Here is a 72,089-nt window from a genome sequence, read left to right as displayed (position 1 = left end):
ATAGTTGATGCACTCATGATTGGTCGAACATTCGCTCTCATGCTGATTGTCATGGCATAATAGACATGCTGAGTTGGTTGCCTTCACTTCTTTCACCTCACTTGATCGTTGCAAATTCCTCAACACATTAGTGATGGTAGAAAGTTGGGCGGACACAAGATTCGTAGTATCCCACTCGAATGTCCTAGGCATTTTTCACCCGACTTTAAACCATGAAGATGAAAACTGATAATTATTGTTGGCAATCCTATCCAGGATGTCAAATGCCTCTTCATGTGATTTATCGAGGAATTTCCCATTTTCTGAGGCATCTAGCATCATCCTCGTGGGTGCATTGACTCCATTGTAGAACATTACAAGTTGAGTCCAGTTGTGTAATCCATGATTGGTGCACTTGCGAAGTAAACTTTTGTATCAGTCCCAACACTCATACATAGACTCTTCATCGCCTTGGCGAAAAGATGTTATGACATTCCTAATATGATTGTTCATATTCGGTGGATTATTCCATAGCAAAAAAAAATCACAAGTCTACTCAGGACCTTATCGAACCAGAAGGTACTCCATTAAACAATGCCCTGGCATGATCTTTCAAAGAATATGGAAATAACTTCAATTTGAACACATTTTCATGCACACCTTGTTGTCAAAAGGAGTCACATACCTCCAAAAATACTCGAAAATGTTATCTTGCATCCTCATGAGGAGCACCACCAAACTATCCAGTAATGTCCAATATGTTGAACATAACCGGTTTGAGCTCAAAGTGGGCTGCCTAAATCTTGGGTGCTATAATTCTAGGATTTAGGTTTTCTAAGATAGGGTTTAAGTAATCTAAAATAGTAAGAGTCCAAGTTGCATTCCCAGCATTTGGAATTGTCTTGGCATTCTGATCTACCTCTTGACCAATTCCTTGATTTCCAATTTGATACATATTTGCTTGAGCATGTTGAGTACATAAAATAAAACCTGAAAAGGACAAGGAAAATAACAAGTAAAACTATATAAAAATGAACAAGTAAAATAAAAATGTTATGATAAAACTAATTAACTTCCAGTTGTCAATCCCCGACAACGGCGCCAAAAACTTGTCAGCATTTTTTGAGTACTAAATATGGATGCGAAGTATGTTCAAGTATACATAATCGAAAAAGTAATACAGTAGTGAGTGAGTGAGTATCAATAAAGATTTGAGAAAATTTATAAGTTAAATCACAACAAAGAGCTACTTTATCTAAGTATAATTAGTGTGATGGTATGTACCAATGAGAATATTGAGGCAAAAGGAAATGTACGTTGGTGGGAATATGATGATAATGTAATGTGGAGATGTCATGGAAAAATAGACTGTGTTTATTGCAATCAAATAAAAATGTAAAGGAAAAACAAAATGTAAACACTGGACTTGAATAAAATGACTTGACAATCCTCACACAACAAGTTACTATAGGAATGAATTATAGGAGTTACTTAGGAAACTTAAGCCTATTTTCTCAGGATGGTCTTACTTCTATATCTTACTTGCCCGACATAGTTTATAAAATGTGCCCTATATTATCTCTAGTCAAGGGACTCGACAGGTTGAGGATGTAATGGTAATATATCTCGGTGTTAGTAGGTGCAGGGATCCTATTGGTTCAGCTCAACAGAATATGTCACGGCAATACCACTCAGTGTCAGCACTAGCATCTAACCTCTCAAACGAGCACTACTCCTTTTATCCTATTGAAATCATAACCTTATGTTTAAGGTTAAATTAGGTCTAGTTACTATCTAGAACCCCTTATTTATGTGGATCATCCCTAGTTTCTCTCAAACACTAAAGATATGTTACTTAGTCACTCTCTCGAACACTAAGCATTCTCCTAAGGAATGACTACTCTCATAGCTCTTACAATTTTAAGTTATTAAACATCATAAGAAAAACAAATAACATCATAAGAAAAACAAATAACATCATACAAAAATAATCATCCATTAAAATAAAACTTAAGTATCCATAATGAACTCCCACCAAATAAAACTAGTATATGGTGGGGTTCGAATATTCCATGAAATAAAACATGAAAGTTATTCGTTCCATTCAACCCAACTAAGATAAATGAAAGAAAACAGCAAAGTGATGGAGGAAAAGCTTTAGACGCGCGTTGTCGGAGCTCCTATAATATCTTGAAATCAGGGTTAGTGATAAAAGTGAGAATTTTTAAAATTTAGGGATCAATTTAGGAAAAATTGAAAGCTCAAGAATTTTAATATGAATATTTCATTATTGGATGAAGGTAAATATGAAAGGATTATAAGGGCATTATGATAATGTTAGCTTAAAAGATATTTTCTCCCTTTTATAAGAATGAAACACGTGGGTTTGGAGAGTTATCTGGAACTCTTCTTTTTCTTCTTTCTTCTTCCTGTGTGTTCATGCTTAAGCCTCAAAGGCGAGTTTTAATTTTGATGGTTAATTCTTGAATATTTGAGTTGTGTTTTATTCTTTGAGTATTATATAAGCTTAAAGAAAGCTTATATAAGCTTAAAGAAAGCTTATATAAGCTTAAAACACCAAAAGGAGAGAATTAGAAAGGATATTTGATTAAGGGTTGAGAAATAAACTTTTGTTATGGAAAGGTTTTTGAAGTTCTAAAGATGGATTTGACTTGTCAAAGGGTTAATTAAGAAGTTAGAGGGGATAGAATTGAATTAAGAACGCATGTAAAAATTAGATGAAATTCTTTGATTCAAGAACTATAGTGAATTATGTGAGATGATGAAGTGTTATAGTGTTATAAGAAGGTTTATAAATGTATAGATAAGTTTTAAGGCATAAGGAGGGGTTAATAAGTAGAATTTGAGGTCAAAGTAAGAATTTTTGGGCTCAAAATGTAATTTATGGGTTGTGTGCATCGATGCATCTTCAATGTTCATCGATGCACTCTTAAATAAATAAACATCGAGTACATTTGGTGCATCGATGCATGAGGAGTGCATCGATGCATCCCCTTACAATGGAAAGATCGAATGTAAATTGTGTATCGATGCATGGTAGTGCATCGATACACCTGTTAAAGAATGCATCGATGCACTGAAGAATGCACCGATGCACTTCAATGGGAAATGAAATAAATCGTTATTCAGTCTATGAAATGATAGATTAAAGTATATTAATTGGATACTGATAGCATATATATATATATATGATTGTGTAGACATCGATCAAAAGCAAAGTTCAGATAGGTCGATAGATTAAGATATGCAACGGAAACAATAGTTTAAGAGCGTTCATTGAGACTAGGTGAGTACATGATAGTAAGTGTACGTTATGTTAAGGAATTAAGACTTACGACGAATCCAATTCCGATATTATATGATATAAGTACTAAAGCATAAACATTTAGTGATATGGTGTTAAATATATGGTATATGAGTAAATGCACATGTTTAATTGTTGAATGCATTTTTATGTGTGAACTATGTAAATGCCTGTATTATGATAATAGGTCATGTGATCATGAGATATATGATAAAATATATATGAAAATTAATATGACTCATATGTGCTTCTATTAAAATTCTATATGATATGTTATATATATATGAAATGAATGACATGAATACATGTTAGTATAATAAGATAGATTAGATGTTATAATTGAATGAAGGGATTGTATGAGAACATGTATATGCGAACATGTGTTGTATAATAGTGATCTATGAGATATTGATAATAAGATATAAGATTACATGCATATGTAATATAAATTAAAAGATAAGAAATAATATGTTATATGCATATGAGAAAAAGGTGTATGTGATGTGACCATGTGTGAAACGGATGAATAATGTGAATTTCATGGAAAATGCTACGTGAAAGTAAACTACGTGACTATGTGATCATATGAAATGTGATAAAGAACTATGTGATATGAATATGTGAATGTGTAATGAGGTAAAAGATAATGCCCATGTCATGTGTTATGAGAGCTATAGGTATAGTTGGCATGCCAAGAGTCGAGGGTCTACGCAGTCCTTCGGGACATAGTGGTCTTTCTGGACATATGTGTTATATGTGGTCCTTCGGGACTCAGTGGTCCTTCGGGACAAATTCTACGCGCCCCTAGTGGGATTTATACTAGTTGTGGTGACAGCATAGTGCACAACCTCTATGTACTCACATACCTTAAGTTCTCAATAGTGTGCATGGGCTTTGAAAAGAAATATAATTTGATATAATGATATGTGGGTTTCTTGTGAAAAGGTATACGTGATATGTATAAGTAATAAGCTAAGATCATATGATAGTAATGGTAACAAGTGCATATGTGTAATGGTGATATGAGATGTTATATGGTTATGCATGGTATGAGCATAGTACTTACTCATGTATTGTTGTGTGTTGAAATTATATTATATGTTTATGTTCAATATATGCTAATATAATGGAATGGAATTAAGGACAAGGAAATAAGTAAGGATAAACATGTTAGTGATGAGTTCAATAGGTGTATAAGTATAATATGTATTACACAAGATGTTCATGTAATTGTTAATTTACCTTATATATTTACATGTCTCACTAAGTCTATGACTTAGCGTGTAAGTGTCTTACACGTAGGTGTGGATCAATCAGAATATCAAGCTTGAGATCCGTAAAGCAGGATATCTCCGTGAAAAGTTCAGATCAGAAATATTTTTGTAAAGTACGTCTTGTCATATAATTTAGTATATTGGCATGTAACTAAGTCACTAAATATGTACGCTCTGATGGAGTCTGTTAAGGTTTTTGACACGTTTATGTAAAAGAATTTCTGATAGAATAGAAGTTTTAAATTTTCTAAGATTTCTTTTATAAAGTATATGCTTTGATTGGTCAATGTGACACCTCGGACTCGTATCCAGGTTGAGTACGGGTTGGGGGTGTTACAGCTCGTCTCGGCCACCACGAACTGCCTTAGCTTGCTAGCTTCTCTCGGATGTTTTGCTCGCCACTCCCTCTAGCTTGCTAATGGAGGAATACAACGACAAAAGAGAATGACGAAAAAATGAGGAACATTTTTCTTCTAGTCGCCTCTTCACTTTTTTCTCCAAAATCAAATCTCTTTAATCTGGTGGGTTTATCTCCTATTTATAGTGGGGAATAAACCTAGGGATTTGTGTTAAAATTCCTAGGATACCCCGAGATGGTTTCCTTCACATGAGGGGTACTGTAGAGGTGGCAAAATCCCCTCTTGGTAGGGGTGGGAATAAGCCAGGCCAGGCCAGGCTTTAAAAGGCCTGAGCCTAGCTTTCGATGAATTTTTTAGGCCTGAGCCTGGCCTATAGCCTATCAAAGGCTTTTATTTTGGCTGGGCCTAACCTTTTTAAAAGACTAACCTGACCTGATAGCCTTTTTAAAAGCCTTCTTCACATTAAACCTTTAATATTCCTTTTATAGTTGTTTTTACCCAAAAAAAATAACACATCTTCTATAATAAGCTAAACAAGGCCTTAATATATAATTTGGCTTAATTTTTAATCTAACGTTAATTTAGTTGGTAGTCCTACAAATATATTAATAATATAAACTGAAATCACCAGATGATATAAAATAATCCAAAATAAAAAAGAACCTCACACTTGAGGTAGCATCATCCAAGTCTATCAAACCAACATATTAACTATTACAAACAAAAAATAAAGCCTACATCTCTATTCCATTTGAACAGAACTGGTACATAAAATATCTACCAATAAAATTAATAGTAACGCCATTTCATCATTAGCTCTTCCAGATCATACACAATCACCATAAGAATTTCAATGCAGCATGTAAGCTTTCTAACCAGATAAGACAATCAAAACTTCAATGTGATTTGTATCTCTTCTTTTTCAGCCTTCAAAATAAGAAGAAAAATACATATATGTTAGTTACTGGGCTGAAAAACACTACATAAATAAATGAACAAGTTGCTAAAAATGATTAAATATAACTTATAAAATTTATAATAAGTAATATTAACCTTTTATTTTTTTCTTCACATTATATTTCTGACGAAACTAATATCCACCACAAATTATAGCTTCAACAGATTCTTCGTTTAATTTAGAGCGAAATTCATCAATTACTCTACCTCCAGCACTAAATGTGGACTCCATGCCACAGTTGAAATTGGAATAGCTAGTGTATCAGCAGCCATATTAGACAATATCTTATATTTCATGTTATTGTTCCTCCACCAGTCCAAAGCACTAAAGGAATTAGTGTTAGGAACATAAATATCTTCATCAAGATAATCTTGCAATTCTGATTTTATAGGAGAAACAACTTTCTTTTCATGTAGCATGTTCATAATTTCGTCAAAACCAGTGACAACTGAAGTATTCAATTGAGAGGATGATGAAATATTATCATCCAAATTAACAACACTAGACGTAGACTCTTGTAAACATAGACCTACATACTCATCATACAATTCTTCAAATGAACTTTTCACCTTCTTTATATTCTCATCAGCAACTTCTTTAGAATATATCAAGGGAAAACATATACTCACCATATGAAATTTGCACCTAGGATCCAAAACACTTGCGATAGCCATCAACATATTACATTCCCCCCAATATTTGTCAAACTTTTTCTTCATTGGACCTACCATTTCCCTCATGAATAGATCTTCATCTTCAATCTCCTTATCAAATATTTGTTTAACCTTCCAAACTTCTGCCAAATACAAATTTGCAGTCGTATACTCACTACATGCGTTTAAATAATAGTTATATTAAAGACTTTTAGGGATAACAAAGTGATCTAATAAAATACAAAAAAAATATTTGTTATTGTACCTGAGATGACATGAGTAGAAGGATTAAAAATTTCCAGCATCTTATAAACTTTCTCAACTTGATTTCACTCCTCAAGTGAAAGTGCATAATTATAGTGAGGCTCTCTTTCTTCATAAAAAGCAAATGCAGTATTAAATTTCAAAGCAGTTGACAACATATTAAAGGTTGAATTCCATCTTGTTGGACAATTAATAACAAGTTTCGTTTCTTTTAAGTATTTTTGCTCAACGACATCACAAAATGCCTTTAGTCTTGCATCGTAATGGTTAATATATTTGACATTTTCACAAATATTGAAAATGATATCCTTAATTGTACTAAGGCCATCTTTCAATAACAAATTCAATATGTGAGCACAACATCTAACATGAAACAAAGAGCCACCAAGGAATAACTTACTACTTAGAGATATATTCTCTTTGAGACATTTTATACATGAGTCATTATAAGAAGCATTATCCACATATATTGAAAAAACTTTATTTTCAATCCCTCAAGTTTTCAAACACTTAAAAATAGCATCAACAACATCAATACCACACCTTGGAGCAGGCACTTTCACAAAACTTAAAACTCTTTTTTGATGATTCAATGAAATGTCCAGTAATAACCATATATTCAACTACTTGATGGCTAGATTTCCACATATCTGTAGTAAAACTGGTCTTGCTCACACTTTCTAACATTTTCTTCAATGTTTTCTTCTCCATCTCAAACAGTGCCAAACAATCATTTCGTGCAGTTTAAGAGTAACCTTATGAAAATCAGGGTTTATATATTAAAAGGCCCATATCCAAATAGAATCCTCAACAACACTAAAAGGATATTCATGAACCATAATAGTAGTTGCAATTATTTCCCTTATCTTTTCGTTAGAGTATCTAACATCGGGAATCGTAAAAGGGTTATTTGAATTTGAAGGCTGGAATAGAATGGTGGGTTGTCTACTTTCAGCAGTTGTTTTAACCTTCTTTTGAATGGAACTTTTGGAATGTCTTTTCAAACGGGTAGTACTTGACCCAGTTCCACTAGTAGGAAATTTACTTTTGCAGTATCTGCGAACAACTTTCTTCACCCCGGGGGAGATTTCCATTTCATCAAAATTATTCCAAACAACTGAAGTTTTTTTCCTCTTTCTCCCGACAACTGGTTCTTCATGTTCATTTTCTTGATTGTTAGCTTCTACTTGAGTTGAATCTATATGAACTTGTACATTCACTTTATTATCATTTGTATGATTGGTTCACTAATTTCCAAGGGAGAAGACATCTGCTACACATAGAAAAATATGAATTAAAACATGACACAACATAGGAAAACAACAAGAGGAACCATTAAAATTGATGTCCCAAAACTACATTGCCTCTGTAATGAAAAAGCTATCTAAATATAATAGTTATAATGACATGCAAAAAAGTATTGATAGAAATCATATATCACCAAGTAACAAAAAACCAACGTGAACATGCCTAAATCAAGATTCATAATGAAACTTGTTAAAGGAATAAGAAGATGAAAGAAAAAATGGCAAGATTTTAAAGTTTTACCTCTATCAAAGCTTGAAGTGAAAAGGATATGATTTTTGTTTGCTCTACAATTTTTGTTAGTTGTGTACTCTATTTTACTTTAACAAAGAGAAATGTAATAGGAAAAGGAAACGTTAAAGAAATAGGAAAATAAACCAAAAATAATAATTAGGAATATAAAGGGAATGAATTGAATCTCTTAAAACTAGTAAAAAGAATGAAACGGCAGTCAGCACATGACTCACACCACTTAAATTGTAATTAAAGTCTTACTTGATTATAGGAATGGAAGTTATGGAGCAGTAGTGTGTAATCAAAGTATGCCAGTTTCAAAAAAATATTAATTAAATCGTGTGTTTTGTTCAATGCAATGACACATATATATTAGTACCCAAAAAAAGAATATAAGTGTATATACATATATATAAGTCGGCCTATCAGGCTTATAAGGCTTTTTAATAAGCCTAAGCCTGGTTTATTTAATTTAATAGGCTTTTAAAAAAGCCCGATCCTAACCTTTTTATTAAATAGGCCAGGCTTTATGTAGGTCAGGTCGTAGGCCCCTGTAGGTCGGCCTGGCCTATTCCCACCCCTACCTCTTGGGTAGCTAGCAGTGGTCTATCCTGAGAGACTTGCAGCTGGGCGTACATGCCAACAGGATCAACCGACCCAGATGGTAGATGTTCCCTTCTAGGTGCCTAGCAGCTGAAGGCACGTGAAGACAGGGACAGCTGACTCTTGAAAATATCTTATTTTTTCTTTTTCATTTCTGAAAAGCATATGCATTCTGCTCAGCATTCCCAGTATGTCACGGCAATTCTCATCGCTTATCCTTGCTCCCAAATCCTACACATCATCAGACAAAACATCTTCCGCATAATGCAACACATATTACAATTAAAATGCCACAACAAAATATATTTCCATCGTATGCAACTATATGCTCCTATATGAGCTCTTAGACAGTCAATAACTTAAGTGAAAAATGCCCTAAATATGATCTTTTTACGGAGTTATCAGTAACAAAATTGGATCCTCGTTAGGTTCCAGATATGAGGCTTTAAAGGTGGTTGACGATCATGATGATGAGCAGCAAGAAAATAATCATACTGGTCAAGTTCAGGCGGAGCTGCTTGCCCGTGTTACTGAGGGGGTCCGTGACAACGGCAAAGGTAAAGAAAATGATAATGTTGTGCATCGAAATGAGGCTTATATGTCTTCTAATCCTTTGAATAAATATAAGACAACTACTAAGACATGGCAAAATGCTAAGGTAGTCGGCATGATGGAGGGGGAAAATCCAGGTTAAAACTCACAACCCGAGCGTGAGTGTTGGTAATCACAATGCAGTCATGATTGTTGAAAATAAAGAGTAAACGGATGGGGACTCGAGTTTTAAGGATATTCGTGACCGTAGATAGGTGACTAGAAAAGCCATGGAGCCTATCATGAAAAGAGTGAAATTTGGTATATAAAAAAAAGCATGAGTCTCGTATTACTTCTAAAATGACGCCTATGAAGCTTGTCATTATATATCGCAACAGTTTGAGGAACCTGGGCTTTTGAATTCTCAACAGCGATAATCGGTTGATGTATTTTGTTGGATCAATCCTCGGTTGAGGTGGTAATCTCGTCAACTAAGACTCACTCGATTAATATGGCCATAAGCTGTGAACTTAGTGGAGGTGGTGGCATGGCCATCCATTAAGGCTCATTTCCCTTTTCCAATTATTTTTCTATCGATAGTATTATGTTTTGGAATTGTCAATGCGTAGCTTGCAATAATTTTTGGCGTCATTTTATGTTCTTTATTAGTGAGTTCCTGTAACATCCCAAACTGCGAGTTAGTGACTAAATTGTAAAAATTTAGAATTTGTTGATTAAAGTGGAAAAAGTTGAAAAGTTCAATGATTTATTTGAAAGTATTTCCTGAAGGGTTGTTTGTAATTATTGATAGAATCAAAGGGCAAATATATGTCATTGGACAAGAAAAGTAATTAAATAAAATTTAGTGGGAATTATAACACCCATGTGATACATGTGCGAAGAGATAGGTCTCCAAACTTATCTTCTTCGTCTTCTTCTTTTCTCCAACGTGCCAAGCTAGAGCAAAGGTGAGTTTTATATTTTGTTGATTATTTGTTAATTTTAAGAGTGGGTTTTGATCATTAGATGATAACTAAGCTTAAGGAAAGCTTAAGTTATCTTAAAATCAAAAGATAAATGAGTTAGGAAAGATTAAAGATTTGGAGTTCTTGAGTGAAATCTTGAAATAGAGCTTATAATAAGAATCGAAAGTTGGATTTAACTTGTCATCTATGAGAATAAGAAGTTATAAGTGTTAGAATTAAGTTTGGATAACATGGAAAATTTGGTATGATTCTTAGCTTTAAGAATTTGGATGAGATATGGGAGATAATAAGGTATTGAAATGATAAAAGTTAGTTAAAATGGTTGTAGTTGAGTTTAGGGGTATAAAAGAATTTTTATATGAGGAAATTTAATGCAAAGTTGTGAATTTTCTGATGAAATAATCTATTCTGGGCTGGTGCATCGATGCATTATGAGTGTGTACCGATGCACAAAGATAAATTTTGAAGGTGCATCGATGCATTAAGGGTGCATCGATGCATGGGAATTTTGAACCTAATTTGTGTACCGATGCATCCATAGTGCATCGGTACACCCCTAAAGGAAAGCTGATTTTTGGGTTCATTAAATTAGCTCAAGTTATTAGTATCGAATTATAAGGTTTAGGCTTCTTATAATCATCTTGAAAATTATATTTATGTAGATATTGAGTCTAAACAAGTTTCGGAACAAGTGACAAGTAAGATCGATCGAGGAAAAGGCAAAGAGATATAGGTGAGTGCATACTATAAGTATGGTACAATGGAATAAGACTTATGATAAGTCTAATTCCTATGTTGATTTTCATAGTACAATAGTTATGAACATGCATACATGATAATTATTATGATACATGCATAAAGTAGTATATACGTTCATATGATTTGATAAATGATATTTGTGGAAAGATCCAAATGCACATGTGATATGATAAGTGACATGAGCTATGTGATCATAAGAGAAATGACATGAATACATGAACATATGAAATATAAGAATAATGCCTATGGTATACGATATGAGAGCTATAGGTATAGTTGGCATGCCAAGAGTCGAGGGTTCTACATGGTCCTTCGGGACGTATATGTATCCTTTGGAACATTTACAAGGTCTTTTGAGACATATTTGATCTATTGGAATATGTATATGGTTCTTAAGAAGTGTTCCTTCGGGATAAATACAATACATAGGTCCTTCGGGATGAAATTTCATAACCCCTAGTGGGACCCTATACGAGCTGTGGTGACAGCAATAATGCACAACCTCAATGTACTCGAATACCTTGAGTTCTCAAAAAATGTATATGGGCCTATAAAAGGTTATCAAAGGTAAATGCATTATTATAGTTATACGTTACCATATTATTATTATTTATATTGAATTACATATGACATGATTGTATGTTTCATATTCATATGAAATGTATTATTATTATTATATTTATATGTCTCAGTAAGTCTATGACTTAGCGTGTAAGCGATTTACACGTAGGTACTGAGAAGCAAGAAGATCGAAGCTAAGCTTAGCAGAACAACATTACTCTACTTGAAGGTCAGATCAGAAGTAGATTAAATAGTATGTCTTATTATGTGAAAATAGGTTGGCATGTAAACAAAGTTGGTAAATTAAGTATTTATGCTCTGATCAAGTTTTGTAAGGTTTTAAATGTATTTATGTAAATGTAAATGTATAGTAATGAACGGTTAAATTTTTACGAGTTTTGTGAACGTTTTACGAAAGTTACTGTAGCAGTACATCGATGCACTGTAGCAATGCATCGATGCACAATTCTGCTTAGGAATTTTGGTGCATCGATGTACTGTAGCACTATTTATTACTGTTCACGGTACTGTTCATACCGTATTTCAATGTTCATAAGTACGTTTTTATCTCAAAATTTTATACCAAACACAATTGAATATTATATGATTTTATTTTCTTAATATAAGTTCAAATGTTTTCGTTATTTCACAAGAATAAAGGTTTTAAAATGTCAATGTGACATCTTGGACTCGTATCCGAGTCAGGTACGGATTGGGTGTTACATTTAATGGTATCAGAGCTACGATTTAGCCGATTATAGGCTAAAAATGAAGTATAGAGTATCTTTATAGGTGTACATGCCAACAAAATAATAAAAAACTTCTGATCTGGTATGGTAATGAGTATGTTGTTTTGCTAATAGAATGGTATGTTTACTCTTATTAGATGTCCGGACATGATAGTTCTCGAAGTCAAGCGGGAGATGATCGGCCCACTGAAAGTAGTAATTCACCTTCCCTGGCCAGGCAAGGTAAAGAACATGTACCTTCTGGAGTGCCTGTAGCTTATCAAGATGTGTTATTTAGAACGTTAGATGCAGTATTGATGCGTTTCCAACCTCTTGCAACTTTAACTCCAAGAATGAATGTTGCAAAAGAGTTGAAGGGTTTAGGAACTCTAGAATTTAAAGGTGAAGCCGAAGAAGGTCCTGTTGTTGCGGACCTTTGGCTTAATAATGTAAAAATCATGTTAGATGGTCTCCACTATTCTAATGTAGAGAAGTTAGATGGAGTGGTCTCCTTGTTTCGTGGGCAAGAAAGAATCTGGTGGACAAACGTCTCTCTGAGAATGACAAGTGACCTGGTCTTTGTTTTTAAAAGAGTTCAAACACAAGTATATAAGAGACCAGTTTACCAGGAAAATGAAGCAAGAATTCTTGAACCTGAAGTAATTAGAACGTATTGTATATGAATATGAATGTGAATTCAACAAGTTAAGTCATTTTGCGATCGAGTTAATTCCGATAGAAAATGATTCATGTGAGTGCTTTGTTGAGGGTTTACACCCAAGGTTAAAGGAGATGCAAATAGTGTTAAACTTGTCCTCGTTTCAAGAGGTAGTAAATCATGATAAAGCTCTAGAGAGAGCTCAAAATGAAAGGTTTGGGAATCAAAGAACCCAACCATCTAAAAGAACTGGGGCTTCATTAAGTTTTGCATCATCTAAGAGAAGTAGAGATGTTGGATTCGACCTCAAGCACAATCAGAGTCGATGGCATCTGTTGCAAGAGATTCAAATCATGATGAGAGCTAGACAGACTCAATCTCTAGGGTCTGGTGATGGACGAGCACAGCAGAGTCAAATTAAGCAATGTGAAATTTGTGGAAGAAGTCATAGCGGAACGTGTAGGGTAGTTACTGGAGCTTGTTTCCAATGTGGTGAAGTGGGACATTTCATGAGAGCTTGTCCATTAGGAACAGGAGAAACAGTACAGTCGGAGCGATCTGCTTCGATGTCTCAAAGAGGAAGACGTAGAAGAAGAGGTAGAAGTCAACCTGAATCCTCTACTCAACAAGAAATACGCTCCACTGCTCGAGTGTATAATATTAATACTAATGAAGATTTTGATGATCCAGAGATAATAGCAGGTACTTTCTTTTATTATGTAATAGATACGTTATGATATTGATTGACCTGGACTTGCATATTCATATATTAGTAGTAAATTGATGTGAGAATTGAGAATTCAATTAAAAGTTATTATAGTGATGTGGAAGTGACAAATTTATTAGGGTACAGTGTTTGGATAAATAAGATATGTTGATAATGTTCTATTAGAATTCAGAGAATTGAATTCTCTGTTAATTTGATGGAATTACCATTTAAATGATTTGAAGTAAGATTGAAAACTATAAAGTTAAAGGATCTTTATCGTTCTGAAATAAAGTAGTTTCTTTACTTCAATGACAAGATAAAGTAAAAAGAATGGATGTTATTAGGGGAATATTAAAAGAATAAGTTATGGATACAATTATTTTAGAGGAATTGGAAAATATGTACATCATTAATCAGTTTATAAGACAAAGGTAAATGGAATGTTTGAATGCGAACCAAGGAAATTGTATTATGGATAAGTGAGAATAAAGGTTTGATAAGTTAAGGAAATGGAGGACGAGCTATTTTGATTGGGAAGAATGTATATGAATGCTTTGATGGGGGTATGTTTTATTGAAGAAATGAGTTGAATAATAAAGTATATGAATATGAGTGTAATAAAGTTACAAGGATCTTTTGAATTGTGGAGGAGTAAAAGGATAAAGAAATTAAAGAGTTAAGTATGATAAAGGGTATAAGGAAGTGTAGATGATAAGTTTGATATAGAAATACGAAAATTGTACAAGGTGATGTGAAAAGATTGTTTGATTCCATAAAGTAATATGAGAACATTAGAAGATATGTTCTTATTAAGAGGTGCAGTGAAAATTCTAGGACGAATTTTCTTAAAAGGATGGGAGATTTGTAACATCCCAAACTGCGGGTTAGTGACTAAATTCTAAAAATTTAGAATTTGTTGATTAAAGTGGAAAAGTTGAAAAGATCAATGATTTATTTGAAAGTATTTCCTGAAAGGTTGTTAGTAATTATTGAAAGAATCAAAGGGCAAATAGGTTATTGGACAACAAAAATAATTAAATAAAATTTAGTGGGTATTATAATACTCATGTGATGCATGTGTGAAGAGATAAGTCTCCAAACTTATCTTCTTCATCTTCTTCTTTTCTCCAACGTGCCAAGCTATAGCAAAGGTGAGTTTTATATGTTGTTGATTATTTGTTAATTTTAAGAGTGGGTTTTGATCATTAGATGATAACTAAGCTTAAGGAAAGCTTAAGTTATCTTAAAATCAAAAGATAAATGAGTTAGGAAAGATTAAAGATTTGGAGTTCTTGAGTGAAATCTTGAAATAGAGCTTATAATAAGAATCGAAAGTTGGATTTAACTTGTCATCTATGAGAATAAGAAGTTATAAGTGTTAGACTTAAGTTTGGATAACATGGAAAATTTGGTATGATTCTTAGCTTTAAGAATTTGGATGAGATATGAGAGATAATAAGGTATTGAAATGATAAAAGTTAGTTAAAATGGTTGTAGTTGAGTTTAGGGGTATAAAAGAATTTTTATATGAGGAAATTTAATGAAAAGTTGTGGAATTTTTCGGATGAAATAATCTATTCTGGGCTGGTGCATCGATGCACTATATGTGTGTATCGATGCACCAAGATAAATTTTGAAGGTGCATTGATGCATTAAGGGGTGCATCGATGCATGGGAATTTCGAACCTAATTTGTGTACCGATGCATCCATAGTGCATCGGTACACCCCTAAAGGAAAACTGATTTTTAGGTTCATTAAATTAGCTCAAGTTATTAGTATCGAATTATAAGGTTTAGGCTTCTTATAATCATCTTGAAAATTATATTTATGTAGATATTGAGCCTAAACAAGTTCCGAAACAAGTGACAAGTAAGATTGATCGAGGAAAAGACAAAGAGATATAGGTGAGTGCATACTATAAGTATGGTACAATGGAATAAGACTTGTGATAAGTCTAATTCCTATGTTGATTTTCATAGTACAATAGTTATGAACATGCATACATGATAATTATTATGATACATGCATAAAGTATATACGTTCATATGATTTGATAAATGATATTTGTGAAAAGATCCAAATGCACATGTGATATGATAAGTGACATGAGCTATGTGATCATAAGAGAAATGACATGAATACATGAACATATGAAATATAAGAATAATGCCCATGGTATACGATATGAGAGCTATAGGTATAGTTGGCATGTCAAGAGTCGAGGGTTCTACGTGGTCCTTCGGGACGTATATGTATCATTTGGAACATTTACAGGGTCTTTTGAGACATATTTGATCCATTGGAATATGTATATGGTTCTTAAGGAGTGGTCCTTCGGGACAAATACAATACATAGGTCCTTCGGGACAAAATTTCATAGCCCCTAGTGGGACCCCATACGAGGTGTAGTGACAGCAATAGTGCACAACCTCAATGTACTCGAATACCTTGAGTTCTCAAAAAATGTACATGGGCCTATAAAAGGTTATCAAAGGTAAATGCATTATTATTGTTATATGTTACCATATTATTATTGTTTATATTGAAATGCATATGACATGATTGCATGTTTATATTCATATGAAATGTATTATTATTATATTTATATGTCTCACTAAGTTTATGACTTAGCGTGTAAGCGATTTACACGTAGGTATTGAGAAGCAGGAAGATCGAAGCTAAGCTTAACAGAACAACATTACTCTACTTGAAGGTCAGATCAGAAGTAGATTAAATAGTATGTCTTATTATGTGAAAATAGGTTGGCATGTAAACAAAGTTGGTAAAATAAGTATTTATGCTCTGATCAAGTTTTGTAAGGTTTTAAATGTATTTATGTAAATGTAAATGTATAGTAATGAACGGTTAAATTTTTACGAGTTTTATGAACGTTTTACGAAAGTTACTGTACCAGTGCATCGATGCACTGTAGCAATGCATCGATGCACAATTCTGCTTCGAAATTTTGGTGCATCGATACGCTGTAGCAATGCATCGATGCACTGTAGCACTATTCATTACTGTTCACGGTGCTGTTCATACTGTATTTCACTGTTCATAAGTACGTTTTTATCTCAAAATTTTATACCAAACACAATTGAATATTATATGATTTTATTTTCTTAATATAAGTTCAAATGTTTTCGTTATTTCACAATAATAAAGGTTTTGAAATGACAATGTGACATCTCGGACTCGTATCCGGGTCGGGTACGGGTTTGGTCTTACAGTTCCATCTGTGCATGGTAGCCTTATTTAAACCCATGGTCAGTGGTGGGAATGTTGATAGAGTGGTTTCAAGATTGGGTTTCCCTAATTCATTTTGGGTGGAGTATCAAGGTTTTGGTGGTGATATGTGGCTTCTTTGGAAAGATAATGTTATTGTTGACATTTTACATATAGTTTATTAATGGCAGAATCCGGCGTGTGAATGGAAGAGACAAGATTCAATTCATTGTTGGTGCTTCTTCCTAAAGTTTCTAGTCCGAAATCGATTAGTCAATTTCGGCCTATAAGCCTCTGTACGATAAATTATAAAATTATTGCGAAGCTCCTTGTTAATTGGTTGAAGTCTTTTCTCCCGGATGGGGTTTTTGATACTCAAACTAGCTTTGTACCATGTCATTCAATCACTGAAAATATCATAATTACTCATGAGGTTATACATTCGATGAGGAAGAAATCTGGAAAAAGAGGGTGGATCGCTTTGAAGATCGATATGGAGAAAGCCTACAATAGATTCGAGATGACTTTTATAGATAACACTATCACCGACATTGGAATTCCTGATTCAATGTGTATTATCCTGATTCATACGGCATTCTATAAGTAATGGTTTCGGGTTCACTGAAGTGGATGACTTGGGTAAATATCTCGGAGTGCCCCTTCTACATAGGAGGGTGACAAGTTTCGTAATTGTCAAATCATTTTTTCTAGGATAATTATGATAAGAAAGTAATATAGAGAATAAGGGTGTCGGTTCACAGGGATTCAGAAATTTCTAATTCTAATTCGGTTTGATTTTGAACTAAGAAATTTGTAAAACAAATAAATTAAAAAAATGGGAATTTTAAAGTAAACAAGTAAAATAAAATTAAAGTAAAACTAAGATGCAAACAATAAGGAAATTTGATAAAAGTAAATTGTAAAGGAATAATAAAAATGAGAAATAGCCTCCAACTTTGCTTCGCCTCATTCCGTCTCGATCACTAAAATAGATTTTACTTCAGATACTTATCGGTTACACTCTACAAGGCCTAACCCTTGTAACTTGCTCTTCGCTTGAAAATTAGCCCTTGTTTGGATTAATATCGACTATTAATATTAATGTATGTACTGGTTTTGAACTAGAAAAGCTCGTGCTCGGATTATAGTGTCTCGATGAGAATCAAACCCAATCTTGATTTCCCTTAGTGAACCGCTGCTAAGATTGTTCTTAGGAAATTGAATTTGCTATAAGTCGATTGTCCTCTTCAACTGTAGATCACAACGTCAAACAAACCAATGTGCTCTATACACTCCTTGGATTGAAGATGTTGAGATGTTGAAGAAATGTCGATTGCCTCTCCTTGTTTACAGAAAAATCAAGAAATTAATTAGAAAATGTTACGTACCTTTTTCATTCTCACGAGACTGGATTGAGTTGTCTCTCAGCTATCGGCTAACGAAAATTTTAGCCAAACATGGTAGAAATCATGCTTGGCATGTAGAAAGAGAGTAGATGGAGAAGAAAAATAATTTTATTGAAATAAATTGTAACAAAGAAAAAGTCGGAACCAACTCTTTACTAAATTCTAAACTTGTACCTCCCTGAAGCTTCACCCGTAGTGGTATTTATAGTCCTGAGTTAACCTAATAAAAATAAAATAATAACTCTTAAAATATTCAAACTCTTAATTCTAACAAACTAAAAATCATAATTAATAATATTAAAAATCCTATGCAAATTAAATTCCTAATAAAATAATAAAATCTCAAATGTTCGAATTCAATTACAACTTGTGCTTTGATCTTGCTACTTGGAATATTTAATTAGAATTTGTGCTTTGATGGACCTTTGACACTTCAAAACCGTCAATGATGCTTTTCTAATGAAAATTGCTTTTAATTTGCTTGTTTGTAGGGAACAACTTTGGGTGCGCTTAATCCTAGTGAAATATAAATGTGAGGATGGTGTTCCATTAACTCTCAAAAATACGAATTGCTCCCGCCTTTGGAATGGTCTTAGTATTATTTGGAATGATGTTCGAGATAACATTGTGTGGTCCATTGGTTCAGGTAATGAAATTGATTTTTGGCGTGATAATTGGATTCTAGAAATAGGTCTTCATATTAATTATGTGAATCCTGCTCTTGTTAATTCGTAGGGTAATACTACTGTTGCGGAAATGAGTACTCCATAGGGTGATTGGCGTTGGCCAATTTTGCCCGTTTATTGCCACGAGATATACTGTTTGTGCATTGCAGCGTTGAAAGGACCGTATCATAGCGTGGAACATGACATTGTGGGGTGGGTCGCAACAATGATCGCTCTTTTTTCTGTTAACTCGGCATATATTGTTCGAAGTGGGGAAGCGAATGAAACTCCGAATAAAATTTGGAATATCATCTATAAATTCCAAGGCCTACCCCGGATTTAATTGTTTATGTGGCTTGTTTGTAAACGTAAGATTATGACGAATGATGAGCGTGTTCGTCACCATTTTACGGATGATCCGAGCTGCTCAATATGCGGTGCTTCTTGTGAAGATATTGACCATGTTTTAAGGTGGTGTCCAACAGCTTTTCAAATATGGAGCGAGTTGGTTGTTCCTAGCAAAATACATGAATTTTTGTCCATGGATACTGTGTCGTGGATAGTCATGAGAATCCAAATAATTGGTCGTTGCTCTTCTCGGTAGTTATTTGGAATATATGGCAAGCTCGAAATGCAAAAGTTTTTGAAACTCCTTTGGATGGGGAGGGAACGATAATTGAACGGAGTAGTAGGCTTATTCAATTCACTCTTCAAGCTCAAATTGGGGTGTCTCCTTCTACAAAAAATTATGTTGGTATATGTCGTGGTCCGGATAGTTGGACGGTTCCTTCGGCTCCATGGATCAAAATCAACACAGATGCTGCTTGTAGGGGGATGGATAATTATGCTCGGTGTGGGGGAATTGCTCGAGACAGTTTAGGAAATTGGATTTTGGGTTCTCAAAATTTATTGGTGTCTTCTCGGTGTTAGATGCGGAGCTTTGGGGTGCCTATGTCGATCTGAATCTCGCTTGGGATGCAGGTTTTAAGCAAGTTATTCTTGAACTTGATAGAATGGAATTCTTAAATATTCTTCGATCGGATTATAAAGGTATCAGCTCACTTAGATAGCATCTTAATTAATTAAGAAGGCGAAATTGGAGTGTTCGTATTAACCATGTTCTTTGCAATGGCAATAAAGTTGTGAATGCCTTGGCCAAGGGCGTTTCTTTTGACAACCTAGATCACATTGTTTTTGTTTCTCCCCCGATGTCGATCATGAATTTGTTACAGGAATACCTTATGGTCTCTAGCTAAGTTGTTAGCTTGTTTTTCATCCTTGTTTTCCATGTTTGTTCGACGTATTGGATTAAAATATGTACTTTTTTCCTTCATTTAGGTTAGGAAAGCTTTTAACGAGGCATATATTAATTTTTCTCTTGTATGGTTTCCTCGTTAATGAAATCATACCTTAACCCCAAAATAAAGTATTTATAGAGTTTGATTATTTTGCTGTCTTGTTTCTGGTCTTAGATTTCTGCGTGCGAACCAAAATTGCATGCAATGACCTTCGCAATTCAACTCCGCCTATTAAGAAAGAAAATAAAATAAAAGACAAAGTTAATAAAGTTTTGCATGTTGATTAACGTAAATCTACATGGAAGTGCTTAAAAATATTATTTTATATATTAGTGGGAAAATAATATTTGGAAACTCTATAATCTTGATATTTTGTTGTTGTTGTTGGTTTCTGCAAAGGCCAACAGATGTTAGGTAGCACATGGTTTTCAAAATTAATTTTGGAGTTATTTGATCATTAATACAGGTTTAAGAGGACTGACTTTTCTTCTGAGGGATCCAATAAAATACAAAATTATTTAGGTTTCAATCTTTTCTTTCAAAGGCATCAATTTGCACACACAAGTGGCTCACCGCAATGAATGCAACCCCTACACCACTCCACACTTTTTCTTTTCTTATTACTTTTCATAATATATTAGGTCAAATTTTATGAATAGAATTATACTACTAAATAATAATTTAATCAATGTTGTTGTTATTATAATATTTTCAAGGGTAAACTACACCGATGGTCATTAACGTTTGAATAAGTTTTCGTTTTTCTCGTTAGAATTTCAAAAGTAATAAATCGATCATTAATGGTATCGATTTGTAACAAAATGGTCACTGACGTTATCGATTTGTGTCAAAATGGTCACTCTACTATCATCCCCGTTAAATTGATGATGTGGCAACGTTAACAAAAGATTAATGTTTCATTTTACGCCCTAAACTGCTGGTAAAACATCAAATAGGTCTTTGAACAATGAATTTATACCTAATTTACCCCCAAAAGTTTTCTAAGTTTTAATTTTTTTTCCAAACACCCCATCACCCCCTCCTTATTTTCAAATTGTATTCCTTATAAAACAAAAATCACACTTAAACATTTAAGAACACTTTCCTGGTATTTTTGTCAGCCACACTTAAACAAAACATCTATATTTAGATATTAAGTTGCCTTCTCTTTTGTTGCAAAAAAAAAACGAAAAGTGAACCATTATGTTATTTTTTATGTTTTATTATATATTTTATACAACTAGTAACCCACGAACCAAAAATCAATTGCTAAAGAGAGAATAGAGAACACTAGTTAGTACTTTACTCCAAACAACGATGCAATATAAGAACAAAAATGCTGAGTCTCGAAGATTGGTATTGCAGCTGAAGATAGTTTTAGACTTTTAGGTTTATTTAATTGTGGTTGAAACAAATACTAAAAAAAGTTCTCCTAATTGTTTAAGTGTGATTTTCGTTTTGTAAGGAACATGATTTCAATATAGTGAAATGAAATATTTAATATTTTAACAAAAATTTAGGGTAAAATGAAATATTGACCTTTTTTAACATTGTTACGTCATTAATTTAACGGAGATGATGGTGGAGTGATCATTTTGTTACAAATCAATATCGTTAGTGACTGAATTGTTACTTTTGAAATGTTGGTGGAGAAAACGAAAATTTAGTCAAACAATAGTGACCATTTGTATAGTTTACCCTATTTTAAATTTGAATAAATTTAAACATATAATATTCTATCCAATAGGGGAGGGGGAAGATGACGATTGAGTCCTTATCTGCAACAGAGATTAGTACACAAATGAGAGAGGAAGAGAAACAACAAAAAAAGATTATTTTCGAAATTGGCATCCAGCCAACCATGTAGGCCCCACCCGAATTTGAGTTTATGCAACGCCATGTCGGCAAATGATTTCATTTCACCCCTTCAGTCTTAAAAAAAACCCGACCCGAACCGAATCCGAAATTTTTTAAAAAAAAATTCGACCCGATCGGATCGGGTCGGAACTCGTCGGATTCGGGTTGAGTTGCCATCCCTACTTATATTAGGCATAATATGCCCAATATAATCAATAAAATATTCTAAAAAAACATAATAATCTTATTTAACGGCAGTATTATTTTGATAAAATAAAATATTATTTTTCTTATAGATTTTATGTTTAAAGTGTTATATTTATAGAATATTTATATGTTATTAAGATGATTAATAAATACTCTGAACATGAATTACTAGGGGAGTTTATCGAGCGAGTTGGGTAGTACTTAACTCGTGCTCGTTAAAAAATTTTGTTGCTCAACTCGACTCGTTGCTCGTTAAAATTTTGCTCAACTCGTGCTCGTTAGGAAAATTTGTTGCTCGACTCGTTACTCGTTAAGCTCGTTGCTCATTAGACTTGTTATTCGTTAAGTTCGATGCTCATTGTTCACCTGGTTATTCGTCAAGCTCACTGAAACTTTTACATTATTTTCTTAACTATAGGTAAAATCTACTAATACTACAGAGAACTTAATATAAACATATATTAATAAATTTAACCAAAAAATTTATCAAAATAGTTTATAAAGTAATTTTAGTCTAAACTCTAAAGTAACAATCCACAAATACATTAAAATAATAAATAATTTTTTATTTTTGAGTTTATGAAATATATTTTTAAGATAACTACTAAAAATTATTAAAACAAATAATGAGTTGTTCACAAACTTATCAAGTCGAATTAGACTTTATTCGACTCAACTCGTTAAAGTCTCAAGTCAAACCAACCCAAGTTAATTTTTTATCGATCTTTAACTGATTAGTTCGAATTACTCAATTCATTAAAGATCCTGAGAATTACTTTATAATCTCTCAAACATATTTTAAAACACATAATGATCTTAATGTAAAATTAAATGGACCCACGTATGAAGAGTTTTTTTTTTTAAAAAGTCATATGCAGAATAAAATAAATGAGAGTAGGTATTTTGTTGTTCCTTGACCCATAATTTGTTTTATTTATTAATGTCAATGTGAAGGAGACTCCATTGTCACGAGAAGGCAACCACAAAGTCGTTCAAGTCGGGAAGACCGTTAGTTCATTTCTAGTGAGTGTAAATTCTAGAACCGACGCAGTAGTTTCTAAAAGTAATATTATATTAAAAAAATCATTAATTATTTGTTTAACAATAACATTCTGAGCAGATTTTTTAGAAAAATATTCCTAAAATGTACATGTAGTATTACCTCGCGTCTTATCTATCACGAGAACATATCTCACATTTTATAGATGCGAGGAATTGTGTATTTTTCAGTTTATCCAATTTAATATGATTATTGAGTGCCTCTCGTTTCCCATAATGCGAGGTCTCTGAAATATTGAACCGTACCAAAAAATTATTAAGAGAAATATTCAATATACCTCGTATTTTTCAAAAAGCGAAATATTTATTATTTTTTTCTAGCAAACCACATATGCTTATAGGCATGTTTGGGGGGTATGTTCAGGTATTTAATCTTCAAATTTTTGTAATTTATAAGATTCTTCCCGTAGTATTAGAATTTATCTTTCAGTTAAGGCTAATATAAAGACATACAAGATATCGTAAGCTAGTTAAAAATCAGGTTGAAAATTGTTTCAAAGCTTGTTTTGTGCATGAAGGAAATGTTAAAATGGTTAGGTAGGCATATTCAAAGGTTTTTTCTGATAGTTAATCTGACTAATTGCATAATTTATAAGATTACAGGTGTGGTAATATAATTTATTTTTCAGTTGAGAATAATATCAACACATACGAGATATTTTAAGTGGTTTAATAATCGTGTTGAAATTTCTTCGAAACAAAAGTAGTGTAATGAAAAAGCACAATAATGTTGAAGGAACGAGTATATGTGTGTCATATGTGGGTTTTATGCTTCAATTAAAGGATGTCACCAGAAGATGATGCCTTTTAAGAAACACCGTGGGCTTGATAGAGGGTGGATCGAGCATAAATATGAAATTCGAAAGTCATGCCCACCACTGCCAGATACAAGTCACGAGCGATAAGTCAATGAAGCTGTAACACCCCAACCCGTATCCGACCCGAATACGAGTCTGAGATGTCACATTGACTTTTCAAAACCTTTTTCTTACAAAATATTAAAACATTTGAACTCATTTTAGGAAAATACCACAATATTCTATTAAATTGTGTTTCATATAAAATTTCCAATTAAAAACATATTTATGAACAGTAAAATATGTATAAACAGTACCGTATGAACAGTACCTACTACAGTACCCGAATGTTAAAATTTTCCAGATTCAAAGAGGGGAACCGATTCCCCTACTACAGGGAACCGATACCCTGCTACGGTACTATTATAGTAACTTTCGTAAAATACATATAAATTCATAAAAATTTAAAGCGTTCATCTCTCGACATTTACCATTTACATATATATATATACATTTAAAACATTATAAAATTCAATCATATGATTTTACAAAACCGATTAAAACATATCGGATTTAAACCTTTATTTACATGCCAACCACTATCATTGTTACAAAATACATATACATTTATTTCTGATCTGATCTTTGGAAAGGAGAAACTGACATGTCTTGCATAACTTTTACCAATCTTCCTCTTCTCGGAACCTACGCGTGAAACAATCACACGCTAAGTCTTTGACTTAGTGAGGCATATTAAACATAAACTATACTCATATATCATTTCATATAAACAAAAGGTATACATATGCAAATACTATCATATCATATAAAAACTTATATCATTAACATGCCTTTCAATACTCATATTATTATTACTAATTCCTTGTGATCATATAAGCATGTGTTGAACATTTTTATACATATCATAGAACACATATTTTTCACAAAGAAACACACATAACATCCTATAATCCATGCAATACCTTTCATATCACCACAAGCATATGCATCTTATATATTGTATTTGTTAGTGTCTCTTTATTAGCCCATGGTACACTGGTGAGAACTGAAGGTATGTGAGTACACTGAGGTTGTGCACAAATGCTGTCACCACAGCTCAAATAAATTGCACCGAAGTGCCACGTAGAAATTGTCCCGAAGAACCGCGTAGAATTACACCGAAGTGCCACGTAGAAATGCACCGTAGTGCCATATAAGATTTGTCTCTAAGGACCACATATAAATTCCTTAAGAATCATATACATATACCAATGATCAAGTAGGAGTCTCAAAAGACCTCATACATGTTCCAAAGAATACATATAGGTCCCGAAGGACCACGTAGAATTTGTCCCGAAAGACCGCGTAGACCCTCTACTCTTGGCATTCCAAACTATACCATAGCTCGTATCATCATAACATGGGCATTATTCTTATGTTTCATATATTCATGTACTCATATCATTGCTATTATGATCACATATCACATGTGCATATAATCACATAGTTTATTTAAAAATTTCCAATTAAAAATATTTTGAACAGTAAATACGTATAAACAGTATCGTATGAACAGTACCTCTACATGTTCCAAAGAATACATATGGTCCCGAAGGACACGTAGAATTTGTCCCGAATGACCGCGTAGACCCTCTACTCTTGGCATCAACTATACCTATAGCTCTCGTATCATATAACATGGGCATTATTCTTATGTTTCATATATTCATGTACTCATATCATTGCTATTATGATCACATATCACATGTGCATATAATCACATAGTTTATTTTCATGTCACTTTTCATATGAATTCATATTCATATGTCACATAGCTCGTATCACTTTGCATAGATTCACAAATATATATATTTGATTCATATATTCTTTATATCATCATATATTTATCTATGTTTCATCACTAACCTCATATCATATAACATGCTTTATTCTCTTATGTTCACATGACATATAATGCATACAAATTATATTCACATATGTATTTACTCACAAATTCATATATCATACAAATCATGTCATCTCTTGTTCTCATATGCTTCACATGCATCACATATATCATATAACACATATAAGCACATATCAGTTCATATAATCAAGTATACATTTCATGTCATTCACATCCTTATAATATCAATCATATAACATTTTAGGAGTCACTTCTTACCATAGTAACTCCGTCACTGGCTCATCGCAAGCCAATATTTTTCGATAGCATCAGTACAATTAAATTGCACTCACCTTAGCCTTGCTTTGATTCGATCCTAATCCTTTGATTATTCCGGAACTTGTTTAGGCTCAATATCTACATAATTATAACATTTCAAAACACTTATCAGAAGCCTAAACTTCAAACTTGATGTTAATAACTTAAACCAGTTTTATGAACCAAATTCTATTTTTTCATTTAGGGGGGAATCGATACCCCCCCCCAGGGGGAATCTGTTCCCCCTGCACATACTGGAATTTTCGTTCAAGAGGGGGTATCGATACCCTTCATAGGGTACTGATTCCTATGCCCAAATATTTTAAGCCCGAAAATCATCAATTCTTCTATTTAAACCTCTATCATGTCATTAAACCCAACCACATTACTTAAACCATATCCATGAAAACCATCTTACCTCAAAATCCTATCCCTCATATGTAATTCAAGAATCATACTCAAATTTCAATATGTTCTAAATACAATTCTAACACTTCATATTCCTTAATTAGCATGATGACAAGTCAAATTTAACTTCAAATTAAACTTGTCAACTCTTTTCCATAAATTCAATTAAAAACTCATTTTCTTTAATCTCTTTTAACTTCTTCATCTTTTGATTATAAGACAACTTAAGCTTTCTTTAAGCTTAGTTATCATCTAATGATCAAAACCCAACTTAAAATTCAGCTAATAATCAAAAATTAAGAAATCTTACCTTTGCTCTCTTGCTCACGATGGAGAAGAAGAAATAAAGAAGAAGAAGATAACTTCCCCCTTTTCCCACGTGATTCATTCATATATAGGAAAAAATATATTTCCTATCAAATGGCCATTTTGCCCTCTCATTCTTTTAATAATTACTATAACCCTTCAGGAATTATTTTTAAATAAGTCATTGAACTATTCAACTTTTCCACTTTAATCATCAAATTCTAAAATTTTACAATTTAGTCACTAACTCGTAGTTTGGGATGTTACAGAAGCCACCTGAAGAGAATGTCTTCTTATAAATGATTAGTTTCCCAAGCGATAAGACGAGTGGAGGTGTTCCATTTGTCAAATCAGCGTCTTGAGCGATAAAATTCATAGAATATACCACTAGAATAGGATGCCTTCGTAGAGTTTCCCAAGAAGGTTGGGTTACTCATGTTTAATCGACTTTACAAATATACCGTATAAAAAACAAGTCGTAGAGGAAGTCACCCGAGAGAATATTTTTTATAAATATTGTTGTTTTGACGAAGAATATGAGATTTATGAAACATGCATTTTGTCGAGAATGTCATATCTTTTAAAAAAGACATTCTCTCCGGATGTCATAACTTATATCACCAATATTGACATAATTTTAGTGCCAAGTAGTGCCACTAGAAGAAAAGTCTATTATAAGCATAGATCGTGTTAAAATTTACAATATCAGTGTAAGGGGGATATTTATTTATAGTGGGGTAATCTCGCGTTGTGAAAAACACAAGTTTTGCATAGATTTCTGACATGACGGGAAACTCGCTCTCTATAAAATGCGTGTTACTGAGGGATTCCTGACGTGGTAGAGATTTCTGGCGTGGCAGATATTCTTGACATGGCAGAGATTTCTGACGTGGAAGCAACATTTGATTTGGCGTGACAAGTCTCACATTAAAAAGAACGAGAAAATATGTCTATAAAAATAAATCGGTGTACATTTTGGATGAAATACCTTCGTAAAACAAATATTAATGGCGAAATTTTCTACAAATGTGTTCCATTCGAACTTATTTCTACACTTCATTCAATGCCAATATTAAGAAAGATGAGTTGTACAATTTGATTTCAACGAAGCTTAAAAAATCTACAACACGACAGATGTGTTCGTTTCAAGCTAAAGTTCTCGTGGGAAATACTGGTACTGAAGTAAATTACATGTTGACCTTATCGAATACAAGCGACCTTCGGAAGATGTTTAATTCTTACACACGTGTTGGTGGTAGAAATATCAAGTTGACTGTAACGTTTGAGTAAGAACCATATTCAACAAGTAATGAAAGAGTAACTTGGTTATCACAAGACTATGAGGACGAAGAGCCAGTTCTACTACGTATTGCCAATGAACATCGAGAGATAGAGCTTTAAACAACTCGTGTAGTTTGTTTTTTATTATGTTATTAAATTAGTATTAAAATAAATTTTGTATGAGTATCAAGTTGTTTATGTATCAAACGAACAATTAAGTATCATATTGTTCAAGGATAACTTAAACAAATTAATAATTTAAAGTTGATTAATAATTTAAACAAATTTTAAAAGAAAACTAGAACATTATATTATTCGAATACTTTTTTAAAATTAAAATATAAATGGAGTTTAATTAACTAAAAAAAGAAAATACAACTCGAATAACTAAAAAAATTATAAATCTAAACAACTAATGATGCCTATGTCCACCCTTACCGCACTATAGTGGACGATGAGTCCGACGAGGATTTCTACGAATAAATATATATTCGAGAGAATCATCATCACTCTGATCACCACCACCACCATCTTCATCATCGTTACCCTCATCCACATGGCCAGTACCACCAGTGCTACTGGGAGCAAGACCGGTGTAGAACATGCTCTGCGGCGACGTGTTTTCATCTACTCCGACTTACACCACGTTGCGTCGAGGGACTTTATGTCGTGACGTTGTGGGGGAGACTTATAAATTTCCCGCGCTCGCTCCACCTCGATTAGTATATGTGTAATCCCATTTTACTTGTACCACAACATGTAATCATTTGAAATATTGTAAGCCAAGATGGGTTCAGAAATGGGTGACCTGACGAGCCTCGCCATCTACTGCATCACCCAATTCACATGATACACCTCCCAATTGACATTTGTCTTCCCTTGTCACGTTAAGCGATGTAAGGCATTGTCCAACGTTATTGGTGGTGGCAGAATCGTTTGAACACAACCAAATTGCTCCAACACGTGATCAGCAGGATGCTACTCGACGATCTCATAGACTATCAATAGGACCACTTACATCTAAACTTGCAAACTTTAACATATCTCATACGGAATACACTCTGTAATAGCACCATCATTGTACGACGTCCACATGAACTACACAAATATTTTTTAAAATATGTTAGAAAAACTCAAATAAAAAATTGATACTTAATTTACAAATAAACTCACGTGAACTTTTTAGTAGGTGGGAATAACTAAGTACGATGGTCCACCTATCGTTCATGTAATGAAATATAATTATTTGTAAAACTAAAAAAACATGTAGTAATAAATATATAAACATAGATTATTTGTAATTACCTCTAAAGTAGTGGAAATTGTAATGGTCGATTGTAAAGGAATCGACGCTAAAAAAGTCATTCAAAACCAAGCTCATTATTGAAACAACGTCAAACATCTTCCAAGTTCTTGTTTGTTCGGATAAACACCTTTGCATAGCTCTCGGAACAAAAATGCCAACATTGTCGATCCTTAACCTTATTTTTAGAGGCTCACAAATCACGTAGATGATACAACCACGTTAGATGCACTTTGATTCGAGATTTATCAAGCATCAAGAACCCCCAATAACTTGTAAAATATAAGCATGAAAAAATTATTGTAAAATAAAAATAGTACGAATACATTAAAAAATTACCATAAAAAATTACAATAACAAAAACTAAAAAAATTAAATATTATAAATAAATAAATTACAATAAATAAACATATATTTAAATAGTTACATGTTTAAATTACAATAACATAAAAAATTTAATGTAGATATTCCCTCCATCCAAATCATCTTATGTTGGAGTAATTCCGAGCAGTTTCTCACATAAGGTTCCCCAGTTCCCATGAGCCATATCAATAATAAGATTTCCATCAATGCAGCCCAAGATGGTATGAGACATCTTCAAAGGTAATAGTCGTCTCCCCACAAGGAAAACGAAATTTGTGCATCTCCGGTCTCCACCGTTTAATCAATGTGTTTATCAATGACGGGTGTAACTTCGTGCCATCAGTTACGGTGCCAATGTAACCAAAACTGACTTCGTGCAAGTACAGAATAAAATCGTCATTAGGGGACGGGAAATGGTTGATAAAACTCATCAAATAAACAAACAAACAAATAAATTCGAAATAACTAACAAATAAATTTAAATAACTAAATAAATAAACCAAAATAAATGAGTACATAAATTTAAAATAAATAAATAAACAAGTAATTTTGAAATAAATAAATAAATCTAAAAGAAACAAACAAACAAATAAATAAATAAATAAAAATTACCATCGAATTTTTCGATTAGTAGAAGCATACATGCAGAATATCAACCCTTGTAGTCCTGCTATAATAATGCGAGAGAGAGAATATATGAGAGATATTTTTTTTTTGAATGAAGGTATGAGGAATTCGAGTGAATTAGTGTCTATTTATAGTGGTCCTCACATTCCCTCCGAAGCGAGGGAAAAGATGTACCTCGCTTTATACAAAGCGTGAGGTATGAGAATCTTTTCAAATTTTAGATCTTGAAATTTTTACGAACGATAATTTTTCAATTTATCGGAGACATCACGTTCTAGGAAATACCATGTACTAAATAATCATATTAAATTGGGTAACTTAAAATTACATAATACCTCGCATCCTATAAATATATACATATTAAGAGTATTTTTCTAACAAATATGTTAAGGGTTACTGTTTAAAAAAATATGAAATTTTAATGTAATATAACCTTTCTAAAATGGGTATATTAAGAACAATACTAATTTTAGTCTAAACTTCCATACACTATCATGCATCAATCAATCCATCAATCATCATCAAATTCAAATTGTACTATTCCAGTTCTTACTGCTGTCTAAGCCTTAACTTGAGGGTACCCTAGCCTATGTGATCCGCTCCTAAATAGTCAACAAAAGCAACTTAATTGCACATGAAACAGTCACCTACTATTAGGCAGATAGGCTGTATTGCCTCTGTCGTCTGCTTTTGATTATGCTTTCATACGATACTATATGTAATTATTAAATAAAAAATCCAATTTATTATTTTATTAAAAATCAACTCTGAATATTAATTAAAAAATATCATTAAACTACATAATAAATATATAAATTTGTTTTTGGTAAAATGCGAGGTCTTGTTTCGTATGACACAATAACGCCATACTATATTGGTATAGTTGACAATTATATATGCATGTGTAGTGCTGGTTTTGACCAACATTTCCTCTGGTTCGGTTCCATTACCCCAATAATAGTGATAAAACCATTGCATTAAACATAGTTAATTGTGTGGCTTAGTTGTATAAATGGTTCTATCACGTGGATTGACCCAGAAAGCTGAGTCCTTGCCCACGTCCGTATGGAATCGAGCAACAGTCAATGGTTTCAATATTGTTCACTCGGTTATATATATATATATATATATTTCATTTTTAAATTAAAGTTACTTGTATTGTATGTTGAACTAAGGCTTAGGGTCCGTTTTTTTTTTCACATAAAACAATTTCAAAAAATGTTTTTATTATTTTTCAGTGTTTGGTTGGAGTAAAATAGATTGGTCAGTGTAAAATATTTTTCTGGTCAACATAATTTCTTTTGCATTTTCTGGAAAATGACTTATGATTTAATTTTATGTAAGTCATTTTTCAAACTTTTCACTTCAAATCATAAATACTCAAAATAATATTATTTTATAAATTTAATATTAATATAATATTTTAATATCATTTTAATAAAAATAGTAATTATTAACATATTTAAAATATATATATCAATATTTTTAATAAAATAAAATAATAATATTATTATTACAATAATATAATCAATTATATTATAATAAATTATGATACTATTATATTCTTATTTTAATAATATATAATAAATTATTAATAAAATTTATATGATTTATTAATTTTTTAAAAATAATATTATTGAATTATTAATAGTGAATACTTTTATTTATGTATTTAATATTAATATAATAGTCTAATAATATTATATAATTTCTTAAAATATATTTATTAATAATTTTAAAATATAATATAATATTTTTATTTGTATAGATATTCAATAAAATTTATAATATTTTTATTTTAATAGAATATACTAGAGTTAATATTTTTATTTATAAAATTATAAAAATAATATTTTAATAATAATATTAGCATAAATAGTATTAAATAAATTATTCTAATATTTTTTAAATAATAATATTAAGTTTTTATAATAAATAATATTATTTATTATATTTTATATTTGCATTAAATAATTTCTAAAAAATTATCAACTAGTGAAAATAGTTTACACAACATCTTTCAAACACCACAAAATATTTCCAAAAATATTTTTTATAAGATATAATTAATTTTACTAAAAATATTTTCAGTGCAACAAACAACCGTAGTTAAAACTAAATAAATTATAGATCAAAATCTCGAGAACGGGTTGCGTGTGTGAACAGTGTAAAATGGAACAAGGATAAGGAAAACCATACAAAAGTGGCATGGAATCATGGTGTAGTTGACGAGGCGGAAAGTTCCACACATCCCAAATCCAATTTTCATTTTTCTCCTATGTTTTCCTTTTCTTAAAAATATATATATTTTATATAATATTTTAAACTCTTAGAAAAAGAATAATTGCATTTTTAATCGTTAAATATTTAGAATATGTCAACTAAAGTTATGGGATGAAAAAGAGATTAAAGAGAGAATAAATCAATTATATTTTTTTTAGTCAGGACAACCATTTGACCAATTTTAAAATATCATGATTTTAAAATAAAATGAATAAATATTAAAAATAATTTTATCATTATCTCATTAATAGATGGACTCGGTTTACCATGTCATCCATGATCTAAATCAATAAAATCCGTCCATCTCATTTTTTTCCAAGGTAAATCTTCACCTCTTTTCTACATGTATATAAGGAGTGAGTAGTTATTTAAAAGTTATTTTGAAATAGATGAATTTTATTGACTAGGACTATGAATCACATAGTGAGCTAAATCCATCAAATATTTTTTTCCCACAATACATTAATTCACTCCATTAGTCAGAACTATATTTTTTAAACTTATATATATATATATCAACGAGTGTTAATACAAGTGGCAATAATTCATAAATTTGAGCTTGTAAGGTCAAGTTCGAATCCTACCACCGTCACTCATGGTGGGCAATATGTAAATACCTATGTAAATTCTAATTGAGTCTTAAGTATGCTCTCATAACAAAAATTATATATACCATGAGATCATCAAAAATACAAAAATGGCATGCATACGTAATCATCTTCCTTTTTTTTGGGGTTCAAAATGGTTGTTATCATCAGGAGCGGATGTACGTGACTCCTTATGAGAGTTATTATACACTTATTATTTTGAGAAAAATGTTAAATTTAATTTAATTTGTTAATCAAAAAAATTGCATACCTAAATTTTTTAGAATAGAATATTAAAATTTTATATTATTTTTTAATTTTTAGATCCATCACTGATTATCATCTATAATTGTATTTGTCATATACTAATTGGATGTTAGCTTGGGACCAATAACCACTACAAAAAGCATGCTTAACCAAAATTATCCTAAACCACACATCAAAATTCAAGATTCCCCCACCTTAATTATATAATTATGATCTCGTACGTCACAAATGCAAAATTTTCGAATCTTTTGTTCCAAGGCCGACATGGCATAGGCGTCGGTGGACCTTACGTGGCGCAGCCGCCTCGAGTCATATATTAAGTCATCCACAACCCAAAATGCCTAACCATGTTAGAAACATATGGATTTTTGTAATTATTTGTTTTGAGATAATCCCCGTGGCTTTATTTTAATGCAAAAAGGTGGAAAAGTATATTACCACATTGTTTTGCTGATTAATTAAGAATTAACTAAACCAGTTAACTGATTGTTTAGTGGAACAAAGATGCGATATATATATATATATATATATATCCAGGAAGATAATATAGATTAATCCTTATAAACTAAAATAATTATTAGATTTTAGGTAAGTAAAATGCTTGTAAAATAATATTTTTTAATCGTCAGCATAAAATAATATAGGTAAAAAAATCAAATAAGGTGTTGAGAAAAAAGATTGGTCATTTAAGGTATTGAGAAAGTTATTTATTGAGATAAAGAGATCGTTATAATCGTCTCAACCACCACTGTTGGGATCCTTTGCGTGGTTGTAAGTTCTTCCTCTCCGAGGACTGCTCCGTACAACCCCATAGTACCACCTTCGTTTCTAACACAACGAACGTTTGTCTTGATTACTACATGTTAATTAGTTGCATTAATGTAATCGGAAATATCAACAAAACCATTAATCCTAACTCTGGGTGAGCTGTTCGGATTTATAAGGTTGTTTTATGCATTATTGTAGTGCATGAACGAGGAAGGGAAAGGGGTAAAGAAACAAGGGGAAACCCACTAGGGTTTGATTTGACGATAATAATGATGTAATAATAACGAGGGGAGCTGGGAAGTGGAGGAGATGATATACTACAAGGCGAAGAACCTAGCCGATGAAGACAAACCATAAGCCATTGTTCTAGGGATGGACCGAACGGAATTAGGATGCAGTCGTAATTTTAAAAATTTTATATGTATTTTCGTTTACTGTCTAATTTACATTCTATAATTTTCTAATATAAATTTTAAGATTCGTATCCTCAACATAATATCATGTATCAATTTTAATTTTATTAAAATACAAATGTAAATGTAGGTGTGGGGTGATTAATGAGTTGAGTAGTTCGTGGGCTATTCGAACTCGACTCGGCCAAAATTAGGTAAAAGTTTAACTCGGGTTGACTCGACTCGAGACCTTAACGAATTGAACTGAGCACAGTCCAACTCGACTCGATAAGTTTGCGAGCAGCTTGTTAATTTTTTATTTTATTTTTTAGTAGTTATCTTAAAAAAATATTTCATTCAAACATTATTAAGTTATTAATAGATAATAAAAAAAAGAAATGATCACTCTATTAATTTTCTATTGAATAACAAAAAATATTATTAATTAATCTTTTATTATACTCAAAAATCAAAACCTATTTATTATTTTAATATATTTGTGAATTGTTACGTTTAGACTTTGAAATTGATTTGTACACTCTTTTGATAATTATTTTTTTGTTAAATTTATTAATTTATGTTTATATTAAACTCTATGTAGTATTAGTACATTTTATCTTTATTTAAAAAATAAGATAAAAATATCAGTGAATTTAACGAGCAATAAATTGAGCAACAAATTTTTTTAACGAATAATTAGTCGAGTTAAGTCGAACAATAATTTTTTTAACGAGCATTAATCAAATACTACTCAACTCACCATCCTCTCGCTTAACAGTCGCCCCTAGGCAGCTAAAGGTTTATGGGAATATTCTTGTTGGATGAGCCTCTTGTCTTCAATGTGACCAATCACCAATGTCTATCCTTCCAAATCTGCATGGCCCACTACTCATCCTAGTGGAACTCAATGTATATCTTCTTTTCCATTGGTCGTAATAAAAAGCCAACACACAAGTTTTATGAAACCGCGGCAGTATCAGATAAGATTACTATTGTCATCACCGTCGCTCTACAAGTACAAGGAGGTCTAATTCTGCCTTCAGTCCCTGTAGTTTTCGAACTCATGAAATCCCATGCTGATCCCGGTGGTCACCGGTCAGCAACCAAAGCTCTGGGGGGATGAACTTAACTAATACACGGTCCACAGTCATGTGAACCCCATCAACTTGCTCAGTGTGGGCCCCACCTCACCATACACAGCCCACAACATCAGCATTCTGTTATTTTCACTCTTCCTTCTCCTTTCCCTCCCAATCCTCCCGCAACCAGTCTATTATAAAATTTATAAATTATATAAATTGAAATTTATATAACTTTATATTTCTTTTTATATTTAAAAAATATTATTTTTTAAAAGATATAAATTTAAGTAATTATATACGTGGAGTGCATATACATATATATATATGCTATTAATAGGTTAAAAAATATTCTTAATCGATATAGTATAAAAAATCCTAGCTGCTTTCTTCTCTCATCTCTCTTTCATTTTTTTTATTTATAATTTGTGCCAATTTTATTGATCAATCTAATTTTTTCTTCTTTAATTTTATTTAATTGGTGGCTGCATAAGTTTTGATGTTAGTTGTCACTCGCTGGTTATCTTTTTTCCTTTGATTTTTTAGTTTTTTTTAATAAGAATAAGTATGTCTTTGTGACATGTTCTCTACCTTTATAACACGTTTATCTCCACCTATGTAGCATATTTTTCTCTTCTTTTTGGTAGCTTACGTTTTTGACGTTGTTTTCGTTTATCTTTTTTCTCAGGGTTAGATTTGACATCATCAAGACTGATCAAGATTAAACTTATTTGTTATCATGATGATCTTCCTTGCTTTATTTGGATATGCGTTTTGCGTATGTGGATAGTTTTCTTACGTCGCTTGACTCTGATTTACGATTTGTCGGTGGCCTTCAGTAGCTTTATCCCCTTTTGTGATTCGTTTATCGATGCAATCATATTTATTTTTATCGTTATTTTGTTCGAGCATTGATTAGATTTTTTAATTTTTTTCTTTTTTTGACCATTGTATGATGTATATGACTAGTTTTTGTGTCTATAGTTATAAGAAAATATCCTAATTATAATTTTATTTACGTTTACGTTATACTTATAAATCTTCATTATAATTATGGATAATTTTTATTTTTTATAAAACTAACGATTTTTTATATAAAAAAATTCTTAACAGGTAATATCTTATAATATAGCAAACTATTCTAAAATAAATCTATTTTTTTCTTCATTGTCCCCACCCTCTAATGGATGGAACCTTCCTAGTTACTTACCATATCCCTTCCTCGGGCTGACCCAGCATACATCTCGTCTCCATATCTCATTACTATCTTACCATAATAACAACTAATTTAATAATTTTTATTTACAGCACTTACCTATCCCCCTATTTATACACAACACATCACACCAGAAACCTTCAAACAAACTCACATCTCTCTTCGTTGTTACCTTTTTCTCTTCTTTTTTTCTTGTCAAAACAACATATTAACAAACCTTGCTCTAATTCATCATCACCATCTCTGTTTGAGTAAACTAAAAAAGAAGGTTAAAAAATGGATGGAAGCTGCATAGATGAAAGCACATCTAGTGACTCAGTATCCGTTTCGCGGTCCAACGTTACACCTTTGCCTCAGCTTACCAAATCCCCCGACTCTCTGCACCGACACGGGAGTGGAACCAGCGTGATTGTGGATTTCGAGTCCGGGGTCGAAGCCGAATCCAGGAAGCTCCCCTCTTCGAAATACAAAGGCGTTGTTCCTCAACCCAACGGCCGATGGGGTGCTCAGATATACGAGAAACACCAGCGCGTTTGGCTCGGAACTTTCAACGAAGAAGACGAGGCCGCCAAAGCCTATGACATAGCGGCTCAGAGGTTTAGAGGCCGTGATGCCGTCACCAACTTCAAACACCTCCATGAAACCGAGGAAGACGACGACATCCAAGTCGCCTTCCTCAATTCGCATTCCAAGCTGAAATCGTCGACATGCTGCGTAAACACACGTACAACGATGAGCTCGAGCAGAACCGGAGAAGCTACGCCTTCGACGGGAATGGGAAACGTATCGTTAAAAAGGACGGCGGCTTCGGTTCCTTGGGGTTAGACCACAAAGCGCGTGAACAGCTCTTCGAAAAAACCGTGACCCCTAGCGACGTGGGAAAGTTGAACCGGCTCGTGATACCTAAACAACATGCAGAGAAATACTTCCCCCTGCAAACCGGAACCGCTTCTTCCAAAGGAGTGCTTTTGAACTTGGAAGACGTGAGCGGCAAAGTATGGCGATTTAGGTATTCGTATTGGAACAGTAGCCAGAGTTACGTTTTAACGAAAGGATGGAGCCGGTTCGTTAAGGAGAAGAACCTCAAAGCCGGCGACATTGTCAGCTTCCAGAGATCAACCGGGACGGAGAAGCAGCTGTACATTGACTGGAAGACGAGGACCGGGTCGGGCTCGGAAAATCCGGTTGTACCCGTCCAAATGGTCCGGCTGTTCGGGGTCAACATATTCAAAATACCCGGCAGTGAAAACGTTGGTACAGGTGGGTGTAATGGGAAAAGGACTAGAGCAATGGAGCTTTTAGAATTAGAGTGCAGCAAGAAACAAAGGGTAATTGATGCTCTGTAACATTGATCTAATTACTTTCCCTTTTCTTTCCTTTTTGTTGTTTTTTGGAACTTTGTGAATGTGCTGATCAAGTGGGGGGCTAGTAGGTAGAAAAGAAAAAAAGTGGGGGGTCTAGTTGGCAAGTTGTAAAAGTTGAATTGTATATTACAAGACAAAAAAGGCTGAAGAAAGCTGAAAAAAATAGGTGTAGTACATGTCATTTCTTCCCAGGAAAAAAAATATTGAAAATAACTGTCAATTTGTTCTGTTTTATATGTATTTGATTCCATGTTTGGGTCTTTAGATCTTAATAGCCTTTCTGTGGGGTTGTAGCTTTCCCAAAGTATCTCAAATGTGTTGATTGCTTGACAATCTATGCTTCGTTTGGATAGAAAGTAAGTAAATTAGGCTCATAAACAACCTAATTTGGTTACCATTTATTGATTTGTCCAATGAATGAAAGATATAGTTTGTCCTTTTCATTAACTTGTTCCTACCTTAAAAAACATCGGTTGTGAGTAGGTTCAATTACTTTGAAATTCATTAACACCTTGATTTGATAAGTATTATGTCTGAGTTGTACGACCCTAATTTTTTGATCAGGACTGGAATAATTAGAAACAAACTTAAAATATATGTTAAAATAGAGATCGGTGGTGGTGTATGTACGAAACAGTTCAATTCATGTAAAACTTTATTCCTTTCGCAAGCTGATAAGGAGTAGAAAACCCAATTTGAGTAGATTTATTTACATGTAAGTTTTCTTTGTAAACAATAAACTTATTCATATAAATAGATATCGAGGATTAAAATTTAAAAATAAGTTGATTTAGTCTTATATCGCGTTTATATGTTGTACTATTTTTCTCAAAAGGGTTTCACTCTCATGCTATGGGCAAACAACTTGGAAGAGAAATTATATTTCATATATAAAATCAACGAGGGGACAAAAACATCCATGCAACCTGCTAACAATGTCTTTCAATATCTCAAAAGAGGGTTAAAAAACGATGAATATACCCAGGAATTTGGTAATTGGGCACATGCTTCTGATCTGCTGAAGAACGCAGGCCACGAATCTTGGCTAATCACTTCTAAAACATGCAAATACTACCTTAAAATAATAGTACATCGAAATTAGGTCATTATTGAAAGGTTATATGTGTTCTTACAAGGCTCATGTTGCAGTAGAATAATGCAAACATGCCATATTATATCGAATAGATGGCAACATGGGTTTAGACCTGTTGCATAATTAAATTGCTTTTGACATTGTTTTTCTAAGTCAAAATCCATCATCAGTTCATGATTGCAGTAAAAGCTGGCAAATTTTGAAATGATTGCAGTAAAAGAAGTTCGTCGATGTTGAATAAAAGTTCTGATCAGAGATCTATTTATTATTCTGGATCTCGAGCTTGTGGTCGAGGTCGTGGCAGATCTCGGGTTCAGTGTCAACTTCGTGGAAAGGTTGGACACCTGGTTGATCGATGTTGGCATAGATATGATCAAGACTTCTCGTGTGTTACTTTTGTCAATCGTGGGCAATACCAGTCGGAGTATAAGACTACCTCTTCTCTAGGTAATTTTACAGTTTCATCCACTGATGGTGGTTGTGAGTGCTGTGCTAAGCGAAGGACTGGTTCAGTTTTGAATGACCAACCACAGGCTCATGCTGCTTTTATGCAATATGAGCGTTGGGTGGTTGACACAGGGGCTACACATCATGTTACTGCAGATGCTAATAAGGTTTTGAATTCATCTGAGTACCTTGGACCAGGTAAACTCTTAATTGGAAATGGAATGCCTCTTGATGTTGCTTTGGTTGGTCATTCTCATGTAAATACCTCTTCACGTGTGCTTTTATTGAATGATTTGTTGCATGTGCCGCAAATAACCAAAAATTTGCTTTCGGTTTCTAAGCTTGCTAGGGATAATGATGTGTTTTCAATGAGTTTCATGCCAATCGATGTTGTGTTCGAGATGAGGCTAGTGTAAGTTTGCTACTTCAAGGTGAAGAGAGTGATGGCTTATATTCTTTTGCTACGAATAATAATTCCTTAGAAGTCAATGTTGCAAAAGACAATGCAAATTTAGTATATACTTCATTGGATGAACTCTGGCACCAGCGTCTTGGTCACCCAGTTGTTGATACTTTAGCAAAATTAGCTAGTAAACTATGAATTAAAGTTCATTCCAATGTAAATAAAGAATGTATTGCATGTCATTTGGGTAAAAACCATAAATTGCCCTTTAGTGAATCAAATACAATGGTTGCTTCTTCATTTGATCTTAATTATTCAGATTTGTGGGGACCACTACATGAGTCTTCAAATGAATTTCATTTTTATATTTTATTTGTGGATGCATTTACTCGCCATACTTGGATCTATATTTTGAAACACAAGGATGAGGTGTTGTTAGCATTTCAACTATTTCATAAACTTGTAGCTAACTAATTTGGGCGTACTATCAAGGCATTACAAACAGGCTAGGGTGGTGATTTTCGAAGCACTTCACCAGTGTTGGCTCGAGATGGGTTTATGCACAGACTAACATGTCCTCATACTTCTAAACAGAATGGTGTGGTAGAGCGAAAGCATCGTCATATTGTTGAACTAGCACTAGTTTTGTTAGATCAGGCATCTTTACCAATCAAATATTGGTATATGCAATTATCTCTGCAGTGTATTTAATCAACTGTCTGCCTACTAAAGTTCTACAAGATTTGTCATCGTTTGAGAAACTCTTTGGAAAAAAACCCTGAGTATTCCATGATGAAGGTTTTTGGGTGTCAATGCTTTCCTCACTTAAGAATATTTCAAAAGCATAAGTTGTCCTTTAGATCTCAAGTCAGTACTTACTTGGGTGTTAGTCATCAGCACAAAGGGTTTTAATGTTTGGCACCTGATGGACGAGTATATGTTTCTCGACATGTTGTGTTTAATGAATCTGTTTTTCCATTTACAGGAAAAGAGACTAATGACTCGTTGAATTCTGTTATGAACACCAGTTCGATTGCTCAGTCCCTACGAGTTGTTACTGATGTCAAGAATTTTTGTTTTCGATCTTTACATAATGTACCAAATACAACTACTGTGCATGAGGTAGTTGCTAATTCTACATCACCTACTGTGAATAAGGTGGTTGATGGTTCTGCATCACCTAATGTGAATGAGGCGGTCAATGATGGCTCTCAGCACACTTATGATGCTATTGTTTCAGAAAATGTTGTACCTGGTGAAACTGTTGGTACATGTGCATAAGCTAGTAATGTTCCTAATGATGTTAGTGTACGTGATGATATTACTGCTACTTCTGAGCCTGGTATTAATATTACTCAAACTCGTGTCCATCATATGATAACACGCAGTCGATGTGGAATTTTCAAGCCTAAAATGGTTTCAAGTGTTTTGGATGATGATGTTCCTGCTACATTAGGTGATGTTCTTCAGTTTCTCATTGGTCTACAGTGGTTCATGATGAGTACAATGCCTTAATAAATATGGAACTTGGACACTGGTTCGACTCCATGAAGACAGGAGGACTGTTGGTTGCAAATGGCTCTTTCGTATTAAGTGTAACCCTGATGGATCAGTAAATAGATACAAAGCTCGCTTGGTTGCCAAAGGATTCTCTCAAATCCCAAGTTATTATTTCAAGTATACATTTAGCCATGTGGTTTGTTTTTCCACGCTTAATACAGTGCTAGCCACATTAATTTCTAATGGATGGGAGCTTCGACATGTTGATATTAACAATGTGTTCCTCAAAAGAGATTTAAGTGATGATGTATACATGCAACAACCTCCTGGATTTGAGCAGACTGGTGAACTTGGCCAACCTTTTGTGTGTAAACTTCAAAAAGCTCTTTATGGTCTTCGACAGGCACCTCGTAATTAGTATGTTAAACTTAAGGATAACTTTTTGCAGATGGGATTTGTAGTATCTCGAGCAGATTCTTCGTTATTTCTCAAACGTATTAATAATGGCTACATTTATATTCATGTCTATGTGGATGATATAGTCATTACAGGACAGTCTCTTACTGTTATACAAGAGATTGTATAAATGTTACAATATCATTTTACACTGAAGGATCTCGGGAAGTTGAGCTTCTTCCTAGGAATTGAGTCAAACATGTTAATGATTCAATAGTTTTGAGTCAGAAAAAATATATACTGGAACTCTTAGAGAATACTGGAATGTCAAATGTAGCAGGTTGTTCCACGCCAATAGTAGTATCTCCCAAACTCTCACATGAAGAAGGTGAACTTATTCTGAATGCTAGTGAATAGAGAAGTATAGTTGGTTCTCTTTTGTATGTTTGTCATACACGGCCTGACATTTCATTTAGCGTGGGATAAGTTGCTCAACATATGCATGGACCACGAGAATCTCATTTTGTTGCAATAAAAAGAATACTTAGCTACCTATTCTCCACTCTTAACTTTGGGCTTCTATTCTCACCTTTTGTTCATGGATTGAACATTGTTGCCTTTGCTGATGTGGATTAGGGTGCTAGAATCGATAACAGGCATTCTATCATTGGATATGGGGTATTTCTTGGCAAATGTCTTGTTATATGGTGCTCAAAAAAGAAACAAACAATCTCTTGGTCCACAATGGAGGCCGAATACAAGAGTGTAGCAGATGCAGTTGCTGATATAACGTGGGTTAAAGCACTTTTGTCTGATCTTGGCATTCAACAGTATCATGAGCCAGTTGTTTGGTGTGACAACACCAGTGTTGTGGCCATGAGCGCCAATCCAGTCTATCATGCTCAATCTAAGCATGTTGATCTCGATGTTCATTTTGTGCATGAGAAAGTTGATGCTGGTCAACTATGCGTCAATTATGTTCCAGCTATGCAACAAATAGCTGATGGATTTACTAAGCCATTTGCCAGAAATGCGTTTGAGGAGTTTCGGTCTAAAGTATGTGTCATCATTTTTAATCTAGAAGATAAGAAGAAGCAGAGGGAATATTAGCAGTATGAGCAATGCCGTTATTGCAATAAATATGCCACGTTGGCAGTATGGCTGGATTATGTGCCACGTTGGCAATGGTTGTTAGGAGACAATTAGAAGATTGTTACTCTGTTAGGGTTGTTAAGAATAATCACTTGTATTCTGTATAAAACCAGCACATGCTTTGTAATCAAAGATACCATATTCTTGTATTCATTTATGTGTACTTATCACCTTTCTAAAAAATTATCAATTTTAAAAATTGTAATACAAAAAAATGGGTTCTTAAGTTGGGTTGCATTGCATTGGTTTGTGAGTATATTCTAAGAAAACTTGTTTTCAAGATGAAGAAAAAAAAATATCAATTTCACTGAGTTAAAATATGATTACAAAATAACATTTAGTCTTACATTTAATTGTATGATTATTAAATCTATTGAGTGACTTCAATAGTTAAAAGAGAGTGTTATTCTTCTTAGAGATCTTCAGTTCGAGCAACTGCATTCTGCAGGATGTGTGTACGTTTTGAATGACTAAGGAGTATTCTCAACATATACTATCTTATAGTCAACCCAAACTATTAAAAAACTTTATACTTAATGTTAAATGATTATAATAAATTTAATTTACATAATTAACCAAAACAAATAAATAATCCTTTAGTAAAATTAATTTTGAATTAAAATATAATTTTATTAACTAATTAAATAAGTACATTATAAAAATGATATATATAAGTTTACGTTCGGGTATTTTTCGATGAAACAAACACTATTTTCGCGCTGATAAGACTAAAAATGGGATTAACTATAAATTTTAATATATTTTATAAAAATTAGTGGTTAAATTAGAAATTGATTATTTTTCATCGTGTCAAAGCGAGAGTCAACTACTCCATGACTAAAATATAATAAATCGATAATATAAATGATCAAAACATAACTTTTTAAATAGCAATGATGAAAATTAGACAAAATAGAAACAAAATGACAAAACTTTGTAATTCACACTAATATGTAATAGTATCAACTCCCTTAGCTAAACTGCATGAATATTGGGATTAAACTTCAAAGAGGTACAAAGGATAATCAGCATTGCCTTCTTACCTTCTCCATATTTGTGATCAAATTTTTTTTTTTATTAAAGGGAGAGGTATTATATTTTTAAGATAATATTAAGTTTAAATTTTATATAATTAATTAATGAATCTTTGATCACTTGGTTAATTAACGAATCTCGATTTATGAATAATTTAATAAGTTTTGAATTTATCACATAAATAATTTTGAGCTAGAGCTACACATTGAGCTCCGACCTACTTATTTGCCATTTTTCGAGATTAGAGATTGGAGGTCGGTTGTTTTTATCTTAGAAATCTAGGATGATTAAAAGGGCGAATGGGATAGTTATCCTTATAAAAAATTTAAATTTTATATATTTTAAATTTTTTATTTAGATTTTTATTAATAATATATTTTTACCTTTGATTATGTCGTATAAATTTATTTCTTAATATAAAATCTTACGTATTTTTCTTTTAAGGATATTGGACTCATTTTGCAAGTTAAGGCCCAACAATATCAACGAATAAGAAGCAACAAACAATCATTTATTATACTAACATGGTAATGCTAATATATGGATCCAGCCATATATATCAGCAACGTTAAGGCCCAAACCAACTCGGTCTGCTGCTCAAATGACAGAGTCCCACCGCTGCCGAATGTCAGAAATAGAACCGAGTCAGGTGGTTGCTTATCCAGCCATTCTAGACATTCTAAATCCGCTGTATTGCTTAGTGTTTCTTCTTGTTTTATAATAGGTCCAACAGGGTAAATAGGAGGTGTTGGTATCTTTTTGAAGAAAGGGTTGTGTCGTATACTTTTGATGGACATAGGTTCAAGATCCTGCCAGGAATTTATAATTATTCCGGTAGCTAATGGCAACCGGCTAACATGATATAAAAACCATTTGTACTCATCTATCTTCCGGTTCCGAACCTGGTCTAACAGATCGTCGATCTGTATCGGGCTACAACCCGGGACCTGAATCGGTCGGGGAAGATCGATGAATTCACACTTAACATCATTGTCAAGCTTTGCCAGATATAGCATGAAGGCATTGAAAGCAGCGGATGTAGTAGAATACAAGTAAGCAGGAATTGACAATTCCTTGCAAACATCAAAGGCTTGTGTAGCGAATAAGTCTGTAACTAGGGCCTTCGGTTTCCCTATTTCAGTGAGGACGACTTTAGGGACCGAAGGCTCTCGCCTGTAATGGTACAAAGCCGGGTTAGGACTAGAACGTCATCGTGATCGAGGATCATTTTATCGACGGGAGGAAGACGGACGATGTTGAGGTCGGGAGGGAGGTGAGGCGAGCTAAGGAGTTGGCCTTGCGCGGCTGCCGATGGTTCACTCGTGGTGATGACAAGTAAGCTCACCCGGATACCATGGTGAACCACCAGGCGCTTAGCAAACTCCAAATGTGGGATGAGATGGCCAAGGCCCATATTTGGCAGGACTGCGACGTGGGGCTTATCGACCACCATAGCTGCCAAAAATGCCAAGACCCCTTGCCGAATTGGGATATGGACCGTGAATCATATGCCGTTATATATAGGGGAACGATGTGATTATTTCCTAAACATATCTTAGAACTCATAAAATAGGCTAAGTGATTAAAAGAAATGATATTTTCTCTAAAAATTTTGAATTTGACATCTGTAATGTGTACGTTATCAATTAATTAAAATATTATAGATATAAATTATCTTATATTTACTAAGACTATTCAAAAATAAAAAACATATATATTAATCTAACTTAAACAAGAAATAGAAATACATGTATTTAATCCGATTAATAACATTATATATAAATTAATATTTTTCAAAGGTAAACCAAATTATCATATAAAACTTATAACTTACACCTCTAATCCGATATGCCACATCGATTCTTGTAGGGACCAAATCCTTCGTATTATCTCCTTCAAAGATCATAAGCATCACATTCTTCAAATAAGTTTTTTTTTTTTAAATTTTATGATAATAAAGTTTTAAATATTAATGAATAAATTCTCAATCTTGATTGTAAATAGTGATGGTCGGAATCAAACAAGTGGCTTATAGAATGTCAGTAATCAATCTCCATTATATTATTCATTTGGTATTTTTAAAGATATCTCGATGCTTGAATGTGTTAAAATTAAAAAAAAAAAAAACCATTATGATTGAAGTCATTATCCATTATTTTAGACTAGATACGATTAAATACCATAAATATTGTTTATATCTTATATCAAGATCATAAATAAATTTGAAAGTCGATTACGTGATGGAAATATTAAAATGCATCACACCACCCAAAATTAGTAAGCAAAAGAGTTGTGTTGCCTCGATATTATGGGAAAAATCAATGACTCTACAAAAGGGAAAAAATATTAGCAAAACTGATAATAATAATAATAATAAACTATAATAGTAGTAGTAAAATATAAAAGTAAATAAAAATATTAATAGAAATGTGTATCTTCTAGAAAAATGATCCTACAAAAGAAAAATATAACATGTTATTGTAAATAACAGTAATAATAAGGGTAAAGTACACACATGGTCCTTCAGCTGTAACGTACTATTTTGTTGAGTCTTTCGACTATCAAAAGTTACAAATTTATCTTCGATTATAGGATGTCGGTTTGTTGAGTCCTCCAGCTGTTGAAAGTTACAAAATGGTCACACGACTATTCATTCTATTCTAAATTCGTCCTTTTTTGTTAAAAAAATTGACGGCGGTCTAAGCTGGATACTAATATGTTGTCTGAGATATGATAGTCTTTCGAGATTCTGAGATCATATTTTATCATATATCAAACAATAGATTAACATCAAGCTTAGTCGGTCGTCAATTTTTTAACGGAAAATGATGAATTTGAATATAATGAATAGTCGAGTGATCATTTTGTAACTTTTAATAGTAGGGAAACTCAACAAAGCAATATCCTATAGTTGGGGGACCATTTTGTAACTTTTGATAGTTAAGGGACTCAACAAAGTATTACCCTATAGTCGAGAGACCACGTGTGTACTTTACCCTAATAATAAAAATACGAAAATAAAAAATATAATATAATTATTTTGAAATTGATATATATATATATAATGATGGTAATAATAATAATAAATTAAATAATATATAATATTATTAATTAATAGAAAATAATAGTAATAATGAAACCAATGTTCAAAATAATTAATCAAATAAATGGGTTATAACAGTAAAGAAACACGTAAAAAGGACTTAATCAACACAAATACAAGAGTAGGGGGATGAAATAAATAGTTAATCAAAAATTTTACTCTTGTAACGATAACAATTAAGAAGGCATACATATTGGTAGGGATGGGCATGGGTCGGGTTTTTGGTCCACCCGATCCGACTCGACCGAAATAATAAAAAAATTATTTTATTCAATAAAAATAGTGACTTAATTAAAAAAATTATATATAGAGGGGTATTATTGTAATTATCCTAAATATATATGGTAAAATTATATATTTTTTCGGGTCGGGTCGGGTCGGATTTTTTTCACCCTGAACCCAACATAAAAAAATCTGACCGACCCGATCCGAACCCAATTTTTTTTTAGAAAAATTTGACCCGATCAGGTCAGGTCGGATTTAAAGGCCCATCTCTGCATATTGGACTTATAATATTGTGTTTGTATGGAAACCTTGCGCCCACCAAGTAACCATGCCGGAGACTTAATCAAATAAAGGCCTTCCTTCCCATCCTGTGTTTGCACCCAGCCCATGAAAAAAAGTCTTTATGCTGCATTTTTTTCTGTTCAACAATAAACACATTTAATATCTAAATTATCAGTTTTAATCCATTTTAATATTTAAAATTTTTAATTTTTTAAAATCATACCTAATGTTTCGTTTTTATTTCATTTTAGTACATTTTCGTTAAAAACTTAACACGTTTAATACTTAAGCTATCATTTTTTTGTATGTTTTAGTACCTTAAAATTAAATTTTGAACGAATATTAAAATAAAAAAAAAACTAACTAAACTTTAAGTATAATTTTAAAAATATTAAAAGCATAGTTACTATAATAAATTAAAACTGATAATTTATATACTAAAATCATACTTTACCCTAAAAAATTAAAGGAAATGGGTTTCTATGTTTCAGTTTCTCATGGCCATGGCCTTTCTTCTTCCTTGTTACATGACCAACAATTGTGTTCATCATCGTCATCAAAGTTAAATCTATTCGTGGGTTTCCCACTCACTTCCCATTCTTCTACTCTCCACGGTTTGTTTCTCCTCAATCTCTATTACCCAATTCATTAAGCAATGCAAAAATTAGAAAAAGAAATGATGGTGCTCTGTTCTTTCTGCACTACCTTAATGTTTTTAATCATTCAGGGAAAGAGTGTCGTCCTCGACAACAGCTGCTTGTTTATGCCAAGAGGGTATCAGGTTTAGAGGAAGCCTTGAGAATAAGGAGGTTTGGTCTTCCTCTTCTGATGCATTAAAAAAATTGTTGCTTTAATACCATGAACTGTGTTCGGTTGTTAATTTTGGGTTGAAGCGATTACTTTTATGTGGAGTTTAGTGCAAATCTAAACTTGAAAAACTCTAGTGAAAAATGGTACCAATTCAAAACAGGCAATATATATTCATTCTCTTTGTTCAAACCAAGTCATGTGAGTGGCTAAAAATTATCAAATGAAGTTAGTTTATTGTTAACTCGTGAATTACACACCAGGCATAACATTAGTACATAAGTTTGAAGGACTCATTTTGCTTAGTCATTTGGTTGTGAGATTTTCAATCTTATGCAGAGAGCGTGAACTTCAGGGTACGCCAAAGTTTAGAAGGCCGCCACCTTTAAGACGAGGGAAGGTGTCACCACGTCTTCCTGTTCCTGATCACATACCAAAGCCTCCTTATTTAGATTCAAATATATTGCATGAAATTTCTAGCGAACATCAGATTCATGATGCTGAAGGCATTGCTCGAATGAGAGCTGCCCGTGAGCTTGCTGCTTGTGTCTTAAACTATGCAGGGACATTAGTTAGGGTGAGAAATCCCCCACCCCATTTTGTTAACAGCAGAAGAATCATGTTCTTGTCAAACTCTCCTGCTTATCTGAAGTTATTAGCATTATTGATAGTTTTTAGTATTAGATTTTGGTATTAATGATGAATATGCTAATTCATCGTTGTGGTTCATCTCATTTTAAGCACTCTATGTTCTTTAAAATCATTTAACTACCAAATCTCTTTAAATAAATGCACTCATCAACATTTTAAAAAAAAAATCTTATCAGCCATCAGTGACAACAGATGAAATTGACAAAGCTGTGCACCAGATTATAATAGAGGCGGGTGCTTATCCTTCACCTCTTGGGTATGGTGGGTTCCCTAAGAGTGTATGCACTTCGGTTAATGAGTGCCTGTGCCACGGAATACCTGATTCTTGCCAGCTACAGTATTGTATATGGGCCTTTGTGATTGTACAAACATTGCTAGTATATTTTATCACTAGCTCTCATCTTTGCTGCAGTTTGGAACATTATAAACATAGATGTGACAGTGTACCTAAATGTATGTCCTCGATTTATACCATATGGTTAATTCTCTTAGAAATCAATCTTATCGTTTGTTTATTTATTTACAAGGTTTTTTAAATATATTAGCACATATATGGCCATGAACTTCCTTTAGTTGAGCCGCAATACCTTACAATTACAAAGCTGCATGGCATATCCTTTGGTTCTTAGGGTTATCACGGAGACACATCAAGGACATTTCTCTGTGGAGACGTCAGTGGCCCAGTTAAACGCCTTGTACAAGTAAGTTCAACTATGATTTGTATGGAAATAAAGAATTCTAATTGTCACCAACTTCCCTATTATTTGAAGAGTTTGTAATATCTATTTGCACTTGTGTGTGAAGTTCTGCTTTGCTGTTTTTGGCCTTTTAGGATTAACCATCTTTATAATGATATGATTAATTTTAAAGTACAACTTTTTACATGTAATTGACTCGTTGGATTCTTACCCTTTTTGAAGGTAACCGAGGAGTGCTTGGAGAAAGGCATAGCTGTTTGCAAAGATGGTGCTAGTTTCAAAAAAATTGGAAAAAGAATAAGGTTTTCTCCATACCTTCCCTCTTTATTGTTTAGGGTTTGAAAGGAATAAAGATATTTGCACATAAAATTATATGATTGTATCATCTGGCGAATGACTAATGCTCAGATGCCTCGTTAAACTGTGAGAACCGATCAAGAGTCATTTGTTAGTGTTAGAATCTATAACTACATGGAAACCTTGAACTTGTTATAATTTAACAGTTTCAAACAACTTAATTGAAGCAAAAGTTTTCAAATAATTGGGCTCAAGTGTCATGAATTGTTTGTTATCTAGTCTCTTTATAATTATTCAGTTTAAAGAACAAGCTTGCCCTGATATAGCATTATAGCTTAGGCATGCTTCTTGTCTTGTGCTTTGGATAAAGTGACATGATACCTAATAATGTCACAGATTCAATTCTCTGGTTGTATGTGACATATTGAATAGTTTCCTGAACTCGTTGTCCATTTTAACTGTCTATTGTTAATGTCATCTCAGTGAGCATGCCGAAAAATATGGCTATGGAGTGGTGGAGCGTTTTGTTGGGCACAGTGTCGGGACTTTTTTCATTCTGAGCCAATTATACATCATCATAAGTATTAATAGGATGAAGGTAACCTAGTCCCCCCCCCCCTTCTTGAGTGGGAGGGGATGGCATTTGTATAATATCTGATCTTTTTCCCTAACCAATCCTTTCTAAATGTAATTATTAATTACTTGACAGGCAATGAAGGTTCTGGTCACATGGTTAAAGCTGAAACATTTACCATCGGTGAGCACGATCTTATCTTTATTTGCATGCGCATTCTATAGTCAAAGGCTCTAATTCAAAGTATGTGTCGCGCTTATGAGATATTTCAGTCAGTTGAAAAATGTCTTTAGACTTTCTCGGTTTATTTTGGTTATTTATGGGAGGATGGACGAGCAGAGGATGAAACAAGCATCATTTGAAGTGCACGGTTATTTGCAACTATATTTTACCGTATGCGAAAGTACTTGTCTATAATGGCACCCTAAAGCACATATTAATATTTTAAAGCTATCGATCGAGAAGTTGAGTGATTAGTAATCAAGTTGTCAGGTGAAGTCTTGAAGTAAATTGTTTCACCTGTAGTATTTAGATTACATGCTTCAATGGTTTTTCTTAAAATGTAGACGCGGAATGTCGGCTGTCTTTTCATTTCCGATTGTACCTACTAGAACATCAACGGCTGTCATGTTCTTTCGTTTATATTAGAAATTCATGTATGTATATTGATGCATGTCCCTTATTTATGCTGCAGAACCAATTCTTATTCTGGGAGGCATCGAGTGCACCACATGGCCGGACAACTGGACAACTTTGAGTCCCGATGGCAGCCCCGCCGCACAGTTCGAACATACCATCCTAATCACTAGAACCGGTGCGGAGATTCTAACTAAATGGGAAGACTCAAATCTTTAATCGATTATATATTTGGCACATTATGCTCATATAGGTAAAAGCTGCATATTGGCTTCCTTCAGGGACGGATGCACTAAGCCCCTTAGGGGTCAAGTGCATCCTCATTATTAAGGAAAAAAAATGAAATTTAGTCTAATATGTTAGAGAAAATTGGAAGAAATTTTTTTTGCACCTTCATTATTTTTAAGAAAAGAAAAAAAAATTTGCATCTTCATTTATAAATTTCTAGATCCGCCACTGCTTTATAAGGTCCCTCTAAAGCAACAGAATGTAAGCTTGATTAGAAAATGTTATCTTTTAGCCGAAAGCTATTGAATATGCAAAAGTTGTTTGTACGATACGATGTGTTTTTTCAGGCTGCCGTTTGGTTCTCGAAGGCGACATATTTTCATATATTCAGAAAAGGGTAAATTACACAAACAGTCTTTTGACTATAGGGTTTTTCTTTATTAAGTTCATTAACTATTTAAAGTTATAAAATGATCATCCAACTATAGAGTATTACTTTGTTGAGTCCCTCTTATTAAAAGTCACAAAATTGTCACTCAACTATTTATTATGTTTCAAACTCGTCATTTTCTATCAAAAATTGATTGTATTTTGAGTTGGACGTTAACTTACTGATTGTGATATGATAAAATTTGATATCAGAATCTTAAATGACTATCATATCACAGTCATCATGTTAACGTTTAGCTTAGACAACCGCTAGTTTTTTAACGAAAAAAGACAAGTATGGAATATAATGAATAGTTGAGTGATCATTTTGTATTTTTAATAGTCAGTGAACTTAACAAAGTAATAATCTATAGTCGAAGGATTTTTTTTAACTTTTTAATAGTTCATGCTTTGGGTCTTAAAATGGATACGAAATTGTAATTCGTTAATTTTATCGTTGGGGTAGATTTTTTTAGAATGGATTTCGGTTCACTGATAAGTTTTTTAAAAATTTGTCTATATGTTAAATAGTAAAAGTATAACATTTTTTTAATAATTCTTCATTTATTATAAAATCGAAGGACTAAGTTTATAACTAAACCAATTACCTTAAACAGTAAAAACACAATAATAAAGAGTTGTTTGGGTTTTGTGGGGGAGTAAATTAACACTCGAAGAATTTAATAAAGTAATATCATATAGAATTATGCATGTATTATATCATTAAAAAATTACACTTTATATTTATATTTGCATATGACACGTGGTTTCGACTAACAGTAAATATTCCATTTGGTCCCTTATTCGACATAACGAATGTGTGATCGGTTTTGATTATTTTAGTTAAGGCTCCATATTTTAACTGTTAAAAGTAATTGATGTTTTACTTAGTCAGTTAAATTAGGGGAAATGATAAAATAAAATAAGATTAGAGGAACGGTACTTGTAAAAAAAATATTTTTAAAAAAAATATGATAAATTTTACAGTATTTATTAAAGTTGTTTATAAATTATGATGATTTTGATAAAATATTTTTAAAACAGAGTAAAATTATCTGAATTTTAAGAAAATATCGTTGAATAAAACTAATCAGGACCCGTCATCTCATTCACATGTGGATTAGTGTATAAAATATAAATTCGAGGTCCTTCAACACTTGTGTTTATTTGTATTTTTACCGAAGTTGTGATCAGAAATTATCACACAAAATAAAACACCTTCCAAGTCTTAAGATTCGGTCGTCTTCTTCGTCTTCACCAACTTTCCAACACCGTTAATGGCACTTTCCACCTCTCTGAACCCGATGCCCGCCGTCAAGTTGGCTGAGCATCGCAGTTCACCGCCCCAATCTCACGGCGTTTTAGGTTCAAAATTTTCTTATTCAAAGCCTTCTCAGTTCCATGGCCTCAACATCTCAACTTTTTTCTTCACCTCATCGAGATCCTCTAAGCGCTTCTCTACCACAGCCTTCTTCTTCAAAAAGAACAAGCCGGCCGAACCAGCTACTCCCAAACCCTGTAAGTACAATTCCACCTCGTTCCTCCATTAAATTTTCAAACTTTTGATTGATTTTAATGTCTGGGTTTTCACGTTTCAGCCCGAGTTCAAGAGCTCCACGTTTATGAACTCAACGAGAGAGATAGGAGCAGCCCTGCAGTTTTGAAACTGAGTCAAAAACCTATAAACTCGCTGGGTGATCTGGTCCCTTTCACCAACAAGCTCTACTCCGGTGACTTGCAGAAAAGGATCGGCATAACGGCCGGTCTCTGTGTGCTGATCCAGCACTTTCCGGAGAAAAAAGGCGACCGATATGAAGCCATTTACAGCTTCTACTTCGGCGACTACGGCCATTTATCTGTCCAGGGGCCCTATTTAACGTACGAGGATACATTCTTGGCCGTGACCGGAGGATCTGGGATTTTTGAAGGAGCATACGGCCAAGTAAAGCTGCATCAGATAGTTTTCCCGATGAAACTTTTTTATACTTTCTACTTGAAAGGTATACCGGATTTGCCAGCTGATCTACTAGGGAATCCGGTTCCACCGTCCCCGGCCGTCGAGCCCTCGGCGGCTGCTAAAGCGACCGAACCTCATGCTACCATCCGTAATTTTACAAAGTGATTTAGATCGGAACTTCACTATCTGATCAGTTTTCCGGAGCACTATCGTTGAACTATGCGGTTTAGATCTAAAGCTGTCTTGTACTGTCCCTCTGTTTAGGTTAATCTTTGTTGTTGTTGTTGTTTTTAATTATTTATTTTATATTCGAAGTCTGTATTATTTGTCTTAATAATATAGTAAATGTTCGAACTTAATTTTATGGTCGTCAATATAAGCCGATTGACTAGCAATAGTGTTTAGGTTAATGTTTGAACATCCTGTATATTTAATTATTTAGAGAGAATTGCTATGTGTTATAGTCAATGTTATGTTGTGTTAGAACATAGAATAATAGTAGAATTAACTCACTGAGTACTTTAACGATAAAAAAAATATTATTTTTAAAAGAAATTAAATTTGTTGTATATATAAAATATGTATTATCTTTAATTAATAAAGATTTTACTTTATAATCGTAGAATAATAGGAAAATACACGTGGGTGGAATATCTTTATCGACTTATGCCTACCGGTTACCACCGAGCTTGACTGCTGTCTGGCTATACACAATTAAGAATACGAAAGGCAAACATTAAACAACCATTAAAACTTAGAGCTCTATATAGAGCCGTAGGTGCAGGTCTCGAGTGGTAAGTATGTTTACATCATTTAAGTGAATCTCGAGTTTAAATCTTAGTGTATATAAAAAAATTTCATTAGAAGACTTTTTCATCAAAATTAAATGTGCGACTCGAATCGATTCGAATTAACCAAAATAAAACTTTAAGAACCGCAAGAAAAAAAAATTCAAGAAAAGATTGCATTCTTATTGAATTTGTTGTTTGGTGCTGTATGTTTTTGACTTGATATATTATTCATTTTCCGACTTTGACATTTATTTTTTAAAGCAATGTATTAACATGAGTTAGAAAATTAGGAATAAATAAATTAGAAGGACGATGTTTATAACGAACAATCTATAACATTCGATTTAAATTAATTGATTAATAAATTAAATTTAATGATTACGTAAGATAGAATCTATTTATATTGTAAGTAATTTTTTAATCTTACACATATTTAATACTATTGGATGGATGCAAATTGAGATTAGATTTTTATACATTCACATTATTCAATTATTATTATTTACTTATAAAAATCTCCTCATTTTTTCACTTTTTATCTCAACTATCTATCTAGTGATCTTAAATTAATATAAAAATATTTTTAAAAAGGTAAATGACAATTTGGTACCTATTTTCTGTCCAATTAAGTGTCTGGGTTTAGCTTTAAGATGTAATTTGGTACTTAAACTTTTTTACTGAGTTAGATATTTAAACTTGACTTTATGGTTCTGATCGGTACATGAATTTCACCTTTTGGTCTAAATTAGTACTTATGATAAATGATTTATTTGAATCGTGAAACTAAATTTATATACCAATTTGAACTTATAAACTATGTTTGAACACTAATAAATTTATAGGCCAAGTTAAGCAAACTTGTCAGCGTGAATTGGTCTAACCCATATTTATTAGGCCCGATACTCCCTCATGTGATTGGATTCAACAATTTCAAAGAAGAAACTACAAGGCTAAAAGTATACCTCCCAAGTTACACGTCCTTCTCTGAAAATGGAAAATTTGATCATCTTTTTCTCGACTTCGAAGTCATATAATAAGTATGGTTAATGTAACATCCTAGACTGGTACGACACACAGTCGACCGATTAGGATGCTACACAGAACCACCAGAGTGATTGACCAATATTTGTTTCTTATTTCTCTTGCTTTAAAACGACTATTTTAAAATCCTTTTCATAATAAATCACCCATAAAAATATAATTAAAACTTTACATCTGGGGAGCTCCCAAAATAAGTATATACATTCAAAAATAATAATACAGACCGACTTTAAAATACATTTATGGCTCAACTTTACAACATGGTTTACATATATTCATGCCATTCAAAAAGCTGAGACATACTCTGATCCGCACTTGGTTTGGACCTCGGTTACTCTAAGCTCCTCAATTGCTCCACCTAATCTACGTAAGGAAACAAATTTCAAACGTTGAGCTAAATAGCTCAGTGCCACACTAATAACTAGATCATACTAAAAGTGTATCGGGGAAATACATCAAGCTATCCAATCTCATACGCATACTCACTCTCTACTCTAGGGTAGACATCATGGTGCGGCTGAGGGATCTCTGCATCTCGAAGCTCACGCACCCCTCTAGTCTACTAAGTATATGTCCCGAAATCATTGCATTGGACACAACACCCTCGATTAACCCACCTCTCGCGGGTGTCGGACCTCGCACCCTAGTTAGTCAGTTTAAAGTGTCTTGCGCACTACCTAAGGATATCCGGACTGCATCTATACATCGACACCTCTAGCTTTTCTAAAGGAACTCAGGTGTCCTAATCGTTTCCCGAGCATTCAAACAATGCTAGTTTTATGACGCCCTACTTTATCTCGTTTCTACGTTTGATTAAGCACAATTATTGTTCTTACTTGTAGTCTTATTTAGGAGAATTTATAAGCTCTTGGAAAACCTCACTTGCCTCTCCAAACCCTCTTGCTTTAAAGCCCACAACATAACCTTTGTATCGATACTGGACTTACATTATCGATACTGGACTTATAGTGTTGATACCCTACCCAAGGTATCGATACCCCTATGCTTGTTTCTCTTAAAAAAAAGAATATCAGTACTTATATGGGAGTATCGATACTGAGACCCTAGGTATCGATACTCCCTAGAGTACCGATACCAAAATGTCATTCTAGAATACTAATCTCGATACCAAGCTCCTCAATCTTGATATCGAACCCTCAGTATTGATACTCCTTTAAGGGGTATCGATCCTGCCCTCATAACTCTTTGAATTTTATACCTTTACTATGAACAGTATTAATACTGCCTCTAACAGTATCGATACCCACTCTCAAAATTGCCCTAATTGGGTACTATTTTTGTAACACCTCTAACCCGTATCCGACCCAAATATGAGTCCGAGGTGTCACATTGACTTTTCAAACTTTGTCACTTAAAGAAAAACAGGGAAATTTTAAACTTTCATTAAAACAAAATACGTTAATTTACATAAAAGAGATCACGAACTACAAAATCGATCAGAGCATTCGTAATTAACAACTTATTACATGCCCACACTCTATACACAACCCAAAATACCTACTTTGTCAATTACTTCTGATATGATCTTTTAGTAGTGATGCTATTCTTGCCACTTCTAGTACTGCTGTTCTTGTTTCCTGGTGCCTACGTGTAAACCACTTACATGCTAAGTCATAGACTTAGTGAGGCAATAAATAAACATGTAGCTATAGATTCATGAATATGCATTATTACCATTTGATCATGACATTTCAATATGCATGTATGTATTTCACTATAACCGATATAATCATATCATGTATATATGAAACTTATCTTCTTGTATCACTTTCACCTTAATTTATCTTTCAATTGCCCATGTACATTATTGAGAACAGAGGTATTTGAGTACATTGAGGTTGTGCACTGATGCTGTCACCACAGCTCAATAAATTCACTCATGGGGCACTGAACATTTGTTCAGTATTTGTCCCGAAGGACCACTATGTCCCTAAGGACCACTAGATATGTCCCAAATGACCACTGGATACGTCCTGAAGGACCACTGGATATGTCTCGAGTGACTAATATACCCTCAACTCTTAGCATGCCAACTATACCTATAGCTCTCGTATCATATAACATGGGCTTTAATATGAATACATTTCTCATTTCATATCTCTTTCATCACTTTTCATATAAACCCATAATATTTTCTAGTATTTCACATACCTGGATTATATTCTCTGGCAATGATATTCATTCATTCAATGTCATATGAATATATAATGAATTATGCATGTAATCACTATTACAATAGGATATGTATGCATATATATGGGTATGGAATCATTAATTCAACTATCAGAGATAGACTTATCACAAGTCATGTCTCTATACACTTTAACTATAAAATGCACTCACCTTAGCCTTGCTTTGATTCGATTCTAATCCTTCGATTGTTCTGGAATAAGATTACGCTCTAAATCTACATAGTAATACATTGATACTTATCAGTATACGCATTGATATATTCTAAACTATTAATCCTTAGGCTAAAAGAAAGATATTTCCATCTCTTAATGCATCGATGCACTACACCATGTATCGATGCGTCCCTTGACGAGTACATCGATGCACTACCCATGCATCGGTTCATAAATCCTATTCGATGTTCATTTATTTTAAATGAGTGCATCGATACACTCCATGTGCATTGATGCACCTTCAACAAATTCTGGGATTTTCTCTTGATGCATCGATACACTTTGAATGTGCACCGATGCACTCTGCCCAGAATTCATTTCTTGAACCCGAAAACTTATTCATTTCAGCTTAAATCTTTCATGTTTCATCCCCTTTTATATTCTTAACTCCAGTACACATACTTAAACCAATCTATACTCATTTATTTCATCTTAAACCTCAGAATACTATCCTCCTTGTGAAATCCAAGAATTATAACAACTTTGTAACATGATTTAATTCCACTTCTAACCCTTAATATGTCTTAACTAGATTGATGACAAGTCAAATTTAACTTCTAATTCTAGATATGAACTCTATTCTAAGATTTTATTCAAGAACCTCTAATCTTTAATCTCTTCTAACTCCATCATCCTTTGATTTTAAGATAACCTAAGCTTTCCTTAATCTTAGTTATCATCTAATAATCAAAACCCAATCTTAAATTTAACAAGAAACTCAATAATCAGAAAACTCACCTTTGTTTTTCTTTACACGTACAAGGAAGAAAGAATAAGAAAAGAACTCTGGAAGCCTTTGTGTTCCCCCCTCTTCAACCCACGTGGATACATATATAACCCTTCTTTTTCTTATTTCCTTGTAAATGACCTCTTTGCCCTTCTATTCCTTCTTCATTTCAATTCAAATCCATACAATAATTTATAAATAAATCTTTATACTATTCAATCATTCTATTTTAATCACCAAATTATGAGACTTTACAATTTAGTCACTAACCTGGTATTGAGGATGTTACAAATCTCCCCCTTAAGAAAATTCATCCTCGAATTTTCATTACACAAAGAGATAGGGGTACTTAATCCTCATGTCCTCTTCACGCTCCCATGTTGCTTCCTCTACTTTGTGATTCCTCCACAAGACTTTAACCAATGGAATAGTCTTGTTTCTTAGTTGTTTAACCTTGTGAACTAGTATTTGAATAGGTTCCTCTTCATAAGTCAAATTTAGTTGAACCTCGATCTCTTCAGTATTCACGATATGGGATAGATCAGATCGATACTTCCAAAGCATTGAGACATGAAAGACATTGTGTATCTTTTCTATTTCAGATGGCAAAGCTAGCTGATATGCTGCTGATCCTAATCTCTTAATAATCTCATAGGGTCCAATGAACCGATGACTCAATTTTCCTTTACGTCCAAATCTCAGAACCTTCTTCCAAGGAGAAACTTTGAGAAACACTTTGTCTCCAACTTGATATTCTATTTCCTTTCTCTTTAAATCTGCATACGATTTCTGTCTATCAGTTGCTGCTTTGATGTTACTCTGAATCACTTGAACTTTTTCTTCCATTTCCTGAATCAACTCGGGACCAATAATTTCTTTATCATTAAGCTCAAACCAATTCAAGGGCGTACAACATCTTCTCCCATAAAGAGCTTAATAGGGAGCCATTTTGATGCTTGACTGATAACTATTGTTATATGCAAATTTAGCAAGTGGCAAATACCTTTCCCATAATCATTTGAATTCGATTATGCAAGCTCTAAGCATATCCTCCAAAACTTGGATAGTTCGCTCGGATTGTTCATCGATCTGAGGATGAAATGATGTACTAAAGTTCAACCGATTTCCTAACGCTTTATGTAATGATTTCCAAAATCGTGATGTGAATCTAGAATCCCGATCAGAAATTATGGAAACATGTATACCATGTAAACGTATAATTTCTCTAACATATAGTTCGACATATTTATCCATGGAGAAATCAGTTCGCACCAGGATAAAATGGACTGACTTAGTCAATCTATCTACAATCACCCAGATTGAATCCCTTTTGTTCGGAGTTAAAGGTAACCCCGTCACAAAATCCATTGTTACATTCTCCTATTTCCACTAAGGAATTGATACTGATTGTAATAGTCCCGACAGAACCTGATGCTCAGCTTTGACTTGTTGACAAGTTATACACTTTGATACAATTTCCGTAATGTCTTTCTTCATTCCAGGCCACCAATATCAACTCTTGAGATCCATATACATTTTGTTTCCTCCTGGATGCAGTGTTAATGGACTACAGTGAGCTTCCATTAATATATCAGTCTTTAATTTATTATCATCTGGAATTACTAGCCTCCCTTGATAATATAGGTTCCCATCCATTTTCATCTCATAATCTGTACACTCTCCATTCCTTATTTGATGTAGTTTCTTTGAACACTTTTCATCTCTAGCCTGCAATACTCTAATTCGATCTAGCCATGATGGATTGAGAGCTAATTCCGCACATATAGCACCGTCTCCTCTTAACGATAGTCTAGCATCCAAAGCTCGTAAGGCTGCAAACGTCTTTTGACTTAAGGCATCCACTACAACATTCACTTTTCCTAGATGGAAATCGATCACTACGTCATAATCCTTAAGAAATTCCACCCATCTTCTTTGTCTTAAATTCAACTCTTTCTGAGTCATCAAATACTTTAAACTCTTATTATCCGTATACAAGTAGCACTTTTTACCATACAAATAGTGACGACAGATCTTAAGAGCAAACACTACTGCCGCCATCTCCAGATTATGTGTAGGATAATTCTTTCGTGTGGTTTTAGTTGCCTCGAAGCATAGGCCACTACTTTGCCTTCTTGCATTAACACGCATCCCAAACCGTTATGAGACGCATCAATGTACACTACAAAGTTCTTGCCAGACTCGGGTTGAATCAACACTGGAGCTTCTGTCAAAATCTTCTTTAACTTTTCAAAACTCTCTTGACATTCATGGGTCCACAAAAATTTTATCTCCTTTCTCAACAGCTTAGTTAGGGGTAATGCTATTATGGAAAAGTTTTTAACGAACTTTCGATAATAACCAGCTAATCCCAGAAAACTTCTAACTTCCGATACATTCTTTGGAACTTCCCAGTCCAGAATAGCTTTAATCTTTTGAGGATCCACTCGAACTCCTTCTGAAGAAATTGCATGTCCAATGAATGTCAATTCACTCAACCATAATTCACATTTAGAAAGTTTAGCATAAAGCTTCTCATCTCGTAAAATCTACAAGAAAATTTTCAAATACGAACTATGCTCTTCCTCTGACTTTGAATATATTAAAATATCATCAATGAAAACCACCATGAACTGATCCAAATAGGGTTGGAATATTCTGTTCATTAAATCCATGAAAGCTGCTAGTGCATTCGTAACTCCAAACGGCATCACGATAAACTCATAATGACCATACCTCATTTTAAACGCCGTCTTTAGAACATCTTTCTTTTGAATCTTCAATTGGTGATAAACCGAACGTAAATCAATTTTCGAGAATACTGAAACTCCCTTTAATTGATCAAATAAGTCATCGATTCGAGGAAGTGGATATTTATTCTTGATAGTCACTTTATTAAGTTGCATGTAGTCAATGCAAAGACGCATTGAACCATCTTTCTTCTTAACAAACAAAACTGGAGCTCCCCATGGTGAGAAACTCGGTCTGATAAAACCTTTATCCAGTAATTCTTGTAATTTAATCTTTAATTCTTGCAACTCTTTTGGAGCCATTCTGTATGGTGACATTGCAATAAGTGAAGTTCCAGACATTATTTCAATATGGAATTCCACTTCTCTATCTGAAGGCAAACCCGGTAACTCAGCAAAAAAAAACGTCAGAAAACTCTCTTACTATAAGAATTTCGTCAATCCCTTTCTCCTTGGTTCTAACACCCAATACATTAGCAATGAACCCTTGACATCATTGTAACATTAACTTCTTCGTCGACATTACTGAAATTACATTTGTCAATGGATTCCATCCTTCACTAAATACCACCACATCTACTCCTTCTTGACTTCTCAGCGTTACTATTTTCATTCTACAATCAATATTAGCATAGTAACAATATAACCAGTCCATTCCCAGTATCACCTCGAATTCGTCAAAAGGTAATTCCATCATATTAGCAGGAAATTCAATTCCCTGAATCCATATGGGACATCCTCGACTCACCATATTTACACGAGCATTGTGCCCTAATGGATTCGTCACTATCACCTCATTGCTAGTAGTTTCTAACGGAATGTTTAATTCGCTCACTAACTTACTAGTAATGTATGAATATGTAGACCCCGTATTAATCAATACCATAACATGTTTATCAAACAATAGAAAGGTACCTATTACAATCTCTGGGTCATCTCGATCCTCGTTGGTCTTGAGATTATACAATCTCAGCATCGGAAAAATGAAGTCCCTCAAGTATGACTTTTACGTCATTAAGCGAAAGGTCCGCAGTAACAGGACCTTCCTCAACTTCCCCTCTAAACTCGGGAGATCCTAAACCCTTCAACTCTTTCGCAATATTTATTTTTGGAGTTGAAGTAGTAGGAGGTTGGAAATACGTCAATACCGCGTCTAACGTTCTAAAGAATACATCTTGTTTATTCGCATGCACTCTAGAGGGTGTCTGTTCTTCACTCTGCCTGGCTAGGGCAGGTGAATTGCTACTTTCAGCGGGTCTATCATCTCCCACTTCATTTCTAGAACTACCATGTCCGGACATCTATTAAGACACAATAATATCATTCTATTAGAAAAACAACATACTTACTATTTTATCAGATCAGAAGTTTTCACTAATTTATTAGCATGTATACTTTATAAGACCTTCTAGACTTCAGTTTATACTGAGAATCGACTAAACTGTAGCTCTGATACCATTAAATGTAACACCTCTAACCCGTATCCGACCCGAATATGAGTCTGAGATGTCACATTAACTTTTCAAACTTTGTCACTTAAAGAAAAACAGGGAAATTTTAAACTTTCATTAAAACAAAATACGTTAATTTCATAAAAGAGATCACAAACTACAAAATCGATCAGAGCATTCGTAATTAACAACTTATTACATGCCCACACTCTATACACAACCCAAAATATCTACTTTGCCTATTACTTCTGATATGATCTTTTAGTGGTGATGCTATTCTTGCCACTTCTAGTACTGCTCTTCTTATTTCCTGGTACCTACGTGTAAATCACTTACACGCTAATTCATAGACTTAGTGAGACAATAAATAAACATGTAGCTATAGATTCATGAATATGCATTCTTACCATTTGATCATGACATTTCAATATGCATGTATGTATTTCACTATAACCGATATAATCATATCATGTACATATGAAACTTATCTTATTGTATCACTTTCACCTTAATTTATCTTTCAATTGCCCATGTACATTATTAAGAACAGAGGTATTTGAGTACATTGAGGTTGTGCACTGATGTTGTCACCATAGCTCAATAAATTCCCTCATGGGGCACTGAACATTTGTTCAGTATTTGTCCCGAATGACCACTATGTCCCGAAGGACTAATATACCCTCGACTCTTGGTATGCCAACTATACCTATAGCTCTCGTATCATATAACATGGGCTTTAATATGAATACATTTCTCATTTCATATCTCTTTCATTACTTTTCATATAAACCCATAATCTTTTCCAGTATTTCACATACCTGGATTATATTCTCTGGTAATTATATTCATTCATTCAATGTCATATGAACATATAATGAATTATGCATGCAATCACTATTACAATAGTATATGTATGCATATACATGGGTATGGAATGATTAATTCAACTATCAGAGATAGACTTATCACAAGTCTTGTCTCTATATACTTTAACTATAAAATGCACTCACCTTAGCCTTGCTTTGATTCGATTCTAATCCTTCGATTGTTTTGGAATAAGATTATGCTCTAGATCTACATAATAATACATTGATTCTTATCAGCATATGAATTGATATATTCCAAACTATTAATCCTTAGGCTAAAAGAAAGCTATTTCCATTTCTTACTGAAGGTATGCATCGATGCACGACACCATGTATCGATGCATTCCTTGACGGGTGCATCGATGCACTACCCATGAATCGGTTCATAAATCCTATTTGATGTTTGTATTTTAAGCAAGTGCATCGATGCACTCCTTATACATCGATGCACTAATAGCATTCGATGTTCATTTATTTTAAATGAGTGCATCGATACATTCCATGTGCATCGATGCACCTTCAACAAATTCTGGAATTTTCTCTTGATGCATCGGTACACTTTGAATGTGCACCGATGCACCCTGCCCAAAATTCATTTCTTGAACCCGAAACTTATCCATTTCAACTTAAATCTTTCATGTTTCATCCCCTTTTATATTCTTAACTCCAGTACACATACTTAAACCAATCTATACTCATTTATTTCATCTTAAACCTCAGAATCCTATCCTTCTTGTGAAATCCAAGAATTATACCAACTTTGAAACATGATTTAATTCCACTTCTAACCCTTAATATATCTTAACTAGATTGATGACAAGTCAAATTTAACTTCTAATTCTAGATATGAACTTTATTCCAAGATTTCATTCAAGAACCTCTAATCTTTAATCTCTTCTAACTCCATCATCCTTTGATTTTAAGATAACCTAAACTTTCCTTAAGCTTAGTTATCATCTAATAATCAAAACCCAATCTTAAATTTAACAAGAAACTCAATAATCAGAAAACTCACCTTTGTTTTGCTTTACACGTACAATGAAGAAAGAAGAAGAAAAGAACTCTGGAAGCCTTTGTGTTCTCCCCTCTTCAACCCACGTGGATACATATATAACCCTGTTTTTCTTATTTCCTTATAAATAACCTCTTTGCCCTTCTATTCTTTCTTCCTTTCAATTTAAATCCATACAATAATTTACAAATAAATCTTTATACTATTCAATCATTCTATTTTAATCACCAAATTATGAGACTTTACAATTTAGTCACTAACCCAATATTGAGGATGTTATAATTTTACCACATGTACTCCATAATTTCTCTACTTTGAGGTTTCCCGTGACTTATTAAGTCTTATACGCATCATAAGGGTAATAAATAAGGCTTCTACACATGATATGAACATAAATTATAAAAGCTACCATGGAATTTACTCAACAAATTCAATCTTAGCTCTTAAGCTATCTTGTTTTTCTAATGACCCACTAAGGGTATGAAGGAATTGTAAGTGTGTTACATGGCTTCCTTCTCTGCTAAAACTCATCTCGAATCAACTAGGATTCACTTTTTCTTTACCTCTAGCCTTGGAACTTTCTCCCAATTCCTTAGCTAAACAAAGGTAAGAAAATGATTTACTAACTTATTTGAGGCTTAAAATAATGTTAAGGACACTCTAAACAACTCAAACTTACTAGAACAAGCTTGAATCTCTTAATCTCCTTTAATCTCTTAAAACCCCATTTTTGAAAACCATACTCAAAACTCAATATTAGGGGTTTAAATGAAAGCTTGGAGAGTGAGGATTAAGATTCTTACCTTGGTTGCTTCAAACTAGGCTTGAGAATCTTAAAGCTTCTACCTTTCTACTTGCTCTTGGGAGGGAAAATGAAGAGAGAAAAGAAGAGGAAATGGGGAGATATTTTGGTGGGGTTTGGTTTTCACGTGAAATCCCTTTAAATAAGGGGTAAACTACTTTTTTAGTCCCTCTCCTTTTAACCCAACATAAAACCATCACTATCTTAAACTCTTGGGCCAAACTTGAGCCCAATACTCTCAAAAACTGGTTTAAACAGGTTTAAGAGATCTAATGAGCTCGACTTATGGTTCTTGGGTTGACCTGAACTACTAACCCCAAATTCAGGGCATTACAGTTAATGAGAACAAGAGTTTGTCGGTTGTAAATGATTTATTCTTTTATCTATATAGAGAATTGTGATAAACGAAGAAATGATTGTTGGTCGATGTTTTTATACCATAAAGAGTAGATCACAGGGAAGAAGAAAAAGGGTTTCATTCTATTTCTCAACTCTATTAAGGAGCATTTAAAGTAATCTTTAGTTCGTGGGTCGATTGTAGAATTATTATGGCCATTCATTGATCGACAAATTAGATAAATGTATTGGTCATATCTTAGATATCGTTAAGATAGATTGGATCTGTTAGAGGTCTCGTTTATACAATATATCAGATTCAATAACTTCTGACCGAAAGAATTGAATTCTCAAAAAAATTATGTAATCAAAAGAGTCGATGTAAAACTTTTAAATAACGGAAAATTAATATTTTTCAAGGTTCTCCTCTGAAAATATAACAAGCATAAAAGGTTATTATTTAAAAGAATTTAAAATAATAGTAGCATCACAATTAAAACTTGTGTTATCTCATCTTTATATAATTTAAAATTGCGAATAATTTTGATGCCCAAAGGTCAAGTACCGGTAAGAAACCTGTCAAATTTAATAAAACGAAGCAAGAAAGAAAAGTGAATAATAGAATCTCCAGGGCATCCAATTCGTATTCCCGGTTGCTTAGCTGTCAAGCCAACGACCGGATTGGAAAAACAACGTAAGACGTGGGACCCTTTACTGCCAGCAAAGAAAACAGGGTCTTCGATGGTAACTAAGACAAGGAGATCAATATCAAGCCAGCAAAGATGACCCTTGGACGCACTGAAAGGCCATTCCTATATCACACAGTGCGGCTCAATAGTCTTGTCCCCAAGGAAGAATAAAACATTCAACGACGAGAATATCCCATCTTACCCCCATAATATAATTTAGTGGCAAGATTAAGGTCTTAATATTCTTGATATATATATATATATATATGTTATTACACAACGAGCTAAACAAACACCGTTTCCATTGTTATTTTTATTCATATTTTCGCTTGTCCCAAAAATAAAAGCCGACCGGATTGTCCAAGTAGGACAACCAACACAACACAACAAAACAAACTAACACGCCATACATATGATTTGGCCTACGTGGCAACCACTCAATTAGTAGCCCACACTAGACGATCTAGCCCTCAAATAAAGGGTAAAACAAAATTTAGTCCTTAATCTTACAGATGATTTCAATTTAGTCCTCATCTTTTTTTTTATCTACATAGTATTTGACTTTGGAGTTTTAATATTTTGATGATATGTTATTTTGAGATTCACTCCTCGCTTCAGGTAATTAGCACTGATATTTTGCAGACTTTGGGAAATCTAGTTGATGTACCTTGACAAAGAGATTTTGAGACGTGAGCACATAGACTTCTACATGTAAAGATCGATTGTTCATTTAATTTGAGATTTTCATCTTAATCAATCAGCCTATGAAGCCTTTACTAAAGAGGGTAATCTTGACTCCGTGAATATCTTGTACTTAAGTTGTTATCAGTGGCGGTGTACAGTCAGACAATTTTAAAGTAGTAAGTTGTCAAATGTTTAAGTTCACGTAAAACTAGGGGTAAAAAGGTTTCGGGATCAGATTAGATAAAATTAAAAAAATTAGGGCCTAAAATGTGTTTCATCCCAAAGAGAGGGGGTAATGTGTGGAGAAGAGAGAGGTGACGTTATCGCCGGCTCCGTCAAGAAACGACGAAACCGAATCACTATCTGGAATATTCAACTCTCTCTCCCTTTCCTTATATTCTCTCACGTATATATAAGTAAGGCTAAATACAAACTCTCTCTCCCTCTGGCCACAAAAAAGGGAAAACATCGAAGATTCAATTTTTTTTGGTTACGCGACGCCCCGACTTTGTTGTGTTCTTTCTTTCCTTGTTGTCTTCCATTTTCTCTCTTAATTTCCATTCGTCTTTGATTTTTATGTATTTTTTTCTTGGTACCTAAAGTTTATTCTCCATTTGATTCTGTTTAGATTCCTTTTGTCTCGTCTTCTCCGGATCTATTTATGTTATTTGGTCTGAAGACTAATCCTTCCCCCCTACATAAATTCATCCTCTTCCACTGTCTGTAATCTGGGTGTTGAAAAACGAGGGAGAAGAAACAAGTTTAAGTGAAAGGAGGATTTGTTTAAGGGTAAATGGTAGAGATGGGTTTGGCTCAGAAAATGCTCAGAGACCATGAATATGTTGAAGCTTTAGAAGAAGAACGACGTAAAATTCAAGTCTTTCAACGCGAACTTCCTTTGTGTTTGGAGCTTGTCACCAAGGGTTTACGTTTTATCTGTATTGTTTTTTCATTTCGATTGTTTTTATTGTTTTGGCTGCTATTTTTTTTATTTTTTTTTATTTTGTTAATAGCGATTGAAGCATGCAAGAAAGAGATATCGGGGGGTTCGACCACGACGGATTACATGCAACGGAAATGGGATTGTTCGGAGCAGACGACCAGTGATGTTCCGGTTTTGGAAGAATTTATTCCGATTAAAAAAAATTATGATTGCTTCGAGGAAGATGATGAACAAGAATCGCATAAATCCGAAGAAAAGAATGTCCCAGCTGCTGTTGATCATAAAAGGAAATCCGATTGGCTTAGATCCGTTCAGCTGTGGAACGACAACAACAACAATCAATCCCCAGATCTATCCTTGAATGAGGTACCCTTTTGTCCCTTTTTTTAATTCTCCAAACAAAGACAAAAAAGTCAACAATTTCTGGGATTTTTCTTTCCTTTTCTAGGATGCCGGTAATAATGGAAGTGGTGTGGAAGTGAAGGAAAACGGGGGAGCATTTCAACGGTTCCAGGGAGAAAAAACCGTGGAAAAAAGTGTTCAATCATCTGCAGTAGGAAAAGCAAATGCTTCAGCTACAAGTACTTCCACTACAGAAAGTAGTAGAGGTGGAGGAAAAGCCAATAGTGGAAACTCTAGTAAAAAAGATGAAAAGGAAGGTCAGACTCAGCGAAAGATAAGGCGGTGTTGGTCTCCGGAGTTGCACCGGCGCTTCTTGCACGCTCTCCAGCAACTCGGCGGTTCACACGGTGAGTTTTCTTCTTACCATCATCGTTTCGTTCATTGAGTGGACGATTTATAAACATGGATTTAGTTTGCAGCTGCCACCCCAAAGCAAATTAGGGAGCTGATGAAGGTTGATGGACTTACAAATAATGAAGTTAAGAGTCATTTACAGGTGATTTTAGATTTTAGGGATAAATCAATAGGGTGTCTGTTTTGGCAAATCGATCTGCTTTTTTGAGAAAATACTGCAACTAGACTAGTTTGTTTCCACTATATTGGGCAATGTTGACCTAGTTTTCAATAGATTTGAAGTTCCAGCATGGCCTAAATCTTTCATTTCGTGTGTTTTATCCGTTTTCAGAAATATAGATTGCACACGAGGAGACCGAGTCCGTCCGTCCAACACAACGCCAATCCACAAGCACCTCAATTTGTGGTGGTCGGAGGCATATGGGTACCTCCACCGGAATATCTCACAACATCGACAAAAACTTCCACCATTGCTCCGACTAGTGGAATCTACGCCCCTGTAGCCACATTGCCCTCGCTTGCTCAACCATGTGGAAGATAGCAGCAGTCGCATCCGAGGAGAGGGCCAGCCATAGTGAAGGGAGGGTTCATTCGACATCTTCCTCTACCCACACAACTACCGACTCGCCGGCGTACTAAGCTCTCATGACATATTAAGAAATATGTACAAATTTTTGTAAGAAAAATCTCGGTAGAAAGTTATTTGCCGGATTTTTATAAAGTCAATTATATATTCTATTGGTGTTGTTTTGCTCGTGAGGGAGGAAAACAAACGTCCCTCGAGTGAATCCAAGGCCAAATGCCCCTTCACCTGTTTAACGTAATAATAAGGCAAGAAGAAGGGTACAGGAGATGGCGTTTGGTTTATCTTTTGATAATGATAATATACTCAAATTTTGAGAATATTCGACGGACCAAACTTATTAGTTCCGAAAATAGGGTTCCATCTGGTAGGTCAACATTTGCTTGTTATGAAAATGGAATACGTTTATTCATTTCAATTACAAATGGTGCTGACTATAGAATATTCTTTTATTAAATCATTTAACTATTAAAAATTACAAATGATTATAAAATATTTATTTGTTAAGTTTTTCGACTATTAAAAGTTATAAAATGGTCACCCGACTATTCATTATGTTCTAAACTCGTCATTTTCTGTTAAAAAATTGACAATTGTTTAAGCCAGACGTTAACCTGGTGACTAGGATATGATAGTTGTTTGAAAATTTTGGGATCAAATTTTTTTCATATCACAGTTGCCAAATTGTAATACCCCAAAATTTGACCAGTGACTAAAATGTAAGTTTTGAAAGTTTGGTGGCTAAAGTATAAACTTTTAAAAGTGTAGGGACTGAAAGTTGTAATTTAAAAGTTATATATTTTATGCCTGTAAATGAAAAGTTTGGATTAAAACAGAGATTTTGTGGGGATCATATTTTTGGTACGAGAATTTTGATAAAATATATAAAGCAGTAAATTTCAGTATTGAAATCAGATATTCGGATCGAGCTGAAATTTTACAAAAATTTGAAGGATGTTAGAAAATGGTTGGAAATATTATTTTTCATATTTTATATCAGAGAAATTTGGCTCAGAACAGTATGATTTTCAGATTTGTTCGAACAGTGGAATTTTAGTGACTTAAATGCAATTTTTGAAAATTGCATGGCCAATTTTGAAAGTCAAAGTCAAGTTGTATTATCTTTAACCAAGGAATATTTTATTAGAAGATAATACAATGGCATTTGGTAATTTTCAAGATTTACTAAGGGTATTTTTAAGATTTCTCATTAATTGAATTTTAAATTCAATTAATTAAATAAATGCCAAGTGTCCTTATCTATTAAAGACTAGAAAAATCAAGAGAAGCAGTACATTTTCAGCTTCTTCCTTCATTTGGCCGTGAGTTGAAGTCTTAAAATAGGTAAGGATTTTTATTTTGATTTTTGAAGCAATATACTTGATTTTTTGGATTAGATAGAGAATTAATCTACATGAAATTCTCTATCATTTGTTACCAATATTACATG

General features: G+C 33.4%; 3 protein-coding genes and 2 pseudogenes across 3 annotated transcripts; 4 read left to right on the top strand and 1 right to left on the bottom strand.

Moving 5' to 3' along the window:
• The first annotated feature begins 37,669 nt into the window (after window positions 1–37,669).
• On the top strand, window positions 37,670–38,893 carry LOC120181185 (annotated as a pseudogene).
• A 1,299-nt stretch (window positions 38,894–40,192) lies between these two features.
• Window positions 40,193–51,580, top strand: LOC120181160. The gene is made up of 7 exons (XM_039186351.1): window positions 40,193–40,666; window positions 41,407–41,513; window positions 49,174–49,314; window positions 49,652–49,889; window positions 50,593–50,664; window positions 50,884–50,963; window positions 51,442–51,580. The coding sequence occupies exons 1-7, from the start codon at window positions 40,193–40,195 to the stop codon at window positions 51,563–51,565; spliced, it is 1,236 nt and encodes a 411-aa protein (XP_039042282.1). The 3' UTR covers window positions 51,566–51,580.
• On the bottom strand, window positions 45,414–46,372 carry LOC120181186 (annotated as a pseudogene).
• A 1,398-nt stretch (window positions 51,581–52,978) lies between the features above and the next one.
• LOC120181136 (transcription factor HHO2-like) lies at window positions 52,979–70,612 on the top strand. The gene is made up of 7 exons (XM_039186334.1): window positions 52,979–52,991; window positions 63,537–63,542; window positions 69,146–69,280; window positions 69,371–69,666; window positions 69,749–70,049; window positions 70,122–70,198; window positions 70,388–70,612. Exons 3-7 carry the CDS (start codon window positions 69,151–69,153, stop codon window positions 70,595–70,597), a joined length of 1,014 nt encoding a protein of 337 aa, XP_039042265.1. The 5' UTR covers window positions 52,979–52,991; window positions 63,537–63,542; window positions 69,146–69,150; the 3' UTR covers window positions 70,598–70,612.
• LOC120181137 (allene oxide cyclase, chloroplastic-like) lies at window positions 53,991–55,092 on the top strand. The gene is made up of 2 exons (XM_039186335.1): window positions 53,991–54,343; window positions 54,424–55,092. The coding sequence occupies exons 1-2, from the start codon at window positions 54,103–54,105 to the stop codon at window positions 54,945–54,947; spliced, it is 765 nt and encodes a 254-aa protein (XP_039042266.1). The 5' UTR covers window positions 53,991–54,102; the 3' UTR covers window positions 54,948–55,092.
• Window positions 70,613–72,089: the final 1,477 nt, after the last annotated feature.

The sequence above is a fragment of the Hibiscus syriacus genome, unplaced genomic scaffold (genome assembly GCF_006381635.1).
Source record: "Hibiscus syriacus cultivar Baekdansim isolate YM2019G1 unplaced genomic scaffold, ASM638163v2 tig00112517_pilon, whole genome shotgun sequence".
NCBI lineage: Eukaryota > Viridiplantae > Streptophyta > Magnoliopsida > Malvales > Malvaceae > Hibiscus > Hibiscus syriacus.
This window is presented reverse-complemented; position numbering and strand designations above follow the sequence as displayed.

What these genes read in the sequence shown, in the direction of transcription:
- LOC120181137 (XM_039186335.1), top strand. Translation starts at nt 54,103, where the DNA reads ATGGCACTTTCCACCTCTCTGAACCCGATGCCCGCCGTCAAGTTGGCT. An exon ending in ACCAGCTACTCCCAAACCCT is followed by an intron (nt 54,344 to 54,423) that starts GTAAGTACAATT and finishes TTCACGTTTCAG; the next exon opens with CCCGAGTTCAAGAGCTCCAC.
- LOC120181136 (XM_039186334.1), top strand. Translation starts at nt 69,151, where the DNA reads ATGGTAGAGATGGGTTTGGCTCAGAAAATGCTCAGAGACCATGAATAT. An exon ending in CAGATCTATCCTTGAATGAG is followed by an intron (nt 69,667 to 69,748) that starts GTACCCTTTTGT and finishes TTCCTTTTCTAG; the next exon opens with GATGCCGGTAATAATGGAAG. An exon ending in AAGTTAAGAGTCATTTACAG is followed by an intron (nt 70,199 to 70,387) that starts GTGATTTTAGAT and finishes ATCCGTTTTCAG; the next exon opens with AAATATAGATTGCACACGAG.
- LOC120181160 (XM_039186351.1), top strand. Translation starts at nt 40,193, where the DNA reads ATGTTGAATAAAAGTTCTGATCAGAGATCTATTTATTATTCTGGATCT. An exon ending in CTTTGGTTGGTCATTCTCAT is followed by an intron (nt 40,667 to 41,406) that starts GTAAATACCTCT and finishes ACTTCTAAACAG; the next exon opens with AATGGTGTGGTAGAGCGAAA. An exon ending in AAAATTGGAAAAAGAATAAG is followed by an intron (nt 50,964 to 51,441) that starts GTTTTCTCCATA and finishes ATGTCATCTCAG; the next exon opens with TGAGCATGCCGAAAAATATG.